Source organism: Micropterus dolomieu, linkage group LG22 (assembly GCF_021292245.1).
Source record: "Micropterus dolomieu isolate WLL.071019.BEF.003 ecotype Adirondacks linkage group LG22, ASM2129224v1, whole genome shotgun sequence".
Classification (NCBI taxonomy): domain Eukaryota; kingdom Metazoa; phylum Chordata; class Actinopteri; order Centrarchiformes; family Centrarchidae; genus Micropterus; species Micropterus dolomieu.
Window position 1 is genome coordinate 9,369,121 of NC_060171.1, and position 72,089 is coordinate 9,441,209.

Genomic DNA, 72,089 nt, shown 5'->3' on the forward strand with positions numbered 1-72,089 from the left:
AGTGTTAAGGAATCCATCCGCTTTGCTGTCCTCCCACAAACTTTAGTTAATTAATGTATAACATGGGAAGAGATTACAAATGAGCCCCATCATTCAGCTACTAAAACTGACTTAATTCATCATGAATTGATCCCAGAATATTTACGAAGGGCCAGGGATGCTGAATTCCCCTTATTATCAAATCTGTAAGAACAGCAATCTGATCTTCTCTGATTTTGGCATTACATTAAAAACAATAAGATGAAAATGGTGGATTGGACAAGATAGTGTTTTGCTCCTTTGAAATAATTGCTCTTCTTGCTTTTAAAACCCTCAGCAAACTAAGACTAATTGTGCCTGAGACTCCCTTTAAAAATCACAGGAGACAGACAAAAGATCACATAGCCTATGTATTAGACAACATACTCCAGTGCCTGCTTCCTGAAAAAGGCTGTGTGTGAATGTGTGCGTGTGTGGTGTGTGTCTGTCTGCAGTATCTGAAGCCCACAGTGCCATCAGGCTCTCAAAAGAGGAACTGCTTTCTCATAGATCCACTCCCTCCTGCTGTCCATCTCCACTCCGGTCCCAGAGACTTAAATCTGATTGTATTTCTGTATTTGTCAGCAGCTTGCCGGTGAAACATTTGCATGTTGCAAGGGTAATCTAAACTACTTTGCTTCAATTTATCCTCAGAAGACATTCCCTGTTTTGAAATGTGTCCGTGCGCCTGCGTGCGCGTAAACGTTTATGTGCGCGCGAGCAGAGGAGGCTGAAAACTGCACAGACAAATCTGGACAGATAAGGCTGGTTAACAAAACGCGGGCGTCTAAATAAATAAACAGACTTCATGCGAACAGTGATCAAACACATACGGGCAAACACACACACACACACGCACACACAGTTTTACCACACACACACACACACACACACACACACACACGAGTAGGACACCGGACAGAGAGCGTTCCGCCGATCATCTCCGTCCCTCCCTCCAGCAAGCGGATTGCCTGTGCCTCTGACGACAGCCAGTCACACAGTGTTGAGTGTCAGGCTGTGGAGAGACTGCATCAAGGAGCGAGAACTGTTCGCTTGCATCGGGAACGGTGCGTGGGAGTTGTTCTGTCTCTACCTGCCATTTGCATTCCTTCTTTAATCTCGACACTCATTCTCGGACGACTTCGGGCGCACAGGGAGTCCCATTACCAAGGGAGGATCGGGCTTTGTGTGCGTGTGTGTGTGTGTGTGTGTGTGTGTGTGTGTGTTGCCTGTTTTAACTGCAACTGTTATCTTAGAACCGCGGTAGCTTACTGCCGTTGTGGAAAAAGTCATTGGAAATCTATAAGGAACGGCTGGCTGTTGTCTTGTCTCCCCACCCTCTCGTTTTTTTTCGTTTTTTTTTTTAACGCTGGCTCTCAAGGCGATGGACTTGAGATAGTGCGTCTCAATTTGAGTGTTGGTGGCTGGGAGTTGCCGTCGGGGAGAAATGCGAAAGGATGCTTGGCAGCAGTGAAGCCTACAGAAGGTGAGTATCCGATGAAGAAAGCAAAGACAGGTTCATTTTAAGGCAGATATGTGTTGTTGTTTTTTTGTTTGTTTGTTTGTTCTTTAACTGCTCTTGGTGTTCATTCTTATGTCGATGCAGTTTAACGTGGGCTGAGGCCAAGGTTTTAGAGAGATGGATATCCAGAATGCAGCTAAACCCGGGTCTCTCTGGGCTACTTTGAAGAAAACATCCCTCAAATATGTGAATTCAAATCAGGGGCGACATCGGTTCATACTACAGGCTTTCCTAAAACTCCACGCATCTCAGCTCAGCTAAAATATTCCTGAAAGTCTGCGATTATTGGGGCACAATCGGTTCACAGGACAGGGAAGCAAACGGAGACTTGAGCGTGGTTATGCGCGTCCTCTGTAGGTAATCCACTCAGATTCGAAATTAATTTATAGATTTGTTATCCATGCACATTTCGACAGTGTAATCTCTTTTTCTGGTAATTTCTCAACGAACGTGTGCTTGTCTAGGAGGAGGGAGGCTTAAGCCATTAATCAAATGTAATTGTCCAGTGCGTGTGTGTGTGTGTGTGTGTGTGTGCGCGCGCGCGCGCGTGTGAGAGTGTGTGTGTGTGAGGGAGAGAGAGAAAAAGGAGGGTGGGGGTTGCAAAATGTTATCTTAATGTGGCCTTTATTTGGCCACCTATAGACTCTGTTGAGATAACATTTCTCATTGTGTGGAAGTGTGAGCCAGTCGTGATTTCCCCCATATGCAGTTTGTTCATCTACAAAGATGGCTATCTGTTAAATGGGCAGGGTATGAAAGCAAAGCAGGCTTCTGCTGCAACGGAGTCCAGCATTTTATTGATCCTCAGAAACGACTTTGGAATTTGTATTTTCACCAAGACAACAGTCGTGGGATCTATATATAGCTTACACTGGGACTACGGACACAGGATGAAACTTGTGTGTTCATGGAGCCACATGCCGTCTGTTGTTTGTTATTCAAGCTGCATTTGCAGAGAAAAATATATGACAGTGCACCCTGAATTTTTTTCTCCCTTTATTGTCCAGCACTGCCTCTTATAATAACACACCAAAACAGTTGCGCATGAGTATCAGAAGACTGTGTGATGCTGTGCCTGCGGACATTCATAAAGTGCTGTAGCTCTATTGGTTATAAATAGCTGGAGGGAGCGGACAGCCAGATAGAACACGGGCAGCCTCCCATAGCTCGAGCAGCAGCACCGCCTCTCTGGCTTTATCAGGGCTCACTATCCAACATGATAGATAAATGATACACTTTGAGATTTCACAGATGCACGGGCAAGGGTGTGGCAAAGGGGGCTCTATAGGTGCATTATAGGCTATCCTGGGTTCTTTGTTTTATCTAGAGGGCAGATGCTCTCCTTCTTTAAAAAAATCTTTTTGTAGTTTCCCTCTGCTTGGTCTCTGACTGTGTGTGTGGCACTCAATAGTGCTTCCAGAGTGACCTTATCACCCCAAATGTTTTTTTAATCCCTTAAAGTGTGACTACATTCCTATGTGTTTGTTAATCTCCATTTAGGCCTACAGGTTTAAACCCCTATTTTTAACTGTTGATCACTTTGATGATTGGGATGTTACTGATTCAATTATGGCTACCTTGCAACAGCCAAGAGGCTCCTGAAGTGTGTGATCAGCTTTGTCCCGACATCCTGGCTGCTTTCATTAAACAAATGTGCGACCACTGACCTTGGCTATCTATGAGTTGTCGATAGGATTCACCTCTCTGCCCTGCAAAAGGCTATAGGACATGTAACAAAGAACCCCCTCCCTTCTATGCTACAACATTATGCTGCTGTTGACATACTATATTGAATTACAACACGTTGATCAATGTTTGCAATAAGCTAAACCTCTACATAGTGGTTGATACAGAGTATCAGATGTCGCAGGAAAATCATGCTTCTCAGAGCAGCATTATATTTCCATGAAGTATGGTTACATCTTGCCATGTTTGCCGTTTAATCACATTGAAAAAAAAGAATGGAATAGCAAACCAATAAGAACAGAATATGAGCACATGTTGCATTTTAATCATTTGTCAAAGAAATCAGTTTCAGCATAGATTTTTCAGCAGATTGGGGCAGAGAAGGAGTCGAGACAGAGTGGGTGGTGTGGATCATGATGTTAGTGAATGATGACTGATCACAGGCTTGCCTTCTCACAACACTAAATGACCAATAGTGTTTGCTAAGCGGGCTAATGCTGGCTTATGACCTGTTAGCATGTATCTTGGAGACGCTCATCCTGGGTGTAAAGCTGACACCTACTGCATTGACAAGGTGTTTATTAGCTCCCAGTTGTAAGGCCATGATGCCTAAACAATGCTATGATGACACACGCTGAGGGTTTTCACCCGGGACGGCAATTATGTTGTTTTTATAAGATCTGGCTGCCATTCCACTTGATGCCACTGCCTTGATACATCAATGCCCGAGGCTTGATGGCATATTTATAAAAGGCCCGCGGTGGGATCATAGTAGCTGTGTGATAGGTGGGGGAGTAAGGTTCTTGTTCACAAGTCACTTGTCCATGGTGGATGTCTTTTGAAGTAAATAAGCAGAAAGAGCAGCTTCAAGTGTTGTCTAAAAGTCATCAGTGTTTGTTGGTCTTTCTTTCAAAGCTTCACCAGCGCGATCCCTTTGAGCGTAAGATTATTCATTTATTGTGAAAACAGCAACATTGCACAGCTCCTTAACAGCAAATATTTATTTCACTTGTTTTCTTTTTTTCTAACCTGCCCAAATTGAGTGTAACTTATGAAACACTATGTGATTGTTTCTTATAATATACCAGCTGGCTGTCATGCATGGGACATGTCTCTGCACAAAAATACTCTATTGGGCAGAATTATGTCCAGCAAAATGTGGTTTTGTTCTTTTCAACAGTGTCCATGGTAGAAGGGCTACTATTTATACTGTTTTCACAGTGGCTTAATGTTTTGCAGGCCTTTGGGTGAATCACGCTGCTTTAATAAAGCTCTGTTGAATATCTATGAATTCATCCTGTGTTCCATCATGTAATGCTGCATTGTATAGACATGCATCTGGGCATGCAACCTATGTGTTGATTTCCACATCAACATGTCATTTCTGAAATCAGACTTATGATTGAATTGCCCTTAATCTTGTGATGTTGGACACATTAACATAATTATTGTTTACACTAATCCAGAATTTACACAAAATTGGTAACCTTGTATTTCTCACATCAGTGATACCAAGGTCAAAGCCACATAAAGTAATGAACTGCTACAGAAAATACCCATCCTGTTAACTTGGTTTTTATTTTAAGCTGTATGCTTAAGCTGCTGTATAACAGGTCTTCCAGGCCTCATTGTAATCAATGGCAGCAATGCTAAGAAAAAAACCCCCAAAAATATCTGAAAAGATCAATTATGATTATAACTATATTAGTATTTCAATGAATTACTTTAAATGGAGTAGAGCCTTGTTAAGGCTCGTGCAGACTACACGACTTTCAGCGTCAGCCGATGGCAGTGCTGTTCACACTACACAACTTGCCGACTTGTGACGGGATCTTGAAGTCGTTGTGGCGTTCACACTACGTGAGTGATCAGTGACACGGAGTCACACAGCGGCTCTGTCACCCGACGGCTGGTCTCTAAACCACGTTTTGTCAAAACAGCTGTTGTTTGTTATAAAGGCAAACAACATGGATGAAATAATGGATTAACAAAGGGATTGTCTGAGCTACAGAAAGAGCTGGAGATGAGTAAAATGTGTTTTGTGGTCAAAAAGTAGCTGCCTTCTCTGCCAGCTGCCTGCTCTCATTGGCTGGATGTGGATATCGAGTCGGCCGACTCCTCCAGATATTTGGCATGCTAGATATCTGACTGGCGTCTGCGATGTGTCAGGGAACCGTTTTGATGCGTTGTTGAGTAGTTCACACAGAACGACTGGCGACTGCTGATCGATCGCCAATTTACCCCTGATCACAGCCTGATTGTCACCGAGCTCTCCTACCAGCAAATCGGGTTAAAAATCATGTAGTGTGAACTGGGCTTTAGGGGCATGTCTAAATGCATTCACATTATCCTGTAGGGTCCATTCACCTTGAAAGGATTCATGTTAGAAAAGCTCATCCAAGTGCAGCTAATTCTTCACAATGTTGTGAAAAATGTCTTCAGAGAATATCTGCAAAGGTGCCCCGAGAGAGTGATTTCACCTTTTGTGCTTGTTTGAAAAATCAAGGTGTCCACAAAAAAAGACTGGATTACCACATGTTTTCAAATGTCAACAGCCAGCAGAAATGGATTGGTGGCTAGAGTGTGCTTAGACTACTGCACCTCCACTGGCCTTGACCCTATTCCATCTACATGTCTCGGCCATTGTGATTACTCATAAATTTTCTCTGAAAATCATTTTAAGTAATTTATTTCCTGTTTATGAATCGTAACTGGATTTTGTCTGTGATATTCTATTGCATATAAACTGAATATTTGTGTGTTGTATTTGTCTGTTTGTGTTTATTGTTGTAACCATATTTATGTTGTGATCTTGGCCAGGACACTCTTGAAATAATTTTTAATCTCAATAAGACTTTTACCTAATTAAATAAAGGATATAAATACACACATACACACAAGTAAATACAGCATCCATATAGATTCAATAAAATTATATTTTAATCCATTGATATTAAATAGATGCAAAATCCTAATTATTGCCACGGTTGAAATAACATCCTGCCAGTTGCTTGGAGGATGCATTTTTTAAAAAGGCATTGATGGTGGACGAGGTTTGGGTCAAAGGTTTGGGAGGTGTTATTGTGCTCCTCACGAACCCTCTGGAGAGGGCTTTTTCTATTCACTGCATAGGGACTAATCAGGGCCTATGCTGGCACCCCTGTTGCCAGGCAAACTTAAACTTAGACACCCACCTTTTAGATGATTGTGTGAATGACACACATGTCACTCTACTAAGCTGCTAGTGGGCTGTAAATTACATTTGCTGAGGCAGGCGATGGCCTCAGACACGCAGCTTGGCATTGAAGGCTTGAGGTAAAACACATGAATAGAAGTAGCTGAAGTAAGCGGCAAAAAGTACTCCTTACTTACCTCCGGTAGCCATATACATATGGTACTTCATTGTAACTGATTTAGGGAGTATGCAGTAATGTTGCTTATGCTTCAAGTGTATAAGCTGGACACATAAACTGCTGAAAACTGAAGTACCAAATGTCACGTATTTTGGGTGGGAATTCCATATCCATTGTTACTTACAATGCTTCCCTTCCTTTCCATCTGTAGACAATGACTATTATTGCCCCATTTGATATTCGCACATGCATTTATAACTAGAGTCTAAATAAATTGTTTTGCAGTGGTGATGATTAGTATTGTGCAGCAAAATTACAATATGTCGCATCTGTTTTATTGAAAGCATCTATTCACAGTGCTATTCAGTGGTGACTGGAAACCCAATAGTGGGACAACAGCAGCTCCACTTATACAGCCACACTTGAATGGAGCATATGATAGTTTCCATAAGTGGGAACAAGATTTCTGTTGTGTGTCTCACGTCGCTGGTGTAATAGCTGTTAAAATACCCCGTTGAGATCCAGAGTTCACAGAGTTCAGTGTTTAGGTACAGCACTAGCACTCTCAACTCTCTCTCCTTTGTCTAGTAGGCTGATCGAGGCTCTACTTAGAAGTGAACTTGTCATTTATACCTGATCTGCTACAGGTTTCCTCAGATTTCAAAATGCTCAGGGTTTAGCTAACCAATATGCAGACCTGGAGTTCCTTGGCCTCCTTTACATTGAGCTAATTCATTCTAAATAAGGTCTGAACACATCCATTACAATTCATTAAGAACATGGACACCCCTGTTCAAATACTGCCACAGTAAGAAAGGCTACCCTCTATGATACTCGGAATAAAGCATTCTCTGCTAATTCAAATATTTTAATGCGTTTCAAGGCCATTATCCCCTCCTCTCGTCAGATACGTTTAGTTGCATTTTATCCATTGACAGTCTGTTCCCATTCATCATGTGATTCAAGACAACAGGGCGTTGCTTTGAGGTATAAAGGGGCAGAGGCTTTTAGTTCCCTAAAAGCTTACTTTCTCTCTCTCTTTGGTGCTCTCCCTCAATCTCACGCTTTCTGTTTAACTTCCCTAAAAGCTCTCTCTGTCCTTCTGTCTGTCTCTTTTTCTCCCTCCCTCACCATGGCTTTATATCACCCACTCGCTGTCAACGCAGAGAGAGCGCGAAAGAAATGACAGAACATTGTAACAAAGAACTGCTAATACTGTCGATGGATGAGAGCGAAAGTGCAGGGAGGAAACAAAAGGTCAGATTTCAGGTTATCGACCAGACTGGGTGGCATGAGGAGATGTTAGTTTGCTAGACATGAAGAAGTAGCAGTAATCCCACCAACATTATACATGAAAAAGAGCTCAGTTCCTGTAGATATACTGGCACTTGAGCTTTGTCATTGAATGTGTTTACATCATATAATCAGGATGATATACTTTTGAATTCATGTGCCATATTCTTAAATATTCTAGAATATGTCTATATCTTGGAAATTAAATACCTGATTATGCCAGCTATGGTTATGCCTATTAAAATTAAATATTCTGGCATGTCAATACCATATGCTGTCTATTTTAAAACGTGACAAACAATGAAGGAGCTCTTGCCATTTGGTCATGTGCATTCCTGTTAAGTCTAAAATATGTTCACAAAGTATAAACACTGCAAACATTGAGAAATACACAATTAATCATGGCTGAAAGTAATAATTTGAATTACTGACCCCCCAACATCATAATTTGCTCTACAACATTTAAAAAAAATAATTACAAATCCCCATCACAAGTCTTCACAGCCAAAGTAATGTGTCAAAATTGCTTATTTAGTCTGACCAGCAGCCAAAACCCCAAAGTGCTCAATTTATAATGTTATGAAAACAAGCAAGAGAAGCAACTCCTCAGAGTAGTATTTTCTTTACTAAAAATTGGCTAAAAGAATAAACACTGATCAAAATAGGAATCATCTAAACAATTAACAATTTCAGCAACACCTCAGTTATTTTTAAGTTTTAATTGAACATTTGTTTTTTGTTTTTTTGTTTTGTTTTATTTCAAATTAAAAGGAGTTGTTTGCTGAAGTACATGACCGTAAGACAAACTGGGTCGAGTGATTTCTTTTTCATGTATTATCATCATCATTATTATTATTATTATCATCATTGTATTAAGATGTTAATAATATGAGGGTATGATAAAAATGTGTTTTACAGTCAGTCAGTATTATATTTCAACTTTCTTTAACTGGGAGATATTCAGCATAAAAAGCAGAAAAGATACACAATGATGAGTGAAGTATTTTTTATGGCATTTTTTGCCTTTAGACAGCGAGGTGAAAGGATAGTAGAGAGGGAGGAGGGATGACATGTAACAAAAGTTCCCTGCCAGACCTAAATCGGGGACGTTGGGGTTACAACGATTATTCGAATAATGGATTAGTTGTCAACTATTAAATTAAATCACTAACTATTTGGATAATCAATTGATCAAATTATTTGATTACAGCTTCTAAATGTGAATATGTTCTGATTTCTTCAGTAAACCAATTGACATTAAATTAAATTGACTCAAATATCTTTTATTTGAGGATGTCATCTTGGGAAACACTGATCGATATTGTTTACCATTTTCAGACATTTTACAGACCCAACAACTAATCGATGAATCTAGAAAGGAATCGACACTTTAATCGACAATATAAAGTAGTTGTTAGTTGCAGGCCTAATCTGGTATCATACTGAAGTGCTGTGTTTGTGACAGTGTAGACTTGATTTGGACTATGTGGTTAGTTTGCAGGACAGCAAAAAACACAGCCTCCTCTCTAAGATGAGCTTCCCAGAATGGATGGGGTTCAATAGGCAGATAGGCAAGATGGAGATTCAGCTTTCATTCACAAAACCAAATTAAGGGGGCTTCATTGAAGGACAGGAGAAGCAGAATGTATGCCACACCTAAATGTACATTGTGATATACTTGGAATATTGTCTTTCATCTGGTATAAAAGCTAAGCATAGCTCTGACTTTACAAGTTTGACAAGTTGAAGTTGATTGATTGCTTATGTATTACATCTGGACAGACATATTTGAACTTTGGCACTGCCAGTCACATTCTTTAAATCTGAGGGGGATGAGTGAGGGCAGTTTAACATGTAAAATGGTGGTGGTGGTGGTGGTGGTGGTAGCGTGTGGGAGGATGGGGAGGGTGAGACTGATGAAAGAGCACGGCAGCGATCAAAGGCGAGAAAATGAAATGGCATTTGACCTTGTTGGATGCTGGCGAGTGACGTGTGGCCACAGAAGTGCAAAGTAGTTTGGGAACCTGTGGGAATCTGGAGGGGAGAGAGATCAAGTCTGCAGAGCGCTGATGTGGGGCGAGGGTATGGTCCAGGCAATTTAACCCTTCTATCTCATAACACATTTAACAGCGGACTCTGCTCAAAGGTGTGAAGGTGGGCAAAAGTTATTACCATGACAGCATCAGTCACTTTCAGGTGAGAAATATATATATATATATTTATTTCTTGTGTGGCATGCAGTGAAGTATATGATATAACTCCACCATACATTAAATATTTCTTATGATGTGAAGTAATGGGTTCTGTAAATTGGTTTTATGCCCTAAAAAGAAACCTCAGGAGTAATCTCCCTCTATAACACAGTCTACCCTCACCCTTGTCCTGAACATGTGGTAGATATGCAAATGTCAAATAAATAATTCAACACTTTTTGAAAAATACCCATTTTCTAGTGCTCCTGCCATGTTGCAAAAATGAGTAAAATATTGATAAGGAAAATATGTATCCATTCCATTTGACATGACTGGTCCATCAGCATCACATGCCAGGCTTTAGGACAGATAATAGCCTTAACATTTTCATCATGTGCATGGTACCATCATCATCACTGTTGAATGTCATAGGTAGCTGATGTAAAAACAAAGTAAAGTAACTAGACCTAAAACCAACAACTGTTTTCATTTTCAATTAATTTTTCAAATTTTTGATTAGTTGATTAACCATTTTGTGTATAAAACATCAGGAAATTGGGAAAAGCACTTGCCCATGCCATTGTTGTCAACAATCTTGTTTTGTCCAACCAATAGTCTAAAACCCAAAGATAATCTGTTTACAATGATATAAAACACAGACATTCCACATATCTCCACAGAGAAGCTGTACCCAGGGGCATTTTTGCTTGATAAATACTTGAAACAATGAGTTGAGTTATCAAAACTGTTGAACGACTAATTGATTAATTAACTACCCATTTCAGTTCTAAATGCAGCATAAATGTTATTGAGCTTCTGCAGTACAACTGTGTATTGCCCTGAAGCACAATCTTTCAATTCTGTGTCATGTGGTAGCTGTCAGGTAGGGTGGAGTTTGTTTGTTAATCCACAATTCCTCTTACTTCATCCCTATGCCAACTCTATAAACATGAATGTGTTTAATCATCCAGACTGCACAAATAATTTTTTTTTTAAACTGAGAGAAATCTGGAAACATTTTTCATCGCAGTTATCAGTGTTTCAGCACTGTTGGCTTATGTTTCCTCTGTAAATGTCATACAAGTTACATCACAGCAAGGTCAACATGACAAAGATGAAATTATAAAATGTGTGTCTACAAGCATATCATCTGCCTGTCAGCATGCTTCCACAAAGGCACTGCTCGTTGCGGGGAAACAAAGGAATTCTCATTAATTAAGGCATGAGTGGCAGAATGGCTCTCACTTCCTAGCTCTGCATATTGAGGTTGGATGGGCTTTGATATGAGTTGCACTCAGAATCTAATGAGGTTTTTCTAAGAGATAGTAATCCACATAGTGGAATTTGAGTACCTTTTTAAATCTGTTTTAGCAGAATTACTGTAAGTATCCAAAACTGAAAGGAATAGAGTTCTTGTGCACTTTTCTGAAACTTTTTTTAAAGGGTGTACAAGTGTTGACAAGGGATTTGTGGTGTCTTTACCAACTGTAAAGCCATCTGGTATTACTATACAGGGTCACCTTGTCATTGATCCATGTGTAGCATGTGAAATACCTAGATTGTCTTTCCAAACAGGAGATTCTGCTCCCTCTAGTACATCCAGGATTAGCAGAGCTAGCGAGATGTGATTCTCTTCTTTTCGCTATCTTTATGACCTCCTCTCATACTACAGGGAACCAAAGATAGGGAATGGGAGGATACAAGGACAGCTTAGACAAGTAATTTCGCCTTTAATTGCTCAAACCTCCCATGAGTGCTATTGCTTAAGTATTGCAAAAACTGTTGTTGTTTTCCTCCACATAATCTTTGATATGAAGGTCAGCATTTTTCTCTAAGCATCTTATGAGAGAATTTGGAGCAGGTGGATTGCTCTGTGTGATGAGACAATGAGTGAACTGCCCCTTCTTTTCATTCACTGTATTTACTTTGGAAATTTTCTCCCAAGCCCATCTTGGTCATCCTATATACAGTACAGTCTTTGATTTATTTTTTTTTGTTCTGCTTAGTCCTCATTTCCCAGTCTATATCAATAGCGCAATTATGTGGGGTTTTATCTGGCTAATTAAGGCTTCATCTTTCGGGGCGATCTCTCAGAGGACATGGATTAAGCTCCCCTATCTCTGCACTGGAGCCACGGTGGGGTCAGCCAGACCCACTCCTCTCTCTGTATATTGTGGAGGGGAAAAAGCACTGGCATGAGGGTGTTTTAATGAAAAGTTTGGTGAAAAAAGTGGGAATCAAAGGATTTATTGATGAGCTGTAGTATAGGTTTTGTAAAAATATATAGTATAGTACGCTCACTTTGGGCAAAAATGCACCCTCAAAGAGCCCAGGATTGTTTTTGTTTTCTATTGATTCATGCTGTTGTCATTCATGTGACAAATTCCATTATAAACTAAATACTGGGAATTATTTGCACTGCCGGTATGTGTCAGTTGCCCAGCCTATTTTACCAGCAGAAAGCTATTTGAATCGATAACCTAGCAGACCGTAGCCTTTGGACAATTAAATTACAATCAGTTTGCATGCCTCAACAGGTGTCATTTCGTTGGTATAATCAGGTGATTCCTTTTCGATGGAGTTGGGATCCTGAGTCACTGTTTGCTAGTGCAAGTACAGCACTACATGAATTTTAAATCCCTTGTTGTTCTGGGTCCATTCATTATATACCGTGTTTTCTCAAATAATATCACTGGCCATTGTCGCCAGGGGAGAAATAAGGGCAAGTCCGTAGGAAAAGTTGGTAGGAAAAAAAACGTAGCGCCTGTCATATAATGTGCATGCCATTTGAGCAGAGTGTACATTTCCATTACTTTAATTGAATAAATTCAACAGTATAATCATGCTATGCTATTCTCATGTCTTTGTTGTTCTGGGTTACTCATCATATGTGTTATTGTACATTTGTCTTGTCTTAATTATAAAACCTTAAAACATCTACAGACTGTACAAAATTCAGCTGCTCGGCTTTTAACTACAACCAAAAGGTACAATCACACAACTCCTGTTTTAGCCTCTTTACATTGGTAAGTGCTATATACATAAAGTTATTATTATTATTGTCCTATTTCAGTCACTTAGGGTGGGAATGCTTGTTATTGTCCAAGCCAAATTGTTTTTGTAGTAACATACAAGTGCCACAGGAACGTAATAGTTGCATCTGAAGTACCATATGGAAGCCGTGCAAGTCACAAAATTTTCCGCAACACAGTAGAGGGCGAATTTGAGCAGCTTGGCAACACAGAGATTAGGGTTGGGCCGATAGACGATGCCATCATTCATTGGCGAGGGCTGATGGACATCACAATTTTGAGCCAGCATCGTGACTCTACCGCCCCAAAAAATATAAAAGTTTCACATTAAACCGCCCTGAGAATCCCCACGAACAGTATAATTATTATTTTTGAATATACCTGCTTTGCACCTGCCTCTGACTTGTCTTCTCCCCTACTTTCACAAATCTACACCTCTGCTCTCTCACTGCACACACTTGCTTTCCCCGCCGCTCTCTCTCTCCTCTTTCCTGACTTTTTCCTTCAGCAGTATGTTTTATAAACTTGCCCAAAAGACATAGAACTTGTCTTTTTCCCCCAAGTTTTGAAGCCTGTGTGAAACACATGACTTTATAAGATGAGTGCTACCCCCCCTCCCCTGCGCGACCCTCCCAATGTCATCGTCCATCCCGATGTTTCCTTGTAGACATTGTCCGATGGCAATTTTGTAGACATCGCCCAACACCAACAGAGATTTAATATGAAATTCAAAGAGAGAGTTTGAGGAAAATTAAGGACCAAACTCTTCACGACATTTTGACACTGACCTGTAAAGAATTACATACTGGAACAAACACAAGGGCAAGCTGCTGTCAAGCTGCTGACAAGAGGCATGGCTAACTTGAGACGGGAGAGAGAAAGTTTGCTTGGAGCTACAGAAAGGCTTTCAGAGTGGATTTACCCAATGCAGGACATACTTAAACAAGTGCCAAGAAAAAATAAACATTTACCCTTCAGTGAGTGATGGAGGTAAGATGTTTGAGTCTACAGAGATTTCTACAGTCCAACGACCTCTCACTTCGATGTTGCACCATTATGACTCAGAAAGACCCAAATCTACTCACCAAGATACTTTCGTTTGTTGACCTTGTTGGCAAGACCGTCTATTCTAAAATTATTTTAGAGGGACAATGTGCCATGGACAAGACTGCAGTTTGGTTTGACATGGCATCCCCTGCTTTTTAATACACAAGTTGAGTGCAGCTGTGAAAACCACTGGACATGAGAAAAGCCATCTCACACTTATCTTCAATGCAAAGGCCAACTGCACCAAACTCATGGCGTATACCATCTTCACTAGGGCAGCAGCGCCACCACCAAAGCTGAACTGAAATGTGGCTATAGTATCACAACAGTGGTGATCTTACGAGGCTGCACTAAATATATCCGAGCACCTGATGTGTAAACGTTCAAGCAGAGTCCGCATGATTCCTAACATCAGTGGATGGCTGGGGATGCAGATAGAGAACACAAACAACCTGCTCGTGGACTGGGTGTTCGTAGCCTTTGACAAACTAGACAAGGATATGAAAAGAAAGTCTTTCAAATTTGTAGATGAGAGCGGAGACGATCTCGTCCTCTGCTTCAGGGAGCGACAGCCCTGTACTGCTGGATGAGTGGCTCTCACCCAGGTCAGAGAGTGGAGTTGGGAGATCAGGCATCTCAGGATGAGGAACAGTGAACTTATTCTTGAGGAGGAGGAGGACAATGATAATGGTGAGGAGGATGAGTATGAGGAGCATAATGACCACTTGTAATTTATCAATGTAAGCTCTGATGATTGTAATGTTTTAGGCAGTATCCTGTATTTTCCTTTTAAGTTTTCCTGCACCTGAAACTGATGGTTATTAAATATTTGACTATGCTGTAAATCGGCATTGCCATTATATCCTTTATACCTAAAGTACCCGAGATTAGTTTGGTTTTCATTTTGTGACACCTGTGTATTTACCCTCCAGTACATGACTGCTCATACTTCACACAGATTTAATTGATGGTGTATGTAGAGTTAATGGTATTGATGACAGAACTTTTGAACTTTTAGCCAGCTCTTTAAAATTTTCAAACCTTGTATAAACCCACTTAAATCAATTTTTTTGTCTTCATAGAAAATGCTTTCCAATAAATGTCTTTTTACAGGGCTCAAACTGACACCACCGGGGTGTTTAAACCTTGACTCATTCATCCTGATCCACTTTGCTTTGTCGTACTTTAATCCCTTACACCTGGAGCGAGTTCAATTTCAAAATGTTTTGCAATTGTTTACAACGTTTTCGAATTGAACGATGAATATAATGTTTCCTTGCAACGTTCCACAATGGGCCTTGAGGTTTTCTCCTATTTGGTAGGCGTGTCACAGGTGTTACCCAATCAGTTCCGATAAGTTTGTAAACACAACGGTGTTAAAAAAACAAGTGGTGTGCTTGCGTACACAACAGCGTGTTCAAGGCACCATCATTTCTGTTGAAAAAAACGTTATGCTACATTTTGTCGGTGCTGAAATCGCCCCTGTTTTTTAAAAAAATGCATGTTTTGCTAAAGCTTCACAATAAAAGCCTTGTTAGGAAATGGAGGGACTCTGCCCACTGAAATGCTAGAGGGCTTTTAATTTGAAAGTCACACAGGAAGTGATAGGTTTAACAGCATGTGCAGTAACAATTTTTTTAATGGAATCTGATTAGACATCAGGGAAGCTTCATACTACATTGTACATACTCATCAAAGAGAGGAAAATGGAAATAAAGACCTGTCTCTAACATGAGCCCGCTTCAAATAATGGCTTCTCACAAACGTGTGACAGAAACAGACAGTTAACGTTGCCGTAATTACCTCAAAATAAAAGTGGTTGTCTCGAGCCGGATACCAAAATGTGTGTGTGTCAGCTTATGATGCCAAAGTGTGTGTGTCAGTTTACAGCAGCGCCCACAAAACACAACGTTAGAGGTCTGTAATGTTAGAATGAGATGTGTAAAAATATTTTTGGTTCATTTTGAGATTATGGCGGAGCAAATTAAACAGTGGCAGGCCGCCATGGTGTCGTTAATTAATGGGAGGCACTGACCTTTTCTCACACTGCAGTGGAGAGAAGAAAAAACAACACATTTTTTGTTTTTGTTATGGTACAGAAACACAATCTGCCTGAGGGTTAGGTTAACTGTGCAACCCAACCCTTTATGTGCAGTTTTTATAATGCACTTCTGCCCAAGCCATTGAAGAAGATAAATCCTAAACAGGTAATGTGGGTCTGTACGTTTGAGAGCCATAAATCAAGAGCTGTGTGAGGAAAAAACCCCAAATAGCTTCATTTTTATATTTTAATGTATTGTTTCAAGATGAAATTGTGTCTTGAATCTTGTACTTTGTCACTTTGCTGAAGGTGTGGTTACAATGGCACCCATTTTAAATCCATGAAATACTGTCCTCTCCATCTCTGAATTAGGTTCACCTTCATGGATGTCCTCCAAAAACAAGTATTTGAAAGAACTATGCTGTTACCAAAATGAGAAAAATGACCCATGGGAAGGTCTCTGTTGCTTATTTTCTTTCAGTAATAGGTGGTGAAAACATGATAGTGACGAGAAGTGAAATGGTACATTTAGAGGTGGGAGGAAAGCCTTAGAAGACACATGGTGGGATTATTGCTTTAATACATTTAATGTCACCTAATTTATTCCATTTAATGCCACCTTTCTTGAACAGGAATGGCTGTTGCACTTTAGGACTGCATTACATAAACCTATTTTGTATGGATGTAGTTAGCTATTGAATTATTTTGAGCAAGCTATGTACAAGTGCAACATATTTCTTGTCGGTGCTCTCTGGTGAACAAACTTTATAAGGACAACACAATTTCTAAAAGACCTCAAACCTATCTTTTGTATTACTGCACTGAAATTGCTTGGCATTAATCAGCTGTCATTTTACAGCAAAACTAATAATTGCCAGGCCGATTTATCACCAAAATGGTTCTAAAAATGGCATTTTAAACCCATCATTGATCCATTTTTTGTTTGTTTTATATTCTATCCAAGGTGTTTTCTGTCCTCTACTTGATATACAATGATCAGTCAGTCACGGTACTAGATCTTAATCTTTTTTTCTTTTCAGTCTGACAAGCATTTCTTGGTAATTTCTTCCTGAGCATTGATACTGATATACAACAATGAATGTTGAAAACAATCATTGCATTGTTGGAGTTCCCCTTTGTCCGTGTTTTGTATGTAATCTATGATTTTCTCCACTAAAGTAGGCAATAGCAGTATCCTCCAGTGTCTGATCCCAGTGCATTACAGTGGCATGTTTTTGCATCAGGCCCACCTCTCTATCAACTAATTACAGCCCATTTCTCTTTAAAGGCCTCATTGTGAGCTGCAGGGCAAGCCAAGCAAAGGGGACATTTTCTTTGCCACCCAGGGAGGAAAGCTTTTAGATGCCAGTCACAATTAAAGTCAATATGGCCCTGAGCCGCTCCACGCTGCCCATCACACTTCCAAGCAGCCAGTAAGATATAGCTTAAATTATTCATTATGAAATGAAGGCATGTTTCCATGTTGACTCCCTTAATCGAGGAACCAGTGTAGCTTGCGGCATAGTCAGAGCTATTTAAAGCCACAATCCTACAGACGTATATGGATGATTTGATATAGTGGTTGTTCCATAAGCCAGTGTAAGAGCTTGCCCAAATACAAATATCCCCCACCCCCCACACATACACTCTCAGGGCAACTGCCAAATCCACTCACTTCATCTAAGGGAAAAATTTATTGTGAGAATAATATGTTCAGTCCCCCCTCTGAAAATGTTCATTTATCCTCCCTCCACCCTTGAATTATTTTTTGGGATATTTTCAGTTGGGTTAATTTGCAGAAATATAAAATTTTAACATCTGCACCTTCCAAAAAATGTTTCTTCCCCAAAAGCACTACTTAAAGTTTTGATTTCCATAAGTACTGTCATTCTTAAATTAAATCTGACACGATGTCTTGGCGAATGCCTATGTGCAATAGAAGTAGTAAGGGCTTAATTTAGCTGCATAATATTAACTCATCACAAGAATGATTTTATTCTAAGCAAAAATGTGCATTATTTAAATAAGTTTGGATGCTCTTGCAGGATATGAGAGTGAATTGACAGGGACTGTTTTTTTATTTTATTTTGTGTGTCCTTTCGCCTGGGGTTGTGAACTTTAAATGCTTAATTTCTGTCTTGGCTGCCATACATATAAACATATAGAAAGCAATCATATTCAAAATAAAACTTTTAATATAAGTATTATTGTAAGAAAACAACTGAAGCATTCACAGGAGTGAATTTTCAGGTAGCTACTGGAGTTGCCTTTTAATAGAAATTGGATTTCAAATTGTGCAATAAAACAAGTTGATGCCTCATGTAGGTGAAGAAAAGATGGATGATTACATGATTAGTAAATGAAGTAAATGTTTTCATGGCTGCTCATCAAAGCAGCAATGGGGAGACCTGTTTATTTGCTTAAGCTCCTTTGCCTTTTGCACAATAGCCTGTGAATTCATTACAATAATAGTGTGTCTTCGTAATCAGAAGCTTGTGGGTACATTATGCTAGAGAAGAAAAAGGTTTGTTCATTTTGGATGAAAAGAATTGAACAACACTATTTTTGTTCACAAAAGACAAATGCGCACCTTAACTACAAGTTATAAATCTTAATTGTTATGTGGGTCTTTTATATCATGTAGTGCAAACAATCACGTCATTATTTTCTTGAAGTATGAGCAAAGCAACTTTGAAGAATGAGAAGTTAATACTGCCTCTGACTTAACTTAAACTTAAAACTCAATGTTGTTATTTGCAATTAGCAGCAGTAGTCTATTAAATATCATTAAATGTAATTAAATGCCCAGTCATGTTCTGAGAACCCATGGTGACAACATGTGAGAACAATAGTGAAAATCCCATAGATATTTCATTTTAATGATAGAAAAGCAAAACATCTTCAAATAAAAAACCTAGAACAAGCTAATAGACATTTTTGCTTAATAAATCACTTTAATGATGAGTACTTTTCCAAACTTCTTGTCTGTGTTCTGTGGATCAACTAATTGATTAATTAAAAAATAATTGCAGGAATAGATGCAAGTCATTAAGTATCTCTACCCTGTTGTTTACCCTTTATAGCCATTTTTATAGTATATTCTGTGAAACAAAGCTTGTGATGTGGAAATTTTATAAAACAGTGAGACTAGAAGTTCTGAGCGAAAAAAAACCCAAAACATATTCTCTTTGGCCCATTGCTTGAAACAGACTTTCTTAAAGCACCTCATGGGGCCTTGTTAGTGCTGGCCTCTCAATCTCCCAAACTAAACAAACTACAACAAGCCAGGCTCAGCCCACACACTGAAACACTCATCCAAGATCACAATTCAATATAAAATATAGAGCCCTGTGACCTTCATCGGTTATCGCATCTGCTACATTTACTGCCATGGCTGCAGTGTTTTCAGTTTCGCCAGTGTAGCAGCAAGTTGTGCTCCGGAGCACTGAAGGTTGGCATCTCTTGCGGTGTTTGGAGAAGAGTCCATGCGTAACCGTGTGCCCCCCGTGACATAATTACCTTAAGCCTTGAAGGCTCCGTCAGCAACTTGTCCCCAACCCAAAAGAACAGGTCTCAGAGTGGGGGGGAAAGCGTTATGGGACAAAGCAATACACATACAAACAGACATATAACAGCATCTGTGTGTGTGCGCGAATGTTAGTTAGAAGCAGCCTTCCCGCCTGTGAAGAATTTTCTCCCAGCCTTAGGGGGTGAAAAAGGAAACTGCCATTCCAGCAGCTCTCTCTGGGGGAGCTCAATCTTTCACAATCTAGCTGTTCTGCTTAGTTACTTTCTGCTCCCAAACACTTGAGATGTACTGTAGCTTCTATAATAAATACAGAGATACACATAAATAGATTTTTACTCACTCAGTAGTGCATAATTATATAACGGTCTAAAAGGAGCCACCTGATGTCTTTGGGCTTTTTTCTTATACTCCATTACACTGTATATTAAAGTTACTATATTCCTGTATTTGGACAATCACGTTCCCTTCGGAGTGAACTGTAATAACTTTTGTGATCCTCTGACTTTTCATCAAGTGCAATCATCTCAAAATTTGTCCAAAACTTTGGTTTATAAAATATACCTGCAAAACTGATGACCTTCCCATCATCCATGGCTGTATCCTACTTTAGTCTAATCTTTAGGCTAATTAGCTAGCTAACATGCTTAACAAACAAGCACAGTCTCAGCATTTATCGTTGCATTTAGTTTAAATCACTGCTGTGCCTAAGTAGAGTCTAAAAGAGCTGCAAGCTACTATTTTCATCCTTGTTAGTTTCAAATCATCAAAAGTTTCAGAATTAATAGTAGAACAGTAGAATTAACAGTAGAACCAGTAACTAGTTTATCCTAATAAAGTTCAATTTCAGTTTACTTGCTTGTAAAGGTACAGAAGCTTCGCTTTAGATGCTAAAATGCTTGACAGGCTTAACATGAATCAAAGCCAATGTCAGAACACCTTTGTCCAATATTGTTGCACTTTACAATCAATATTGTATCATTGCTTTTAGAGCTATCTAAAACTAATATTGTGATATTGATTTCTTTTTATTAGTTAGATACATCTTACATGTTATCTTTCCCGGGTCATAAAGACTGCATTACAGTTTAGTGATTTAAGAAACACTGTTATGAGCTTACATTACTGCTTAGTGAAATGAACAATGGAGGCACCTGTTTAGCTCTCAAATCCAAAATGCAAATGAGTTTTTCTTAGAGACCATACCGCCCACACTTAGTTTAGGTGAAATATTATAACGGTTCAAATACTGTCATCTTTGTGAGCATCACATAGCTTTCTGTTGCTTCTGTTAAAAAAATGTAGTCAGATGGTAATAAAATGTGAGTTAGTCTTATTTGCCCTATCACACACAGCATTAACATTGTTAGAACATGTCAATCTAATCTGACTTTGATTAGGAAATTAAATCTGATGTTTTCTATTCTTCTAAACATAACTATTGGCAGGCATCTTTTTAGGTTTTGGATGTTATGAAAGGAGTGTGGGTTCTCATTAATGAGTGTTGATCTGAGCCCTTCTAAAATCCTGGATCTTTATAAAAGTCTGACATTCTGGAGGCTGTTCCTCTTTGAAAACACATCTCCTTTTGAACCAAAAATTAATGGTAATTCTCTGAACAGATCTGGTGAGATGAGGCTAATGAGCCTAATAATGATGGAACATCACAAAAGGACACACACTCCCTTCTCTCACACATAACACCCACCACATCTGTAAAATAAAAAATAATAAACTAGCCCAAATTAGGGGCCTGGGTGCAACTTGGGTGCAATGATACATGACTTTTAACAACTATGATCATTAGACTACTGATCTCCGCACACAGTGTCACCCATTTTGACATTATTATTAGCAATTTTTTTGTTTTATTTGAAAAACCTTGCCTGCCAGAAAAGCATATCCTCGTGAAGGAAAATCCAACTCAATTGAAGATTTTTCCCAAATTTCTTTGATTAATATTTGTAAGCATGGAAATTATGGCAAGAAAATACAACAATGATAATAAATTGAATTGTTTACTTCCACTACCACCGACACCACTCAATAAGGTCAGTGCAACAGGTCGACAGGCCATATAGCTTTAGGGATTCAATATCTAAAGACTCAAGGACCCTTAAAATGGATGGATAACTGCCTTTTAGGGACTGACACTATCACCTGTGGATCAAAAAAACGTACCATCAACATGAGAAATGTTTTATCACATTTACTTTTTTCTTAACCAACTCTTACAAGGCCAGTCTTGCCAGAAAAAGATAAATATATATACATAGATACCTGAAAAAGAAACAGCCAGAAGTGTTCCAAATATTTTGTCCACCCTATTTAAATCAGTTGGGGTAGACTAATATTAAAATCATTTTTATTCACAACATCATTATATTTTTACTTTCCATCTGTGCATGTTGAATGGAAACAACTGTTGCTGCTTTGCTAGTTACTCTAAATATGGTGTTTTCTTTTAAAATGTATTTTTACTGTAGCTGTGTGAAGGCCTTAGACATCAGTAAGCAGAGCACCTGCACAGAGACGTATATGACCCCTTTTGGAGGTGAAGTTCAGGAGGGACATGTAGACAGGTTCCACAGCAGAGTTTTGTCAGGACAACAGCTGGCCACCGTTGGAATTCTGCACCTTGTTGCACCAACCAGCTTCTTCGCCTGGATTAGGGCTTTTCTGTCCATCTGTCGGGCGTCGGCTTACACTTAAGCCCTGCCATTTCACAGGCCCAGCTCCAGCCAGCAATCCCACCAGGCAGCTTAGGTTTCTCAATGACACAAGAGTAACCTTTCTCTCAAAATTCAGCTAGGCCACATTATAGCAGTTTGAAAGTGGTCTTACTTGGGGAGGTAAAGGTCAGACACTCCTGGTTAAGATGGATTTAGCCAAGGTGTGGATGTCAATATACATGTTCTGTGTTATAACTTGAAGCTTCTGCTTACTGCAAAAAATTAAATGAAGAAGCATTTTAAGAAGCTGTTTAAATTATAATCTCAGCTGCTGGGTTTTTTTTCTTAGCATACACAATAGAACATTACATTAAAATTACAGTAATATGGTGTGTTGAAAATGAATATGACCCCATATGAATTTGTTACATCTACTTGGGGGACTGGGGCTAGTGGCATCTGCTTACTGCAAATTGTTCTAGGAATAGACTACCAAAGTCATGCAAATAGTACAGTAAATAAGATTCTGCAGCTGGGTCTGTCCATTCAGGATTAGCCTGGCAGCTGACTAAGCAGTTTGCAGAGGAATGGGTTTGAAAGGATTTTAACAATTTGTGTTATAGATAACGTCAGCATCATCACAGGGATTTCGCAGAAGCTTACAGGTATTTAACTATGGTATTTAACAAGGCTCAGGAGTGATGTCTTGTGACAGGTAAACTAAGCTTTGGGCGATGGTTAAGTCTTAACAATACCACTGCCCACTTGTGTTTGATTGTGCTTATTGTGAAGAACTTAATGATGACAGACCCATCTAATCCCATTCAGACGAAGATTTAGTGGAGTGATAGCACATTGTATGTGAAAGTTACATGTGGACGGAAAACCTGTTGAACATGGAGCGACAGGGTTTAAGTACAGTGAGTCAAAAAGATTGTCATCCTTCTAAAAGAAAAAAACACCATACAATAAGAATTATATGGAAATGGCTTGGGTTTTGAATAGGGCTTTACTTACTGTAATACTGTTATCCTGTGTATAAAAAGAAGCTGTTATCAGATATTTTCAGGACCAAAGATAAACTGCAAAAAATAAATGCTCTTCCCCGATATTAGATTGATTCCAATTAGATTCTTTTCTTCTTCTGAGAAAACCAAGGTAAAGAAAGTTCAAAGGAAAACCGTCATTTGGTAAATGTTTCTTCATTTGAGACATTGCAGCACAAAATTAATTACAGCTTTGCAATGAACTTGACTAACTGTTAGAAGCATTGTACTTATTGTCCATTTAATTATGACTGTACATCCACTGATGAAATGGCTACTTTTATACCACTCTGTTGTTATAGGAGCATAGGACACCATCCCCTTACTGATATGAGGCAACATCTTCAGGTTCCCAGTAGATTCTGGCATAAAGGCATTAATCTCACCATTTACTTATCTAGTTGTTATTGGTCTTGGACCAGTGGGTCCTCATTTATTGAGGACCATTGTCTTACTTCTTCTCGACCACATTCATTCCTTTGAGAAGCAAGCCCCCTCTCACTTCACCTCAATTAATGCAAGTCTCTGGGAGCTCGCTGGAGTGCTGATTGGAATGAAGAGCTGCATTCAGACTGTATGCCTGTAAGGGAATGATAACACCAGATCATTAACAAAACAGAGCAGCAAATGTTTACCTGTGGATGGCATTCTTCATCTTAATGTGTCCCTGCCTTTACTTGTTTCCTTGCATATTTGCTGCTGAAATCATGTGCAATAAATGTCGAAGCTGCTCTGTCATGAAAAAACAAAACAAAAACATGGCCACCACACATTTTGACTGAATGACTTTAAAAGCTTTAGTATCTCTCTAATGAATCTTGAAAAATAATCAGATTTATTATGACTGTGTAACCAAGTGCGGTATAATTCTGTAGGGAGTTTGACCTTGTGTAGAATAGTGAAGGGATTCATTAGGAAGCCTGACTGGGATCCATAGTCTGTTGAAGTTGCAGTCATGGAGCTTTACCAACAAGGGATTATGATTTGATCATTTTCCTGATTGGGTTTCAGTGTCAGTTGTAATAGAGTTGGACATAATAGCTTCTCATTGGCTAATATCTAATATGTGATGTGCCACATGACAGAGGGTGACATATGGAATTGGGCTTGTGAGAAGGCCACTCCTTCTTCTTAGGTGTCTTAGCATGACATACGAAGCCCCACACCACTCCATCTCACAGCACTCAGCACTGACTTGATCAATGTGGATTGAGGAGTAAGAATGATTAAGTATGGCTGGAGGCAACGAGAAGCACAGTTGGCTCTGATGCAGGTCTCTGATCTCGGACATGCCATCATATCTGCCTGTATTCAAATCACTTTGTTTCACTTGATTACAGATGGCATCATCAAATCCCAGACTGGACTTTAACCTCAGATGGGATGAAATGTAATTGAGTATAGTAAATCCAACCCATAAATCCCCTTTTTTGATAAGTCTGATGTCCAGTTGTCTAATGGTACAGTGGCAAACCTTTGTTAGTGGTGACCACAGTGGTAGTAACACATGACCCCATAATTAACTGTCAACATTAATGTCACAGATTTGTTTTCCCTTTTCACTACAGTCTCAATCTGTCACATGCATTGGGCTCCATGAAATCTGCTGAAGCAGAAAAGGGAGCCGTTTCCTTCTTCACTTCTGTGAATCAGGAAAAAGCACCATGTGACCAGTTAGCAATTAACTTTAAAGGCAAATTTAGAGCAGTAGATGAATTATCGGCATAGCACTGACAAAATTCTATGTGTTGTGACATCAGCCATCACACATAGACAAGAGTCCCCCCAGAGACATGTCTTGATGAGTGTGAATCAGATGTGAAGGGTTTTGTTTCCATGTTTTTTTTTCTTGCACATTTAATCTTGTCGGTGACTTACAATCCAGCTCCATGTGCTTGAATATTGGTTGCTGGAATATTTGTCTTTAAAGTGATGATTTAATTATTCATTAAAACCTATATCATTACTCTTTCCATCTGTCTGTTACTACTCAACCCCTCAATTCAACTAATATTTCAGAATCATTATTTACAAATCATAGCATAAATGATGCTCCAATGTTCAATTCACTCTACAACGTGCACAATGACATTAATATTCTTTGTATATAACTAGTTATTCTAAAATGATAAAATCAATTGTTAATTGCATTGTTAGTGGAAGGGGTGGATGCATACTAAAATCATTGAAATTAAATATGGTTTGTTTTTTTCTCTTAAACCCTCTCTCTGTAGCCAATTCCCTTGGTAGTTTATGGTGTATATTTTATCGCAAAAGATTGCATGAGCCAAATGTCAGCCACAGCACATACATCACACTTGCCACCATCCGTCTTTGATTGCATCCTCCTGTTACCGCGGCCCCACCCCCTACTGTTTTTTTAAACTCACACAGCAAAATCAGGCTGGCAGTAGGTAGAAAGGAGTAAGGGTGAAAAAAAGACTCTATAGTATCAGAACAAACCACAGATGTGCTCAGCATGTGTGTCTGTGACACCGCATGAATTGGATTACCGTCTGATAAATGCTGTTACATCCACTTGAAGCTGCACCCCTTCACTTCATATCAGGGTGATAGTATTGGCTGATTGATAGTCTGCAAGGTGTGCAGTGGAAATGGTGTTGAGCATGCAGGCACAATGAGGATGCAGTGCAAGATGTATGTAGATTACTAGTATTATTTGTCCTTTGATTTTCTAGCTAGGATCAGTACTTCACTCTTCTTATCACAAATAGGTCTGATATAATGTTGTGCATTCACAGCAGCTACTTGCATATGAAATAGCATTTGAAGCTCTGTGCACAAAAATGATCAATACAGAATTCAAAACTGTCAGCATTCTCAATTATGCAAGCGCATACTCTATTACTCGTAAACGCCCACTTCTATTCATCTTGAGTCTGTGGTATGAATATTGCAATAGGATTCAGACTCTAGTCAATCTGTATAGCACACACCACCCTCTGTCCTTAGATGATAAGGAAAGACCACCCCCCCCCCCCAAAAAACTTTTAACAGTAAAAAAATTTAAGCAACCTCAGGAAGAGCCCAGGTCACCCAAATACAGAAATAGATCAAAAGAGTCAACATGACAATATACAATTATGATGAAAAAATGTAGATTGGAAAACAAGTGAAGAGGATGGATCCAGGAGGACAACTGAGCAGAATCAGGCGTCACCCAATAAATAGGATCTGAGGCATACCACCACTGTTCTGTTGAATCTAATTGTGTCACATGAGAATGAAATTATTTCAGCATGTATCACTGTTGAAATAACCACCTGGCAGGAAAGAGACACAATGGCCAAAGTGTCTTAATACAAGTTTATACTGCTGTCCTCCACTTCCACCACATGTGATTTGAAACTGCTGAATTTAGCACAGAACTGCATATTTAAATGTCAGCCCATAGCTCAGGGACATCAGACCATGCTGTACAACCTCATATTTTTTCTCCTTTTATGGTTTGATCATTTTCCTTATTGGGTTTCAGTGTGAGTCCTAATAGAGTTGGACATAATAGCATCTCATTGACTGATATCCAATATGCGATCAAAGAGGGTAACAGACGGAATTGAGCTTGTGATAAGGCCACTCCTTCTTCTTAGGTGTCTTAGTGTGCCATACAAAGGCCCACTCCACTACCTCTCACAGCGCTCGGCACTGACTTGATCAATGTGGATTGAGGAGTAAGAATGATTAAGTATGGCTGGAGGCAACAACGAGCACAGCTGGCTCTGATGCAGGTCTCTGATCTCAGGATGCCATCTTATCTGCCTGTTTTCAAATCACTTGTTTCTTTTCCTGATTACAGATGGCATCATCAAACCCCAATCTGAATTTTAACCTCAGAGGGAATATAATGAAATTAAGTAAAGTAAATCTAACCCATAAAGCCCCTTATTTGACGAGTCTGATCCAGTTGTCTAATCAAAGTCAGTGGCAAAAAGTTATTAGAGGTGAATACAATGGGAGTAACATGCCACCCTATAATTAACTATTATTAATGTCTGAGCTGGTGATTTTGTTCATCTGCATTGAATTTCCACAACGTCAAAACTGATTTTGCGAAATGTTGGGTAGTTGAAGGTCGTGGGTTTGAACACCGGTCGTCCCGGTCTTTCTGTGTGGAGTTTGCATGTTCTCCCCGTGTCCGTGTGGGTTCTCTCCGGGGGCTCCGGCTTCCTCCCACCGTCCAAATACATGCGGACTAGATTAATTGGTGTTAAATTGTCCTTAGGTGTGCGTGTGCATGGTTGTTTGATGTCTGGCCCTGCGATGGACTGGCGACCTGTCCAGGGTGTACCTCGCCCGATGTCAGCTGGGATTGGCTCCAGCCCCCCTGCGACCCTGTACGCTGGATAAGCAGTTGATGATGGATGTATGGATGTATGGGTAATTGAAATCACCAGTGTGATAGTCGTGTGAATTTAATTTTCTAATTAAATGTTTTGCTTCATCTCTGTGTTACCCCAGGTAACCGATAAGATGGCGGCTGGGGAAGCGACTGGGCACAGCTACCTGGTGGCTTGCTGGCAGCCCATTCTGATTCTGATGCTGGGCACTGTGCTTTCTGGCTCCACCACAGGCTGTCCATCCCGCTGTGAGTGCAATGTTCAAGAGCGCTCTGTGATGTGCCACCGCAAAAAGCTCATGACAGTTCCTGAGGGCATTCCTGCAGAAACAAGACTGCTGGACCTCAGCAAGAACCGTATTAGAACCATCAACCCAGATGAGTTTGCCATCTTTCCAAACCTCGAACACCTGGAGCTCAGTGAAAACACGATCTCCACTATTGAACCTGGAGCATTCAACAACCTTTATGGCTTGCGAACATTGGGGCTGCGTAGCAACAAGCTTAAGCTGATCCAGCTTGGTGTCTTCACAGGCCTGAGTAATCTCACACAACTGGACATAAGTGAGAACAAGATTGTCATCCTGTTGGACTACATGTTCCAAGATTTGTACAACCTCCGGTCTTTAGAAGTGGGCGATAACGACCTGGTTTTCATCTCCCACCGAGCTTTTCATGGCCTAAGTAGCCTTGAGCACCTGAGTCTTGAAAAGTGTAACTTGTCCTCTGTGCCAACAGAGGCTTTCACCCATCTGCACAGTTTGATCACTCTCAGGCTGCGTCACCTCAATATCAACGTCATACGGGATTACTCTTTCAAACGGCTCTATCGGCTGAAAGTGTTGGAAATAGCCAATTGGCCATATTTGGATACGATGACTCCAAATTGCTTGTATGGATTAAATCTCACCTCCTTGACCATTGCAAATGCCAACCTGACGACGATTCCTTATGTAGCCCTGCGGCACTTAGTTTATTTGCGCTTTCTTAATCTTTCATATAACCCTATCCATACCATTGAGGGGAATAAGCTCCATGATCTTCTGCGTCTTCAGGAATTTCATCTGGTTGGAGGTAGACTGGCAATGATTGAGCCCTACTCTTTCCGTGGTCTAAACTACCTGAAGATTCTAAATGTGTCTGGAAACTCTCTTAGCACTTTGGAGGAGTCTGCTTTCCATTCAGTTGGCAACCTGGAAACCCTTGCCTTGTATGATAATCCCCTTGCCTGTGACTGCCGACTGTTATGGGTTTTCCGACGACGCTGGAGACTGAACTTCAACAGGCAGCAGCCTACCTGTGCCTCCCCTGAGTTTGTCCAAGGCAAAGAATTTAAAGACTTTCCGGATGTTCTGCAGCCTAACTACTTCACATGTCGCAAGTCTAGGATTAGGGATCGCAAACCCCAGCAGAAATTTGTTGATGAGGGAGCCATCGTTCATTTTGCCTGCCAGGCAGATGGAGATCCTGCACCAGTGATAATGTGGCTATCCCCGCAGAAAAAGTTTATCACCACCAAGACAATTGGAAGGCTCTCGGTGTTGCCAGATGGTAACCTTGAGGTGCGTTATGCCCAGATTCAAGACAATGGTACATATGTGTGTATAGCTAGCAATGCAGGTGGAAATGACACCTCTCTTGCTCACCTGCACATTCATAGCTACTCGCCTGACTGGCCACACCAGCCCAACAAGACATTTGCGTTCATCTCCAATCAGCCCACAGAAACTGGTGCTAACGGTACAAGAGCCAATGTCCCATTCCCCTTTGATATAAAGACGTTGATCATTGCGACCACAATGGGCTTCATCTCTTTTCTTGGCGTCGTCTTGTTTTGTCTGGTACTGCTCTTCCTTTGGAGCAGAGGTAAAGGCAACACTAAGCACAACATTGAGATTGAGTATGTGCCACGGAAATCGGACGCTGGCATGAGCAGCAGCACAGTGGATGCTCCTCGCAAGTTTAACATGAAAATGATTTAACGGACCTGTGGAATTCATTAATTTTGAATTTCAAAACAAGACAAATGGAAAAGAAAACATTCTCTTTCCTCTCTTACAAACCTGTGGATCCTGGTCTGTTAACATAGAGTAATATGTTGTTTTTCCTGATTGAAGCACTAGCGAGGAGGACAATTTCTGACTTTCGTAAGTGAGAGGGAATGAAAGCACACCCGGTGCCATGGGGCATTGGTGGTTTCTATGAGGCCTGTGGAGACATTAATTGAAAGTCCGATTTGTCATAAGCAGTTCATATTCCTGTGGATTTATACTGGAAAAAATATATCAGAAAAGAAAAACATTTCAAACAGCCAGAATGCGATGGGCAGATCATATTTTGGCCATTGCTGTTTTTTGTCTGTATTTTTTCTTTAGTGTTTTTATGTTAAAGGTTAGTTGTCAAGTTATGAATGAGATGTGTATGGGTTGATGAGCACATTTCTACAACGTTGACGCATTTCAAGTACATCATTCTGATACATCAGTGTTACAATTGTGAATGCTATGTGCTACATATAGTCTTTTTAATTTCCTACAGTGATTATTGTTCTGTAATTCATCAAATGTAAATCTGTGTCACAATACCTGATAAAAACTGTTGAAAAACTATGCCCCAGCAATTAGCAGAAATAAATAACATAGTATGGCACAAATGTATTATGGGAAATTCTAAATTCTTAGTGTGCTATGTAAAAGTTACTTTGAATGTCACAGCAGCTAATAAAGTAAGTACAATGAATGGTACTGTAAAACAGTTTACAATGGCCATTATGTGACCTGAAAAACTAAGTAGTATAAGTTCTCTGAAAATATGTAGATTCATATATAGAGATGCATCAGTGCACAGTTTACTATTGATACCAATTTTCAGTGATGCACTGTAACAATCAGCCAAAATCCATGTAAGAATAATTGCATTTTCATAAAGACTAATATAACAATATTTAGTGTTGAAAAGTAGCAGAAAATCCTGTTTTAAAATGTGGCTTCTAATATAGGATTTTACCATTGGGGAAATGCTCTCATAAAGCATTTTCAGCCCAGTATATATTATTAGTATCACTGTCACTCAACCCTAATTTTCAGATGTAACCCAGACAGTGTACACACATGGATTGAGGGCATGATACAGAAGAAAATCTGAGATGTTGTTGATATGATGCTCTGTACCAACAATAGATGCATCCTACTATTCTAAGGTTTGTCATCAAACAGAATGGTTGGTAGTGGTACCTTGATACTATAAGAGCTAATCCTTGACTTTTTAAATTGCATTTCAAAAAATATTATGTAATGGTATTATTATGTGCTCAACATGATTGCGAGGAAGAAATTTGTGGTGCTCACGTTTTTGGATACAATGTGCTCCTCAAGCTGTAGAAAATTTCTTTCATTGTTGTTTATTTTTCTTGATTGTTTTATAAAATCAATGACTTATTAATGCAGATGCTCCCCCCATTAAAGCCATGGAAATATTACCTTCCAGGATCATTTACACGTTTGCTATTCCCCAGAAATGTTTGTCAGGGGAAAAAGAACTGTGCATATTATACTCCCAGTTGGTCCTGCATATAAAATCTGAGGACACAGCCTTATCTTTTCAAGTACACACTGTGGACAGCTGGGCTTTGCAAACGTGTGTGAGGATAAAGGCTAAGTTGTTTATGATGGATGACATTACAGACAACGACACATCAGTGGGCTGGAAGTATGGACTGAATATGCAGATGGTTGGAGTGACAGATGGTTTAACCCATGGAGCAATCTGAAGCAGCTTTGGTGTAATCCGTTTTGCATAAAGGAAAAAAAAAATCACTGGATATGGCTCCTGGTTCTCCCTCTTGCTGATTATGAATGCTCCCTTCGTTCAAAGTGTGGCTACTGTACTTAGCCTTTTTTGGTCCCGAGTGATCCCGGGATTCTGTTTTTTGTTTCAGTTATTCCTTTTTTATTTTGACCCTGGACTACATTGACCATGTAGTCCAAGCCAACTTTTTACAAAAAAAAAGATAATAAAAAAGAATCTATGGAAAATAAATTCAAATTGTTCTGTGCAATAAAGGTAATATGCAGATTTTTTTTTTTAATTAACACAATTTTGTTGATGTTGAATTGTTGAGAATATGGTATGTTGTATTAAACAATCTATGGACTTTTTTAAACACATGGTGGTCCTATCTTGATTTTAAAGGTAAGGTTATTAAGGACATGGCTGTCTTATAGCCAATAATGGCAGCTGTTTATGTCTGGGGTTTAGATAATGCTGGTTGGTACCAATGAAACAATGATAACTTACCTGATTTCTGGCTGTGAAAACTCTTTCACTCGTCACCATTTATGAACATGAAATATAATACAATACCCCTTTAGTCCTTTGCTACCAAAGCACAAGCTAACATCTAGCTGAACATTTGGGTGTATTTTTTGTGTAACAGTGACCAAATCAACAATGTAATGTTTGATTTTTATGATTGAATACCTCATTAAATGATGATGCACACTGCAAGGTAATTTAATATAACATGTTTCAGCACTAATTATTTGTTTACAGGGGTATTGCTGGTTGATTTGTTCACTTGCCTGGCCTCTAAATATCAATTAACCACCATTAGTAAAGGAGTACAGACATTATAATATGTATAGGGAATGTTATTCATTTATACTGCATATTTGTAATCTTAAATAGACAATATTGGTAACGTAATTAGTAAGTGGACTTCAAATTGAAAGAACAGTTAGTAGCTGTTTAACACTGAATAACAGTTTTATTCTGGGATGTCTCTCGGTGAAACATGGACAAATTAGGTTACCATTTGAAGGTTATGGGAAGTGACCAGGGATCTGACTAGGACAGCCTAGTTTGATAAAACATGTTGTTGCTCTGCATTAAGTTTGGATCTCCGTCCCTTTCCTTTTTATTCCACATCCATGCTTCCTTGGTTAGGACTCCATGGGGACTTTTGACGTTCTTTCTTTCTTCAAGCTGTATCAAAGCATGCTCATTTATCTTCTGACTTGAAAACAGACAGGCAGAATAGCAGAGGTGAGAAGCTATTCTTGAGGCATCAGAGCCCTGGGGAGTAATGGAGACATCCATTGTTTTCATTCCTCAGATATTAGATCTTTGCTTAAAATTCTAGGTCAGGAACAGGCTGATGGATTCTGACACCATGCGACAAGTCGCCTCTCCTCAACTGAGCATGAAAATACAGACACACCTCTGGGTGTTCCTTGCACTCATCCAAATCAATGTGCTTAATGACATCTGGGAAACAATGTACGTAAGCAAAAGTGTGAATTTGCTGTTGGCAGTGCCTCCGTCACAAAATAGAATTTTCAGATGCCTAAAATAAAAAGCAAGTCATTTGAGATTTTTTTGTACTGAGGATGTAGAATCTAAACTCACGGCTGTTTCTCATATATTTCATATCCATATCAAAGGGTTTGATATGGATACGATGTATCAATTTGAGTATTTTTTAAGTATGTTTCCAATATATCTACTGTGTGTTAATGCACCTATTGTAGTCACTGTCATTCAAACCCTACATATTCCCGGTCAATTTACAAACTAATCCCTATAGTTAACTAATGGAACATGCACAAGATGACTTAAAATCAAGAGTACTTTTAATTGTATTTGAAATACCCTACATCTAAATGAAAGGGCTCTTAATCAAACTAGACAACTGCATCAAACAGCACATTGTATGTGTTATAATGAATGCTAGTACTACCTGTTTGAATGCCTTTGACAAGCAGAATATAAACTTGCTACTGGCAACCCTATAGCTAGCAGCCTATAATGTGATTCATCCATAAACAGTAAATAAGTTATTGACAGAATAGTCAACAGTTAAAATTTTTTCAACTTTAAATACTGGGGGTTAAAATAACGAATTATCATAACATTTCTCTATCCTGTGCTTATTTGATACCTGCTCAGTGTACCACTAAAGATAAATATTGACAGATCATATTCATTGTAAAGCTATCAGATCCTAATGGTGGTTTTAAATAGGACCATACCAATGCCCACACAAGTCATAATCAATCTGAAACCAGCTTGTAAAATAGGTTGCAGTAATGTAAAGTACACACAATTAGTAGTTATAGGGCAAAAACATACCAAACTACTAGCATGGTCAATTAATTTGTGTTTTTTTAATGGTAGGCTCACTGGGAAGAGTAACCAGCATGTTCAATATTTCAAAAACAATGTAGACATGACAGGACTAGAATCAATTCTTAGACAAACGAGGATCGAGGATCTAGGCCATTTCCAATTACAGACAATATAAGTAATGTTATAGGTGAAACATGATGTACCATATTAATGTATGTTATTTTAAGCATGGAAATGTCTGCAATGCTAATGTAAAAAACTGTGAAGATTTGACAGGATGAATTCCAAATAGAGGGATAGAACTTATGCTCATCTTAGAGTTGTGTGGTTGTTTATTGTTTATTGCTTATTGCTTCACTGTTGTAAAACCGCATCTGCTGCATTTTCACGCATCATTGGGGCATAATGGGATATAGCAGAAAACAACAATTTTCAGAAAGCACATGATGTGACGTCAGATTCCCCTGAAATCGGCATTTCCCAGAAAGTCACACGTGACAGCTGTATTATTGTTTTGTTTTAAATGGTAAACAGTGTTTGTTATTGTCATGTTATTGAACATGGAATATCCCCAACCACAGCAATGCACTGTTTTTACTGTTTCCATGCATATGGATATGATTTAAAACAAACATCATACTCAGTATTTCAGCTTTAATATGAACATAACAGACCATGACTACATCCTACTTTTGACAAAACCCCAAGGCTGAGCGGTGCACAGCTCTTCTAAGGAGACTGGACACACAACACAAAGGAGGAGTGCCTTGTTTCAGTAAAAGCCAAAATCAAAGCAGCAACATCCTTTGTTCAGAAGTGAGTAGCAATGTGTCAGTTTCTGGAGGCTGTTGACTGAATTTCTCTCTTCAGGATATTTGGGAAACTGGACATGACAGTTTATTTTGTTACTGACTTCCACTGACTGAATGATAAAGTTAGGAGGCTACCATCCAAGACAAACACGGGCATGTCTGCTTTATATCATTGTTAGCTGGGACACTATTTGACTGATAAGAGGCCCAAATCCCATATTAACGTGTGCTGCAGATCCATAGGTACATTTATTGAATGATTGCCAGGTGAAAATGACCATCTGTTTACTACAGGATCCTCACTGGTACAGCTGATATTGGGATTCTACAGTAAACAACCCAAAAATAAATGTTTTAACATATGCAAACTAATGAATGTGAAAATTGCTTACTACTTTAGTGGATCGCTAAATATGCATATCACTTCCCAGAAAAACTCCCAATACATTTTCTCAATATATCAACACAAATTACCATGTGATATGTGCAAAAGATGTCCTGATGGTGAGTTGTCTATATTTGTGACATAATATTCAGAATATTCATATTTATTTAATATGCTTTAAGTTGAATAGTCGGTGTGACTTTGATCCTTCTGGGTTCAGGGGTTTATGTCTGGTGTGGTTCCCATGAGGGGACTTAGCTATTGCTTTGATGTTGAGCAGACAGTTTTGCATAGTCAATTAACACTTCTCTGAGCCATGCTGCTAAAAAAAAAGCCACCTGACTCCCCCCAGTTACTCACTTTTGACTGCTTTGCTATTGTTTTACTGTCTTGGCTGGCTCACGACTATTGAGCATGCACCAGGATGGCATCCAAAAAGGCGCTCTGTTGAGGCCCATTTTTGTCTGGGCCATATGCCACAGCCCATTTCTCTGTAGGCAACTCAATCTACCCTCCTTATTTATTTAATAACCCCATGAAAGAGTCATGAGTTCCCAATTCGAAAAATGTGACAGCCAAAAAGACTGCATCTGTCTGCCATTAAAACCATCTTTTTGGCAGCCTGCTCAAATGGACTCACTGCTAGCAAAAGTCTATACTGAACGTATGATTTGTGCTGACTTTAGTGGACAGCAGAATGTTCGCAAGCAGATGTGTAACCAAGGTGATCTAAGCAATTATTAGCAAGGTAAATAGGTGAGGAGGTAAGGGGCCAATTCATCCTATAATTTTGTTCTATTTCCAATGCCCCTGTGTAAGGCCTAAATATGCCACTGTGAAATAATTGAGAGCTCAATTGTTGTTTCACCTTGAAGTGGCTCACCAGTCTGCAAATAATATTGGCTTCAGCCTACTTGCCTCAAGGACAGTGTGCTGCTGAAATTTGATGGGACAGCGGAGATGCCATTGCGAGATGGACGATGTGATCTGATGAAAACAGCACAGCCAGGCTGCTGCTCCCATTTGTCAGCATTGTTCCAAGATACCTGCACGTGAGTATAGGTTTCATTTTTCATTATGTTCTCCATGCCTTCTAATATTGTGTTTTTGTTTGTCTGGGTAGTTTTCTAGACATCCTACCATCATGCTATCTCAGTGATGTTAATGGTTTATCATACTGTATATAGAATAAAACAACAGAAGATAGGATTTGTAGAAAAAAAATGTTCAGACAGATGGTATTATTTCTCATAATTTTCCGATAATTTTTTTCTATATGATCTGAATAGTTGCTAATGTGATTGTGATTTATGTAAAATTTGGAACATTCTTGAATTATATAAAATTAATTAGTGTTGCTTTTACAGCTATTTTGTGTTTAGATTAAAAAGGGACAGTCCAGCTTTTTACTATTGTACTGAATATGTAGCTTTCTTTACTATTGGGATCCTGAGTTTTAGCTCCGAAAAAAACCCCAAAAAACTGTATCCTACACATCCCATAATGCAGCTTAATATGACTTTTTGCTACACCCTCCCTGCCTGGTTCAAACTCCATGCCCCAGTTTGCAACGCAGGGTTCCTGTGAAATAAAGTACTCCAAAGCCAGGCCTTGATACCTGGCTCATTTTTATTTTATTTGAGAATCGAAATGGTACTCTACCTCCTGAGGTACAGCGGGTTGCCCGTTAATCGGAAGGTTGGCGGTTCAATCACCAGCTCCTCCAGGCTGCATGTCGAAGTGTCCTTGGGCAAGATACTGAACCCCGAATTGCCCCTGTTCCGCCAGTGTATGAATGTGTGTGAATGTTAGTTTCTGTTTGAGCACTTAGGCTTAGGCTCAGTGTGTGAATGTGAGTGAATAGTGAATGCAGATGTAGTGTAAAAGCGCTTTGACTGGAAAGGCGCTATACAAATACGGAGCATTTACAAATAAAATGTACTTGATGGAAATGTGTGCCAGATTTCTTAGTTAACCTTCTTAACTCAAGGCAATATCCAAAGCTATTTAATTCCCATTTAGCAGCTAATTGATCAACTGAAGTTATTGACCAACTTGGATGTTCTGTAACTAACGTTCCCAGGTGTATTACATTCCCAGAGAAGTCAGGAAGAGCAATTAGTAACTCAAAGACCATCTTGGTGCTGTTTGAGTGTCTTGGCCTTTACTTACTGTTCAAAATTTAAAATTTCGGGCACAGAGCTCTCACTCGAGTGTCTCCCTCCTAACTTGAAACAATCCTTCTTTGTCTTTGTTTTTATTAGTAACATAACTTTTTAATTTAGTGAATTTAAGGGCAGTGGGTGTACGAGACCATCCCATTTTAAAGTATTTTTGATGTAACAGTCAGCTAGACAGGAACACTCTTACAATGATCATTTAGGAAAATTCAACATTCAAAAAAACTTTAAATTTGTCACTAGACCATTATCAACTATCTAATTATATATTTTACACATCAGTATGGTAGCCTTAACAACACAATGAAAAGATGATGGAAGCTCTTGAATCACTAATGGCTTCTATTCCAAAAATAAATAATTCCCAAAACACAGCTGTGCCTAATCAAAGGCATGTTTTCCTAATCGAGCACATTAAAAACATTGATTAAATTAATGATGGGCTACATTACAAATTCTGCCATCATTATGATCAACTGTGCACCCTATATTAGAGGTACATATAACGGTTCACATAGAAGTGAAAGAACTCCATATTGACTGATGTTAATTACAGGCTGTTCTCAAAAGGAACAGATATATTTAAAACCACTTATATTTGACAACACCATAATTTTTGTATGGAGTGTGCTTTATCACATACTGCAATTTCCTGACACAGTTACTAATTTTCTATAGAGGTAATAATTACATTACAGGGTAACTTTAGCAGATCAACTGATATACTACACTAAGTTCCAAAGAAGACTCAACAACACAAAAGGGACTGTGATCAGTTGTTCTCTAAGACCCAAATCCCTTGGAGTAAAATACTATAGATGTCAGAAACCAGTTGAATGCCTCAGCAATGACTTTCTCTTTGCAAAGCCCTGGGGATGAGCAATACAACAATGGCAAGATACCACATAGCTGTAGATATTACAAATCTAAGCTGTTCTGGCTTTTTCAACAGTCTCACTACAGGAGCCCGCAGAAGAATTTTCTCTCATTCAGTGGGACAGAAATGCCCGGCTTTGCTCAGCTTTCAATTATTTAAATAGGAGTCACAAGGAGAAAGATGAGGGTGAGAAAATCCCGTTTCTCTCACATTCCACCGCAGAGGAGAGCCCTTGAGATGCCCCAGTTGTCTTATAAAATAATACAGAGTGATCTAAAATACTTTTATTTTCCTTTTTGTCTGACTTTCAATCATTCAATCACTTTTTTATTCATCAAAAACCACATCAATACCACCGCTCATGTATCTTGCTCAAGGTGTATTCATTATCAAAAGCCAGACTGTCTGCTGTGTGAGCTTTAGTATTTTACAAAGGAACCAAAGAGCATCAGATGATTTTCAGTTATTATCTCAGCTTTAAAAGGAAGGATTACTATCCAGTAGTTATTACAATGAGATTATATATATATATATATATTACTACTGAAAACATGCTGTGGGATATTAAAAACATATGGTTTACTATAATATTAGGAAAGCCAGGAGGAACATTGGCTCAACTAATTAGGGTAAAAATAAGTAAATTTTAAATCTCCTAGCAGTTAAAAACTTGTTTATATAGCTTACAGAGCTCTGTCATTTTTAGCAGAAATAAGACACAAAACAAGTTAAAAATCCCTCTCTAATATTTTCATCACTGTGTAGAATTTTAAAAGCGGACAATCTTTTTCCTCACAGTATGTGTTTATAAATGTGTTCACCAGAACATGTACAGCTATTTTCCCATTTTTCTCTTTCAGTGGTTTATCAAATAATCAAAATATGAATATGTCAGCAAAGATGGAGGAGGAGGGAAATTATAAAAAGCATAAATCTAAACAATCTCATTATGGGCAAGAACGCAATAGCCGGTGATAAGGTACTTTGTTGGTTGAGGTTTTGCAAACTGTATTAACTGACATCCTATGAAAATAAAAATATCATTCAGAAAAAATCTAAACTACATTGCCTCCTACATCTGCACCACATGAGGGCTCCGTGTGCAGATATGGTAGATACCTCAAACTTACTACCACTACATTTTTTGTTTTAATTTGTTATATTTTCACCTTTATTACTGTAGCATGGAAGTAGGTATTACCTGTGACAGGTAAACATTGGAAAAGGAAGAGATACCAGGAGATGGGCCATTACATAAGGAGAGCTGGACATGGCTGCAGAAGGGCATCAACCAAGCAACAGGACTGGTATCTGCTCCTTTGTGCGAGGAAGAACAGGAGGAACTCTGCCAGAGCCCTACAAAATCACCTCCAGTGGGCTACTGGTGTGCATGTTTCTGACCGAACTGTCAGAAACAGACTCTATGAACAGACTTTGTCAGGAGTGCATACAGAATCAGAATTTTGTGTACGGTTCGTTCTTTTATTATTTTTTTTTCAAAACCAAATCAGAAAAAACAAAAAACCAAGTCGTTTTGTTGTTGTTTATTTGTTTAGGAAATGGAAAAACGGAAAACCAAAAAACAGACATCAGTTTTGTTTTTCTGTTTTACACCCATAATAGAAAAATATTGATTTTGATATTTAATGAGTCCGATTTGTGTAGATTTGTGTGTTACACTTGATAAACCTGCGATATACTTGGGCGATGGCGATGCCTGATTAAATGTAATTAAGATGAGCTTGGAGGTTCAGGTAATTTTCGTCCAGCCACTCTAGGCTACACTGTTTCACCCTGACCTTTATTTTCTGAGATGGACGAATTTAGAAAGTTGCATTAGGAGCGTTGGACTTCATCCAGCCAGAGGGAACGACCACTGACCGTCCAGTGCGCCGGTTCCACTTGCAACGCAACCGATAGTAGGTGTAGTGGATCAGCCTGTGTGTTTTAATTATTTTATGCGATTATGAGATTCCAAAAATCTGTCTCTGCCGTGATTTCTAAACTCTTTGTCTTCCAGCAAACTTTCGTTGAATTTATCTTTTTTTGTTTGTTTGTAAAGTCATCTTATTTTCTTTTTGTTGAAATTATCAAACCGTTAAGTCACGCAATTTTAATTCAAGAAAGACCAAGTTCTTTTTAAGCTTTATTTCGTCGAGTTAACTCACTCCTCCCCATGACAAAGTCAGGAGGCCAGCCACGTGGTTGGTTACGCAAGCAGTAACAAAGGACAATCAAACCGAGAACCCGAGCCAAGGTTAGCAGGCTATCCCTGCAAATTTTCTTCAATAAGCCGACCAAGGGGGTACCAAGACGCCAAGGCCCATGCGCTGACTAGTCGTGGGGCCGCCGACCAGCAACCCGGCTGGGAGAAACAACAAGCAGTAAGAAACCAACGGCATTTGTGGTTGAGTTGATGTCCAATAGTCTTTTAATCAATTAGCTTTAATCCTTAGTCATTCCAGCCTAAAACTCCTAGACAAATTTAGCCGAGTTAGTATCATATAACCTGCGTTTATTAGTTCTATTTCTCCCTATGAATTAAATTCTCCCCACAATGGAACTCAATTTACATTGAACTCCACAACATTCTCATTGTTGGCATTCTGTTTGTTTAGTCATTGTTTATTTCTTTCATATATTTTACCGCATTCATATCCACCTTTAGTTAGTTAATAAATTTCACTGTAATCACAGAGAACTGTGTGTATTGTTTAGCTCCAGGTCACTGTAACGGAGGATTTATGCCTTCGATATGAGATTGACTGACTGATTTTATAGAAATGATTAAGCAATTACTACTAACTGATTACTAGGAATAATTGTGTAATTATTAAACCCATAACGTTACCTAGGGAGTCCGGAGACACTGGGAGAACTGAATTTCCGGTGGTGCCCTAACGAGGATTTATGAGTTAATATTTCTGAAATATTAATATTCATAATTTGTATTAAAAATCATACATAGACATGCTACATATGTCTACCGCCGAAGAGGGAGCGGGGCGCTGGAGTGTACAGGGCGAGAGAGAGGAGGTCGCGGGAGCGACCTGGTGCGCTGTGGACGGTCGGTGACTCCCTCTGGCTTGATGAAGCCTTACGCTACTGATTAGGCATGATCCGTGATGATAGTCTACAAAACATACCATATTGTCGATATTTTAGAGACCCCCCCCAAAATATTACAAATCATGTTTTCAGGGGAGCTCATGTCTTATTAAGAGGAGTAAAGTTCCCCTGGCTCCCCTGTAGTTCGCACCCTGGCCGTAGCCTTGAGAAAAAATCCTTGATAAACATATTCATGTATTTTCTTAGATCACTCAGGTAACCAGCTGCTTCAGGTCAGCCTTGACCATGCCATATGTAAGGAGTTGGGGAGTGAGAACGGGTATACAACACCGGTCAAAGATAGAACGAAACGCTGCTCCTTTGTTGTCCATTTTGGTATTAAAACAGAAAAATTCCCAATTCAATTGGGATTATACAGTAACACGGGGTGTGATTTTGAATCCAGCCCTCAGTCACTTGGTGATTTTGGTTTCCATTGTTAGGTAATTTTTTTCTCAAAAATGTATACAATATACAGTAAAGATTTTGAACTTTGAACTATTTCGTTCAATGAGATCTGATGTGTGGTTTAAGCGTTCCCTTAATTTTTTGATCACTGTATATTTATCTAAGTAACACAGTATATATTTTTATTTTTACTCAAATCTATTTGTAAATATTTGCATAAGTTCTGTGCGCCATATGCACATATTCTTTATTATACTTTTATATATTTTATAACTTGTCAATTTAATATTTTGTTATAGTTATTGCTATGCACAAAGTCACTAAAGCAATTTCTTTGTGTAAACTTGGCAATAAAGCATATTCTGATTCTGAAGGGAGCTACAACTTGAATTTCATTGTGCAGCCCTGTGTTGAATGACAAAATAAATGTAAATGTAACCCTAACCCTAGGCTGAGTAGCAAAAAAGCTGTGTGGACAACCAATAGCCAAATAAGTTTGTACTTAAGCAGTACATTTACATGAAAGTACAACCTGAGCTGAACACAAAAGCAGCTTTGGCAGGTTGGTTCTGCATGTTGCACAAACACAATACAAACCTCTCACCAGGGTGTTGCTGTTCTTTGACTCAATTCAATTCAAAGAATAAATGTTCCCTTTTTCTATTTCACATAATTGATTTTTTGCAGAGCTTGCATCTTAAAAAGGGACAACATTAGGTTTATAACAAGCTAAACACACATTTGGTGCTTCTCTTGATGATGCACACAGTGGTTCATGTGGTTTGTGCATGTAGTTGTGGAATATTTAGCTTTCTACACTTGACTGAACAAAGATGCACTTTTTTTAAATTTTGTCTCTTTTTGTCAAAAGGAGTTGCTTGAGCAGTTTTTGTTATTATTCAACAACAGCCTGACTAACTTAAAGTGCATTCATATCTGTGAGTGCACACAGTCAACTGCTGTTGGCCCCTGTCTCACTCTGAAACACTTTGCCTAAAAGAAACTTTATCTAATGTTCAGGTCACAGTTGCCTTAGCCATTTCATATTTGAAGTGAAATAGGAGGAACCAACTGGTGTTGTTGTCACCTAAAATTACAGATTGTTTGCAACAAATCATTTGATTGTAAAAGGTGCTAATAGGTATACATCACACTTAAAATATATTTAGGGCTGTACAATATAGAAATAACATATCATAGCGTTTTTTCCTTCCATTGTATGTTGCCAAAGTACATTACATTGCTCAAAGGCATCTAAACTACTGTGGAGTAACATCACAGAGTACGGTCTAGACCTGCTCTTTTATGAAAAGCGCTGTGAGATAACTGTTGTTGTGATTTGGCGCTATATAAATAAAATTGAATTGAATTGAATTGGAGGAGCTTTTGGGCCCTCGTCAGGCTCAGTTGTTTGTGTCAATCTGCTAAGTGGTAAAGTGTGGATGAGTAAGTGTATGTGTGTGAAGCATTAATGCATCTTATATTGTGTGGGAAACTAAAGGTTTTGGAAAAACTGTAGCTAAAATGATGACCACTACAGCACCGATCTTTTGACCCCATTAAGGATGTGAGAAGCTTTAACTGGAAGTCACCCTGGAGACAACAGATCTGAATTGATACCTGCTGGTTATCTCAAGTTAAACATTCTCTAACAATGGTGCAAGTCAGTGAGGAAAAATCTGTTCACTAATGTCATATTCCTTGTGCTGACAGGATGTGTGACACATCTGACTGCAGAAACCAAGTGCTCCTGGGCTGAATTTACCTGAGGACTCATTTTTTGGCACATTAAAGAGAGACTCAAGAGACTCAAAGCTCTATGATCTCTGAAAGCAAGAAAGCAGTATAAGCTGAGAGCTTGCTACTCTTGAAAGAACAGCGAAAAACAGGTGTGTTGTTACATTATGGCTTGGCACTTCTGAAATGGGAGTAGATTGAGATATAGTAAAAAAAAAAAACGTGAAGTTAGTGAAATATGTGCAAGGTATCTGTGTGTAAATGGTGCAGAGGCACAGATGTGCAGGCACAGATAATTCATGACAGCTGCAGAGTTGCACACCTGATAAAGGAAAATAAAGTACCAGAGAAAAAAGGTGCTGCAGAGAGGATACAGATTAAAAAGAATGAAAGGACACTGCAGCAGCATGCAGCCAAGTGCTCTATACAAAAGGATATATTTCAAGCAGGTGGGCAGTGTTAAAGCAATGCTTCTAAAATAGTGAGTTAACTGCTGTGGTTATGTGTCATTTCAAATTAAGACTTTTCCCAATTTTCATTCTAGGTGGCCACTTAGGCTTCTCACCGTTTCAAATAAATGAGAACAGACATTATAGGCATCCCCATGTTTTAAATAGTACAGCTTGTATTTGGCAAGATATTCTTGATGTTACAGACAATGTGACTTCAGTGGGAAATGAAAATATGTTTCCATACACTAGATTTTATTTAATTCAATTTACAGTTTGAGTGCCAATGTCTTGTTTTGGAGCTGTGTCAAATACATTTATTTGTTATTTAGCGGTTTCATTTGTTTCCTAAAGCCTAGGCCTTAGCCTTTTTGGGGCCCTAGGCAAGATTGTGTTTTGGGTATCCCCTAGTCATTTCTTCATTCCCACAAAACCACTGATAATCAGTGCCCAGTTATTTGGACCATTAAATAGCAGTGATATTAGCTTTGTAGAGAAAGATTCTTTACTGTATAGGCGTCTCTGGTGAGGTCTAAGGCTTCTGTTAATTTACTTCAATTATGTTATGTTCATGTTGAGTAGTGTTCCCTCATCTTACTGTGTTCTTGGGCATGTACAAAATAAACTTGATAACCCCACTTTTGTGCCAGTGTCCTCCTCAGCTTTGCCAAGTTACTTTCTTGTCTCCATGGATACTGCATACAGCCATTGACACAAATGGTTGGACTACACCAGAGAAATACAGACAGGTTTTCAGTGCGTTATTGTTATCCAACGAAGGTTAAAATCAAGGGCAACTGGACTTGGTTGAAGATCCAGTTGCCCTTCGTTGGATAACTATGACCTGGATGACTGAGAATCTTCATAGACATCCTGCGTTATTGTTGTTAATGAGCTTGTGCCAACACCTAAAGTGGCGGTAATGGCTTTATTTTTCTTTATAAGTAAATCACAAACACATTTTCTTTAGATATATTTATTCTTTTCACAAATGATGCTAATTTCCTATCTGAGTGCACGCATTTTGGTTAACAGTATTCATGAATTGTTTAGTGATTTATACCTGTCCTTTGTTTCTCCACATGCTGCTGCTGCTGCTGAGTCATCTGCCAAAGGCGGTGCTGGAGTTTGAGACTGCCTTTTATACTCCACCACAGGAAGTGGAAGGAACCAACTCCTGGCAGCGGACAGAGGGACTCTGAACTACAAAAATCTTAACAACACAGCAGCATGTGGATATTTGTTTGCTAGATTAATATTGGGTTTCAGTAGTGTTTGTTTGTAATGGTTGGTTGTTGGGTTTATTTTGGGTCTTTTTAATTGTAGTCAGTTAAGTTTTCTCCCCTTTGTGTTTGGTGTAGGCTAGCCTGTGTGTGTGTATATATACCCCTCATTCTGTGTCATTCAGGAGGTCAGGTTTGTTATGTTCAGACTTATGTTTTGGTTTTGTTATTTAGACCTGAGTAAGACCCACTTTGAGTAATTCTGTTGGTACCTTTTTTTGTGTAATATGGTTTGAAACTTTATTTGATTTGTTGGCTAAATAAAGCCTAAACTTTACAAATCCGTGACCTTGTGTCCCTGCCTTTACTGCTTGGTCCCTGACAGAGCTCTTACGGCGATCACTGCTAGATATACAATATAAGCTTCCACAGATAAAAATAACTAGACCAACATGACCAGCATCTCCTGACAGGTGGATGGATGTAAAATGTAATGACATATGTCTGGTTCTGAATTGAATGGTGTATGTTAAATCATAATAAGTAAAAATCACATGGGCAGCAAAGTATTAGTACCGTAAAACTTAAATTTAGGGCTCGGGCTATTATTTGCTTCAATCCAGGCCTTTAATTCCTTTCATACAAAACTCTTGCTCAGCAAGCGAGTACACACGGTGCAGGAAGACGAGAAAATATTGTTTGTCAGTAAAGTGCAGTCTTTGTTTGACATACAAAGTTAGCAGAGAGTGAGCAAAGGACTTCACATGACAATATTCACAACTTGTTTTAATTTCTATGAAAAACTGTTTTGATTCTTTTTTATCATGGACCCATACAGACTAAAGGAATATAAATAATTGAGTGACTGCCTCAAAGGTAGGAAGTCACCACTTTTTTGTCTCTAATGTTTACCATGCCAGTAAATCTGAATAAATCACAGATATGCTTTGGTATCATAGTTTCCGTAAAATTTACTTAGATTTTCTCATTTAGCTTTTACTTAAAACAACTTACACTCGCTATATGTCAGAGGTCGCACGCCTTCGGAGCAACGAGGGGTTAAGTGTCTTGTTCAGGGAGAATCTAACCCATCTAACAATGTGACAAAAGTTCAAACATTTATATTTGTATGCACGATACAACTATCTCAAGCAGGTGACTCGTGGGCTTTAAGAGGTTTTATCCAACCAAAGAACTTCTATTAAAAAATGACCAGGCATCTAATTGAGAAACACGTTTATTTTTCAAAATGTAGCCACACCCGGCCAATAAAAGGGACTCTGTGTTGAAGTTTAACAGTGTGATTAATAGACATTATTTGAGCTTGTAAAGATGGACAGTTATGAACAGGCCTTGTTCAACAGGGATCTGCAATAAACTACACTAACTACTTTAGCTTTTGCCATTACTCTGCAATGGCAGAAATAAGTAGTGACACATACAGTAGCAAATTTCTTTGTAAGTGAGATATAACTGAATGTGAAAATTCAAAGGAAGTAACATACACTTAGAGCTAGAGAGGAGTCATGCACCCACATGGATTGTATGAGTGACAGAGACGTGTCAGCTGATCGCAATCCAATTGTTTGGCAGTTCAGTGTGTCTGCTCCCAAGCACCTTAATGTCAAGTTCAGAAATTGCCTAGTAGCCTAACTGAAGTAAACTATGCTTGATGGGACCAACAAAAACTATACAAAAACAATAACAACAGCACCAAAATGACTCACTCAAAAGACAACAGTTTTTTTCCCCCAGCCACTCAGATGGCAGTTTATTAAGTTAAAGGTATTAGTTTACAACTACTGTAAACTTAGCCAGTAAGGTAATAGCTAGATTACATTCCTTCAGTTAGCAGTGTATTGGTTTTACAGTATTAGTTTCCTCCCCTCCTACTTCTCGTCTTTTCACTGAGCTTCAGAGTAATGTTACGTAGCCAGAAAACACGTGTGTGGTGGATTTCTGGCTCCACCCATTTGGGTTTAACTCTGCCAATAAGCTCATGTCTGTCTGGAGAGCAGCTCTGACTCTGAGTAATGTTTGCATAATTTAAACTCCAATCTGCATGAAACTGAATTAGTTAATCTTGCTGGTGCTATCCTTTCCCACATTTGACCTACACACAATACACATTACCATGTATCATGTGGCACAGGTCAATGACAGCCAGTAACACAAGGCAACCGCTGATATTTAAGATAAAAAAAAACACATCAAAACTAACTAAAAAAAAAGATCTGGCAAGTTCTCAAAAATATGTCTGTCTGAAAAGTTGCATGTGTTTGATGCTTTGCAAAATGACATGTCAAGTTTTTGATGATTACAAACCCAAGATGAAAAACATCTTCTGCTCAAACTTACTCTAGTCATTTTTGTGTGTTAGCCTTTAGTCAGTCCTGCATACTGCCCCTACACACCTACACATCTGATATAGATTTATTTGAACATATCTGAAAATGTGTCCATCCTTTAGTGTGTGAGCAGTTATTATAAAGGTTGATTACAATTAATTATGTCTGTCTCAATGGATGATTTTCTTTGCAGTGTTACTGCTACCGAGGGCAGCTGTCTGTGTATGTTACTGTTGCTGCTGTGTTTTCTCTACATGGTAACGAGGCTGTGAAATTTCTGGCAGGGGGTTGGCTGGTTTTTGAGGAAATTCTGGCTGATCCCGCCTCCCACATCAGATGTCCCCAATTGGAGCAGCGCAACAACCATCCTCCAATCCCTGAGCTGCCTGCAAGACCGCCTTCAAGCTTCCTCCGGTTCAAATAGGCTGGTCTGCTGGTATGTCTAGGCATCTACCATTTCCCATGTAATTTGCCTCTGTGCTGGTCATTGTATTGAACCCGGTGTGTGCGTGTCCTTAGTGGCAACCATCTTCTTGTTAGTTGTGTTACTGAGAGTCGGTAACACATCCTGTTTTGAAATGATTTGTGTTTGGTCTGCAGAATTGGGCCAGGGAACAGCTTATTACTGATACTGCATACACCTGTTAGTCATTTATTGTATTAGGCCCACCAGGTTTAGGGGTGCTGCGCTCCGTGTTTTTGTTTGTTCCTTTTCATGATAGTTTAGTAATCCCCCGTTTAAGTGGGATCTCTTTTGGTTATATTTTGTTCTTTGTTTTACGCAGCACCCACTTGCCCAATTTCTGTTTTGACTTTTGTTTGTAACCTCTGTTTAATAAATAACATTTCCACTTTTACCAAGAACATCTGGTTTATGTTTATGTCCCCCTTACCCCTATAGCGAGCGGGGACGTAACAGCAGTCTAATCAAAACAAAATACCACACCAAGCTCCATTCTCTGCATTTTTATAAATGACACAAGACATTTACTTGCCTTAAGCACTACCTCCTACCCAGGCCCAACAGTATAATGAATTTATGAGGAATGGACCTTGTTTCTCACCAGATATGCAGAGCCTGACTTTGCCATTAAAGATAATTAAACTTGCTCATAGAAATGAGTCACAGAGAGCTACCGGGAAGGGTCTGATTGCTTAGACCCCATGCTATATATGTTTCATTCGAAACTAATCTGTGCAAGGTAAATGCATTTGCTCTGAACTTGAGGCCAAATAAAAAATGTTGCATTCTACCATCAATTATGCTTGTCCACCAACAAGGCTGCTACAATAAGATTGTGGTAAATGTAAAATTAATGAAAAAAAGGGGGGTGTAGGGTAGTGTTTTAATTACCACCAATGTGGGAGAAAATGGTACAAAAACACATTCCTGGGATTTGATTGGTAACTATGGCATTACATAATCAAACGTCATAGATTTATACTGTACTTACTTAATACTGGAAGCAAGAAAAAGAGAACCACTGCCATAAACTAGCTAATTCACTCATAGCTCCAGTTCTGTACTTAATACACACAGAAGAGTGTGATATTGATCTTCTCATCTATCTCTAAAGAAAGTACATTCAGTGTATGTCCCAAAATGTTCTACTGCTTGCTTGCTACTTAAACACCAGCTGTTTTCAAAACAACAGGGAATTTTTCTCTTTTGTTTTCTTATATCACATGACAAGTTTTTCTATTCACAGGTAGAAACGTACACACGAACATTCTTTTTCTGCCATTATATCTGAAAATGTTTTTGGCGCAAAAAATGTAAGGGAATGCAAAACAAATTTACACATGTTGCTTTTGTACAAGGTATGCAATATTTTACATTTGATAACTAAACATAATATATTCAGACATTTATCATGGTTTAGTGTTGTTTCTATAACCATTTTAATCTTGACCAGATTAAACACAATACAGTTTTTCAGTACGACATATTTAGATTCAACATTGCAGAAAACAAAGCCAAGATTGATCAACACAGGTTCTTCATCACTGCTGGGCAATTAGGTTGGCATACTTGTGTATGAAGGTACACACACACACACATCTGCAGCACCTATTAATAATTCATGTAGAGACCACACAACCACACAAGATTAACCTTGATCTGTCCTACAATAATGCATTACTGTATTGCACAAATTTTTAATACTGCAGCTTTTGAAACCACCTGTTTGATTTGTTATGTGTCTCTGTGTGTTATACAGAGGATTCTGTGTAGGAGGTTGTTTACATAAGAAATATGTACAGTGAGGATGTATGAGCCTTCCTGCATGCATTATGGGTTGGGGGAGTGAATGGGTGGGCTCAGTTCAGGAAATGGACAAAAAGAATGCTGCTATATAGAGTTCTCCAAGATATTCAGACATTTCTGTTTGTGGAATTATCCACTTATAAATGGGGAAGTAGCTGGTAAGTTACCTTGGAACCATTTTGAATCTAAAGATTTTCCTCAAGAGGGACTGTGAATAGACTGTGAATAGGTAAAAGACAGTCTCTCTCTGTGGTTGATTTAGGCAACAGGAGCTAGCTAACACTGCTAACACTTACTCTGCATTTATACTAACAGTATTAGTAGTGAGCTCAATGAAATCTCAGACATTAATAAACACTGCAGCGTTTACGACCATGGGCGCCTATAGGGGGGGAAGTTAGGACAATTCCAAGGGCACCTGACTAACAAGGGCCCCAAAAAATAATAATAAACTAATATCAAATTATATTATATTATATAAACCATCATCATTGAGTATAAACATACTTCAAATATAATAATGAAATGAATGATCTCTTTGTTTTTGGCAATATAATATAATAATATCCCCATTGACCAAAAAGTAAACATCCACACTGACCGACCACCTACCCTGTATCTGCATGAAATGGTTTGGTCCTGCCTCATCAGTGACTGTGTTTAGTTGCAGTCAGTAGATGCGCCAGAAATACAGTGATCACAATGTTGCCTAGTAAACCAAAATCTGATTTTACAAAAAGGAAAGAGAGAAAAGAGAGTGAAAGACAAAGGAAAGGATGTCAGTCTGGAACCCAAGAAAGGTGGGTAGCCTTTAGCCTGTAAGTAGTATTAAATTGTTGGCTTAATGTCCACAGTGAAATGAGCTAGTTAGCTACAGAGTAGTGTTAGCCTACATTTCATCAACATTTAATCAGTGCAAGGAAACGTTTAGCAAGATATCCATATTAAATCATTGTCCCTGCCCCTTTTAGCAGACAACAGATGAGTCAGCAGCACCCCAGTCTCCCCATAACTGTAGCCCTCCCTGTCACAGAGAAGAAGGTGAGCAACGCTGTGTTAATGACAAGCCAGTTAGCATCATTCCAGGGAGTCTGTGGGGATTTCTCTGTCTCTCTATATATTTACCATAACATAAAATGACGATGAAATATTTCTTAATGAAATTCAACTGCAAATTATTTTCTCACATAATGATCATTATGAAATAAATAAAATAAAAAACTTCCTGTCTGGGGCGGCGCGGTGGTGCAGTGGTTAGCACTGTCGCCTCACAGCAAGAAGGTCGCCCGGTTGCCCCGGCCTTTCTGTGTGGAGTTTTCATGTTCTCCCCGTGTCCGCGTGGGTTCTCTCCGGGTGCTCCAACTTCCTCCCATGCAGGCTAGGTTAATTGGTGTCTCTGAAATTGTCCTTAGGTATGGATGTGAGTGTGAGTAGTTGTTTGTCTATGTGTGGCCCTGCGATGGACTGGCGACTGGTTGGTGTACCCTGCCTTACGCCCAATGTCAGCTGTACGCAGGATAAGCGGTTGATGATGGATGGATGGACTTCCTGTCTGTACTGGATGGTGGACAGCAGCTTACCTCAGCCTGCATGCAAGTTACAGACTATATTATAATAATCCAGTTTAATATGTTCATTTAGATTGAATTATATATATATATATATATATATATATATATATATTAATGACATTTATTAATGACTTATTTATCTATCTATTATTCCCATCATGAAGGGCAATTTGTTTGAGAAGCTAATAGTGAACTGCATCCTCTTGTGCTAACATTGAACTACAAGAAGCCAGTCACTTGCAAGTCTTTAATTAGAGTTATGTAAAGCTTTTGATGGGACAGTTAAGTCATAGAGAAGTGGTGACAACAGCTGCGGAGAGGGGGTTTTTGTCATGGGGTCCAAAATTCCTGGCGGCCCCCCTGTTTACGACTCTGTGGAATTGCATGGGGGAGTTTGAATAAGCATTTCCGAGACTTGCCGAGGGGCGTGGCGTGAGCGCGGGTCTCGGTGTAGGTCAAAGTTCATCAGACCAGAAGGCGGGATTTGAAGAAGAAGACGATAACATAAAGCAATGACGCAGCAGAAGCTGCAGGTAGGTAATCATAGCTCAGTGCAGCAAAAGTTGAACAAATTATGTTATTGGACAAATACTTATTCTTTTTAAATAGTTATTCATTGGAGCGGTTTAATGCTGTTAATCTAAATAATCGTATAACCTTTAAAAATAAGCATTTTATAATGTTTTATATTTCTATTAAGATCCATAGTTCTGTGTTTTATTAATCTTATTTATTTATTTATTCATGCTATAATTCCCTGTGTATTTGTATAATGTGTTGTAAATAAAGTTTTTCTTTAAATCACAGGCTTCGGTCAACTATAACGTTCACACGTACGTGGTAGAAATTGGGCAGAAATAAGTATGCGCATGTGCAGAACAGATCATACAGAAAGGTGGTGCGGCCAATCATTACAGACTCTACCGCGAGGGGGCGTGGGGTGAGTGACATTAGGAGTTGGCTGGTTGGTGGAGTCCCTCTCTCCACGACTCGCCTGCTGGTTCCTGCCCATCTGGATTGGTTTATTTATATATTTCACACAATTTATTCATATTGTTTATTTCATTATGTTTTCTTGATTTACAAATAACATACACTTATGGCCTCCATAAATATACTCATTCTTTCAATGGAGTTTAAACAATTCAAAATAACACCTACCATTATGCCAGGCCCATTAAGTGGATCAGCCAGCTAACAGTGGAGAACATGTTCTTATATTAGATTAGCTCAAGTTAGTACTTGTGTTCTTCAATCCCCAATACACTAACCAGTCACACTGTGAACCTCACAGCATTGTAATTCTAAGCCAAATTATCTCTACTACTCTGGTTCCCTTTTGTAATTTTCAGACTGTAACATTTGAAGGTTTCTGTCTGATGATCATTACTTTGAGTAACTTTGAGCAACTTTGAGCACTGCAAAGAAGTAGTTGCTTTATTTTGACTTCTTCAAACAGCCAATTAATCTGGTTGTCTCCTTTGTTTAGTAAACACCACTTAACACACCTCTGGACATCACGGAATTTGCATTTGAAGATGATCGTTCATCGTTGCTAGCCTATAGATATTTGTACTGTCTAGAAAGCATCAAGTGGAAAGCCCAGCCAATGTGCGTACCTCTTTAAAGTTGCACTAGGAAACAATTGAACATGCACTACAAAACCTTCCACTTCATTCTCTGCTGCTCGTATCTCTCCCCTAAGCCACCAAACCCACAAGTTCATACGGCACCAGAAGGAGCCGATTGCCCTGTGTAGGGCACGACAAAAGCCTCGGCAGGACCCTGGTCCCTCTCACCGAGCCCGTTCTCATCTCAGGGCGTCATATACCGATGATTTGAGAAAGAGTGACAAAGCGTAGTTATTTGACGCTAAAGGTACCCTTTACCCCCCGAAGCCGCTACGCTTACCACAACCATCAGAAATGTTAGTACTTAAACCTAAGTCAGTGACTTAGCCTCCCTTGTGTTGCTGCAACGTAGCAAATGGGGCGTTTCATACGGACGCCTTTAGCGCCAAATAACTACGCTGTCTGAAAGCGTCAGTTATGACGCATTGAGATGAGAATGTGTTGTCTCTCAACCCCGACTCGTCTTCTCAAAGAGGCCCCTCAGCAGCCCAGGGCAGAGCACCCCAGGCTTCAGAGGCAGCTGCGACTGTGTCTAAGAGCGGGATGAGAAGCTAGTACACCACACTCACCACTGTCCCGCTCTCAAAAGTTATTCCCCACCGTTTGTCATCATGCCTCTTTGCCACTCGTCGATACGAGCATAATGGCAAACATACTGAGGCCGAAGCTCAGTGTTAAGCTAGGGCGTGATTACATACATGTTTTGTACTATACACTGCTGTTGGCAAAGGAGTGATAGGTAGTTTTTTCTTTGTTGGTGGTATTTTCTCAGCCATTGTGTTTGCTAAGTTCATCTTGAAGCCAAGCAGTTTGTTTCATCAGTTAATTGTTTGGTCTAAAAAATGTCAGGAAAAAAATGCCATTCACAATTTCCCAGAGCCCAAAGAGACATCTGAAACTTAAAGCCAAATAGGGCCAAACAGGGGTCACTATGTAGTTTCTATAGCAAGCACCTGTTGTCCATTTAACTTACACTAATGGAATACAGCGAAAAGCAGCAAATCAGTAAAGAAGCTGGAAAAAGCTAATTTTATGAAATATTTTATCAATTGACTAATTGTCTCATTACATAGCATTTTCCTCTTTTGTGCATTCACATTTTTGTCAGATTTGTATTCATTTGATGAGCTCTCATTCAAGAAAAAAATGACCTTAAGAGATTTTAAATAAAGATTATGACATTAAAAGCAAACCAGCATTTATACCAGCTTTGCATTAACAAATGATGTTCTGAAAGAATGTAATGCTCCCCATGAAGGACACCTCACAATCTTTTATAGTCTGTTCTGCCAACATTTCTCTGAATTGTGCATTACGCTGCTCAGCTTTCTTTAGCTCACAAATCTTATGACCATCTGCATTCATTCTCCACCAGGATTTGGTGAAGAACTCACGTTAGTGTAACCAGTCTAAACTTTTAGTTTGAATAAACATTTAATGTTACATAACTTTCATCAGTAGGTCTCAGTTGTTGTGAGAAATACCTGTTAGATCCATATGCCTAACAAGTCAACATGTGCATGTACAACACAAAATAGCACCGCAATGCGAGCATATGGCTTTACGCTTTTTTCAAATTAATCTGTTTTATTAGAAACTGAACACCCAAGCTGCATGAAATATAATAGGGTGTTAATGGACACACTGCACTTTTACACAACACTACATGCAACAGTGTTCATTTTACCCCACTGTACTCTGCTCAGACTGCATATTACAAATGAACATAAAGCTGTTTAAGCACTGACAAAGTGATCAGCATGAGCGAAAGTGAGGCATACCATAGTTTTCAGATCACCAGTGTTGATAATATGTAATGCCTACTGTTTTTTCTAAATGTCACAGAGTTGAATTCTAATCCAAGTAGAATAAAATATGTTATCCAAATTAATGCTTATACTGACAGTTGTGAAACCATTAGCAGTTAGAATAAGCATACATGAATTAAATTTACAACAATTTTGACATACAGTTAATCATCCCTTTGTCAAGCAAAAGCCCAAGATTTTCTTCTTGTCTTTGTTTTATAGGATTGTAAATTGGCCATCTCATTGGTTTGTAATGGTAAACGGACAACAAGAAATTTGTAGACATCACCTTCAGCTCTGCAAACTTGTTGACTATTCTTCATGATATATGATAGACACTTAATCAAAAGAAAACTGACAGATTAATAGGTAATTATATTAACGATGCCAGTAAATAACCATTGTCATTTCTACAATGTAGTAGCTCGTTGCCATCGGTGTATACAGACCATTCAATAAAAATAACATATTGAGCATGATCTCTTGTTTTTGATATCACAACATGTTAAAGGGGCATTATGGAGTTTCCAGCAGCCACTAGCGGTGCGGTTTTAAGATTGCAACCAGGCGTGTGCTCGTACGCGTGCTCGCTTGAACTCATGAGCGAACATAATCCGAAACACAACCGCTTTCATACAGAAATCCTGCAATAAACATCAGCATGCAGGCTGTGGCTTTTCACACAGACATGTTCAGGCTCTGTAACTTCAATGTTCCCGTCTCAGAGGCAGCTCAACACCGGCTCCGTAATGTTACTTCATTCAGCGCAGTGAGATGCATATCGGCACAATCCTCCCGGAAAAAAGGTGGAGTGACAGCGGCTATAGACAGGCAGGGAGACTGTTTCACACAACATGCTGGAAAGTCAGGTAAACCCCTACTGCAACATTACAGTAATAGTTTTAGAGGCTACAGGTTGACCTAATCCATGCTCGTTACATGATCACGGTACATTTACTGCATTTAGCCTGCTGCTTTCAGTAACTATCTTTATTATCTGTGTATCTTTCACCAGAGGCTCAGCAATGTCAGCACAGCTAAATGTATTGAATGATAACGCAACGGGCAGTGAGCTGGGCTGAATATTATAACGAGATTGTGTCACACTTTATAACAGTTAGACTGCAGTAGGTAAATTTACTGTAGTGTTAGTGGATGGCTCTTCCTCTGGGTTGTATATTATGTGGGTCACGTTAGTTACAGCGACTGAGAGGTGGAGAAGCTGTATACCTGTGTATCGGTAAAAGGCAATAAATCTAAATTAAACTTTACGAAGCAAACAGCAGCAGGTCCAAGCTAATGTAGCGTTAGCTGGCTGCATCACTATAGGATAGTAAACAAATCGCTCCACATTTTTTTCTCCAGCTTTACTAATGCTCACTTTGTTCTTACTGGACATCATCTGAACCTGTTTGGTCTGATGGGCTTCAGCGCATAAACCTTTATTGTTGTTTTGTATCCTTATGTGGAGCCTGTGTTTTGCCGTGAGCTGGTTGTTTTATGGTGTTAGTGGGCTGCATGTCGTGAGCTGCTGTGTTGTCGCTGTAGTCAGAGAGAGGCTCGGGAGCGATCACAGGGCTGAATCCGACCCGGAGACCTCACATTAAAAGCAGAATAGTGGCTGATGCAAGCAACGAAGAAAACAGGCGTGTGCTTCATTTCTAAATGAGTTTTGAGCCCACTGACAATAAGGCAAAGAAAATTTGATTTATTAAAATCTTACATACAGCCCCTTTAATGCGAGTTGGCACTGCGCTTTTCACTTTTGCAAAGATGTCTATTCCATGTGTGCTTCTGTGTTAAACCAATGTCTTGTCAGGCACATGCATGAGTGCTTTGTCTGAGTGCAATGTGAGAAGTAGTTCAGAGAGGTAAATACCACTTGCATAATAAGGGTTTGACAAAACATTCCATGGCAGCTTCTTTCATAGGACGTTTTCAGTGCACTCTTTGTGCCAATGCAGAAGACCTAATTCAAATCTGCTCTTTCCATAAACCTGATAGGTGTATAACTGTGTTTTTGTGCATTTTAGCATCTTTTAAAAAGAAATATTTAGTGAATCTTTTGCTTTTGCTTTTGCTTAATTGCTGTTGTTGGTACTATAGTTCAAAGCTTTGACATGTTTGTCAAAAGACAAGCTGTTCATGTTTTCAGCATTAAGGTATTTTACAGTTCAAATTTTTTTTGGAACTGCTGCACTTTTCTCACCAAGGATTATGAAAACACAGTGAAATATTGTCATGAATCTGCCTGAGGCAATGCTTTTAAAATGTGGCTGGAAAGGTGTGCGTTTCTCACCCTTATGAGACACCTTATTTGTCACTAATTTCTGTGAAATGGTGGATGAGATGTGAAATCGGATGTGACAAAAGTATTCCCTCTGGAAACATACAGTAGAACATGGATTAGTTGAGCATTTGCATAGAACAGCGTTGATGCTCTATTATTAATTTCCAGAATGGGAATGATGAAAATAAAATGACAGAGTGGAGCGTGGCCTGTCCTTAAAAGTTATGCAAACATTGCTGCTTCAAAAGAAAGTGTCCACTTGCTGACTGAGGCTCAAATATGTCTGATAAAAATAAGCAAGAAGAGAGTGCTGGTTTGCAGTTCAGGCTACTGCTTACAAAGCCAGAACATTTTAACTAATGAAAATGTGACACGTGATTTGAATGTGTTGGTATGCTAGACAGGAAGATAAAGAGCAACAATGCCAGTCTCCACTAGGAAAGTAGCTTCTCATGTTCTCCAAGAAATACTTCCATGGTTAATGTTTTGCAAATAAAAGGGGACAATCCCACAAACAAATATTATTAGCCAGTGTTCAGTAGCAGTTCAAAGGATTAGTGCTAAACAAACCCTTTGTTCTAAGTTGCAAGCATATCCATCTGAGAATCACATCCCCGCCCCTTTGTTTTTTCTGATGAAACCCCGGGCCGAAAAGCTCTGTTACTTCAAGATGTCCTTTGGAAGACATGGTAGAGTGGCTTGTCTTGCTAATGGCAGTGTGTGTCTGTTAAAACCCAACACAGTTGGTATGCCACATGTTTATATTCTTACTTTGTGGTCATATCAGCTGTCTCCTCCTTACAATAAGTATTAAAAGCATCACTGTATTATTATGTTTCGTCATGCCAATCACAAGGTAAAATGTAGAAATACAGCATTCAAGTTACAAAGTTATCTAGCAGCAACGGGATTTGCCAGTGAAACACCTTGCAGAATGATGTTGAATTGTGTTCTGGCAAAAGTTGATGTTTTCAACTTCTTTCCCAAAGCAGCCAAGCCCTCTGCTTTGGCACCCCAAAAATTGTGTTAGTGTGTCTTCCTGCCCTACACCCAGAATAACCCGAATTTAAGATGAATATTCAGACGAATTGCAAACTCACTGTTACTCAGTTTGACATAATGTTCATTTTACCTGCTTTGTTCACAATTTTATTAGCCTCCGATTGGCCAACATGGCTTTAAGGTTAGGGTCATATCGCCTGGTGGTTTGGCATGCTCTTGACAGCGTGGCGTGTTTTTGCATTTTCATGTAAACAGAAAAAGAATTTTTAATGGAGGGAAAACTTATAAAATACCTGTGTACGTGTGGACTAGGCCTAAGATGTGAGTGGTGATATGAAGGACTGAAAGAAGATTAGGGCTGAAGCACATCTGTAACAGATCTTTTACCACAAACAAGTGGTTTTTGACCTGGTAACTGACATCAATATGTACGACGGCATTAATTATTTTTCATTCTTTTTAATAATTCTTCTATGTATTTAGCTGTTATGATGTGCATACAACATTGTTCAGAATTTAACTTTCTACAAAAGGTGTTAGCTCCTCATCTCAGCAGAAATATGGAATATAAAACGTTCACAAAGCATTATAAGTAAAGCATTTATAAACAAAATTCTTTGAAGAGAAAATACCACTAAATGCTGTGGTAAATATTTTTGTTTCTTGAATAATGGGGTATTTTCAAAACAGTGAGGCAAAGCCTACATAGGTTGGGTTTCCTAGTTTTCCTTTTACCTTTGCCTCTTACAGTGCTGTGGTTCGACAGACTGAGAGGACAAAAGGACACAGGAGGGTAACAGGAAAACGGCAGAAATATCTGGTCGAGTATAACAGAGTAGTTGCTGGCCCTGGAGGCTCACTCACTGTCCTCCAAAGCAATGCTTCAATTCCCCAGACTAATATTCTGTGAATCTGTCCAGCCTTCAGTGTCTATCTCTTTTAACCCCCTGTGTTCTGGATGGAATGAGTCGCTCAGTGATGGAAATTGTCTTCTAAAAAAAGTAAAGAAACATGGAATTCTAATTCTTCAATTTGGTAAATAGTTAAACTGAAATCTGCAACTGAGAACATGTTAGCTGAAATATTAATATGATGACGCTAGTGTTGGTAGTGATGCAAGTGAAATCAGAGCCAGTGACTGGAGGGTAACTAGCATCACCCAAACTCTCCATCATGGTCAAAATGACTTTGAGCAACGTACCAGATGTCAAGGTGTTCCAAGGTCAGTGCACTAAGCAGAGTGTATTTATGCGCAAATGGAGCATGAAGAACTATTGTAGTCTAATGTAGAACTTTTAGCATCAGACAGTGAAGATGACATATGGCCAAAAGCTAGTGCAGCAAACATCATTCAATATTTGACCAGACACAATGGGTCCTCTCAGTACTGGTTACAAATATTATCATACATCGCTAACAAGCCAAAGACTATAAGCGAATTAACTGAGAGATCTGTCTGTATCACCCGGTAGCAGGGTAAGAGGACTCAGAGCACCGGATCATGCCAGGCTGAGGATTACTACCTCCACACACACACACACAGCTCAAAAGCTCTCTATTAGATTAAAAAGCACTTTCTGTGCCATCAGGACCCAGATTGTAAGGTTTGTTGCGTGTTATTTTTAAAGTTTTTTGCAGACCAGATAATTTTCAGATCCCAATATATGGCTCATGTAGTCCCTGTTTCACTGTATGTTATGTTCAGTGTTTTGAGAAATGATCCTGAGCCAACAGTGCATCAAAGATTGACAGGAGAGACTGAGACGTGAGCTGAATCAAAAGCAGGTGCACCTAGACAGATGGATTATTATGTATACTGAAGAGGTGACGCTGATCCTGATCTGATCCTGGATATCTGAAATGGAAATATGTGGAAATGTGCATTATATGTAGATTCAATGTTTGTTGAAAGGAATTTGTTTATACATTTTGAGAAAAGCACTTATTTATCGTCTTTCTGACACTGAGATAAAAATATTGAAATCAATCTCATGTTTGAGCATAAAGCAAGAGTCATGACAATTGTCCTTTTTGTTTAACCTGTACATAGACAGAAAAGTAAAAACAATTTGTGGTTTTAATAGGAGTTATGTGCTGGAACTACTTCTTGGTGAACAACAACAGATCACACTGACTGCCAGGTTTGATATCACCATGTCTGCATACAACAGACACCAAAACTTGTGCTCACTTGTTTAAGGATATATATAAGCAGAGTGTTGTTTTCTTATGAAGACAAAGCCCTCATGCATAGCCAGCTCATACCTGATTTCTAAAAAAGGCTTGAACTGGCACGTGTGTAGACAGATTTGTTTTCCAGTGTTCCATGCACATTTTCTAAATCTGGCCCCAAGTATCAAGTTACTGACATTTCACAAGAGATTCAGAGTTGTTGTAGCTCAGTGTTTGCTGTTAGGACATTGGGGCATAACATTTGCACTTTATTATCTGGTTATGTAAGCTTAGATGGCTGTCGAAGTTTGTGTTTGTTATTATCAAGTCTATCTATTTTAGAGCAGCCAAATAGCAGTTGTTATAAATTAAGTAATTACTGTCATTATAGTACCACCTCTTAACTGGTTAGCATTCAGTTAAATAGAGAACATGCCTGTTATATTATCATCACATCTGTAAACAGCATTATTGCATTTGGATTTCATAAACCAAGAGAAAGATAAACACAGACTGTGGTTATTAGGCAAGTGAAACACAATTTGAGGCTTTAATCACCTTGTTGTTATACACACCAATGTTTGTTTGCTAAGCAGATCTGTTAGTGTGTTATGAAACCGCATGGCAGAAAATTATCAAACAGGTTGATCAACATAGTTTGGTCTTATACATGATTTGAGTTCTAAACCCATACAGTCTAACCCAAACTTTGTAATTTGCTTTCCTGCCATCATCAAAGGATTCCACTCGTGATACTGGGCAGCTGATGAGGAGTTTGAATTTCTCTCCCAGAAATATTGCTGCCAGCTATCTGACTCAATGTGTTTTTAAGCTGTCATTTTTGGGGCCTTTTAATTGTATTTGTTTTCCCTGATGTAGAAGCACTATGCCATACAAACAACAGTGAATTGATTAATGTATTTGTTCTGGTTTTGTTGTTGAATGTATTCCCTGCATCATTAACAACTGTATATACAAAATTGTGATACATCCAGTAAAAGGCTTTTCTTCCACTGGGGAATTCTTACCAGTGTTTCTCCCTAGTTTAGCAACATCTAAATTATTCAGTTGAGGAGTACAATATGTTGTGAAATTTATTTGACCAATTTCGGATATTCATTGTACTGACTCCACAGGATCTAAACTGCCTACGGCAATGTGTAAACATTGTTTTATTTATCCTATCGAGTGAAATAGAACATGTGGTGGGGTCATAGACTGTATATAAAAACGGTTGGGTATAGCTCGCGATTACTATTAGCCTACTAGTGGGGAACTGATCAGATTGCTACAAAGTGAGCATGTGTACAGAGTGCAACGAGAATGCCAGTAACAAACGGCAACAACAGTTAGGGCAGCTGTAAAATGGATCTGAACTGGCAGCACAATTGATCTGCCCACATGTGACTGGGTGCAGGAGGTGACAGCAGTTCCAAGAATTGTGTGTACTTCTACCCTTAGGAGAACCACAGAGGCTTGTAGTGGTATAATCGCTATATATTTGAAGAAACACCTACACCTATGTCTTCGACATTGTTAGATCAAAAGGGGGGCACCAGAGGTGTAATTAATAAATACCGTTTCATGTTCTCCAGGAAGATATTAAAGAGTAATTTTGGAGAGGAGATAGGTGAATAATAAATGCAATGGCACATGACTGGAACTTGAATCAATGAATTTCACCAGGTCTTTCAGTACACAGCAAGACAAATTGGATTTGAGTGTTTAAAATGTTGCTACCAACATATCATAATCTACAAATCTGTTGGTATTTTCACTTAACAATTACAATGTGGGTATCAAGGAAACAATGTGATGTTCAAAAAGAAGTCTAATTAAAACACTTACCAAAAGCAGAACAAAAGACTTTGTATTGTCTTAACGTTAAAGTTAAGATTGACCTACTATTGTGACTTTCCCCAGCAACTAGGTCTTCAGGGAGAAGATTGAAATCAATTCACTCCTGATGAGGGCAAAAGCACCCTTGGCACAGCAGACACTCATCAACAGTCTTCCCTGACAAACACAGAGATACTTCAAATGGTTCAGTCCTTAGAAGTACAGCATCAACAGAACAATGCTAATTTGGACTGAATACCCACTTTAGATTTGGATGTGGCTTTAGATGACAGACTTGCGGCGTTTATCTGGGCCCCAGATTCTCAGTCAGAGCCTCCTGTCCTCCCCTGTGATTTTCTCCTCCCCTTCTCCCAGTTAATAATGCTGCACATTATTTCCCATGCAGATAGCCACAGAGCGTGAAATCAATTTAAGAGCAGAGGAGTGTGAGAACAAACTCAACTGGAGAGGAATGTCTGAATTTCAATATTTTCCCATTTAATAACGCATTCATGTGCTCTGTGATTTAATAAACACTGCTCAGGGAGGGGAGGGCTCAAGGTAAAGGCCCGATCACACAGAGCACACTTTGCAGGTTGAAAATGCGGCGCACTGCACTGCCTTTTTTTTGAAGCCTACAGTTGTACAAAAAGTAGCACAGTGCGAATCATCTGTCCTTAGCCCAACCCTTATTTTGCTGTGTAGTACCTTTTTATTTAAATATAGATGAATAAATAAATGGATAGGCCAGGGGTACTTGCTCTGGCTGTTATTTTAGGATGAGTCAGGGATAGTTTGATAGTCAGTTGTCGGACCTAGCATCACAAAAACTACCACGAACTACAGGGTCCTGTTGAGTAGCTGAGAATTTGTTTGCGGTAGGTTTTTTGTTTGAAAGTGAACTCTATATTTTGGGTTTAGGCCTTGGTGATGTGAGACTTGTTACTTTCTAACTAGTTTAACATTGCAATGGTAATGTGAATAAAAGTAAGCTAATATTAACTTAACACAAACCATAACCTGTATGCTACCAGTTAACTATTAGTGCAGTTTAAATGAATGAAAACAACACTAATTTCCCTCCAGGCCAGCTATTTTTTTTTTCAAATCATGTTAACAATGGTTAGTAAAATCATGTAGCTCCATGTATCTAGCAACAGCCACCACTAGTTTTTCCTCCACTATTGTTGTCTAGTTGGAAAAAAACAGGCAATGACGTTGGATACTTTTCTACTGAGTTGAAGTTTTTTCTACTCAAGGTACTCAGAGTGCTCCTGCAAAAATATGAGGTGCTCAGAGCGTCTTAAAACACGGGGCACGCAAGGTGCATTAACAGTACACTTGTTTAATGCATCAATTATATATTTTTTCATATATTAGCAATGCTTATATCCTATCTTCCACCATTACTAATGTTTGTTTTGTCTTATTTTACTTTGATAGAAAAGAATCAAGATTGGAGGAGAAGACTTTTTTGCCAGTAGAATGGCATGCAGTAACTGAATATTTAATTCTTTTACAGGCAAGTTCAGCAACAGCAAAGGTCCAGACAAGTTACTGGGTATGTATTGAACACAAGCAGAGTTGCCTCTGGTAAGCAGTGACAGAATGAGTAGGAGAGATGAGATACAGGATGGTGGAGGTGGGTCAGACCGTCAAGTCACTGAGCTGTGCCCACAATAGGTACTGTACACCAACCATAAATAAACCACCTTGACAAGACAGCGTCATTTGTCAACATTAGGTTCTTGTGAAGCGAAACCAGATAGCCAGCAGACAGTCATTTACAAGAAAACGTGCTTTGCTGAGATGCTGGAATAAATCTCTTATATTTGTATTACCTGCATTGTATTTATAACATGAAAATGTGAAGCCAACAAAAAAAGAGACTGAAGTGAAGGACCATGATAGGACTTTGGAGTCCAGGATTATTAGTAAAACTTTGCTGCAATGTGTGTTGTTAGATAAGATTATCACTTAATTTAATCTTTGGTTGTGTATTATCCATGTGTTTACATATATAAATAGTAATATAAATATGAATAGTAGCATTAAAATGTTACATATGCAATTACAAAGATGAAGAAAAGCACTAAGTTATGATAGCGCAGTTAACAGTATTATAAATGCTTTGCTCATATGTTGTATTATAGATGTCATCATGTTATTTAACCCTAACTTTTAAACATTTAAGAGGGATGTAAAAAGGATACATAACCATCAACCATAAGGCCTTGCAAGAGTGAATCAATTTGAACTTAACCAACTTTTAAATTTAGTAAAATTGCAGACAAATAAGTGATCATCTCGGCTCGGTTTCACCATCTGGGAAACAGATGGAATTTAGCAAGAACTGCTGGACTGTTTACCAACACTCAGCAGACCACAACTACATTTTACTTCCTCTTTTACTGGATTATCCTGCAGCACCATCAATACTTTACATGGAATGAACAGGTACAGTGTGATCAATCCTCCTTGTTCTTTTCCTCGTCTGATTGGATTTTGAGCTTAGTCCTTGGTAGCTCTCCCCAGGATTTGGACTGTACTAAAATCATTCCTGGGCTCTCTCTGTGAATGAAGCTTTATGGTGCAAATGCTGAACTTTCTGTAGCCCGAGTAATAGCCCTTACAAGTCTGGTTATATTGGCAATATAATGCCTTGAAGGGTGTCTCTGTTGGCAGGGTAGCTCCTTGGCAATAGACAGGAGCAGGTTACAACTTTATTGCAGCAGAGTTGAAACATATCAGGAGTTTTAGTATCGCTGCTTTTAATTATTATTTCATGACTGTGACATTATGGAGTGGGACAAATTTCACCATCTGGGGAATGGATTATTTTGTTACTATAATCCCCCCCCACACACACACACTTGTAATTTGAGGCTATGATCTTGAGCCATTTGGATTGTAATAATGTAAAAAGGAATACTTAATTATTATTAATTATCCATATTATGCATAATTACACTCTAATGTGATGTTTGTGATGCCAGGTGCTGTCATGTCAGGTACTCAATGAATGTGATTCAGTTAGTTCTGGCAAGGTAAAATTGCTGGAGTACGGTAGGGTGTAATTTTATCTCAAGTGGTACACATATTTATTTTGTGCCAAATTTCAAGTGGTTTTAGAAAAAGGAACACAAGTATTTTCATCATGTAAAAGCTAAGTATCCATGCATAGTACCATGCACTCTGACATTACTGTCAGAAGAGAAAATAAACAAGCAATTCTGACACCATTCAATTAATATAGACAAAGGGAAATTTTCATTTCATTTACCAGCTTTGTATCATCATGAGTAGTATGTTCAAATGAACAATGTTCCCTCTATGTTGCCTGCAAAACTAGAGCTGTTGTTCGAACACAGATTGTACTTCTGCATTTGTTGTATTCCCACCTCCACAGACAGTCGGATCGTGAGAGGAGAGGCTCTTCACCATTCGAAAATCAAAACATCCTGTCCAAAATCACCTGGCTAAAACAACCACAAGAAGACAATAGCAGAAGGCAATGTTCCTGTAGATATGGAAGAAAATTATTTTAATAGAGTAATGCTGGAATCTGTTCAAGACCAACTTAGTACATACACTGCCAAAGTTTGTTACCTGGCAGTGCAATTGTTTAGCCTTTGTAGGAGTTGGGGAAGTTTACCCACTTCTGAGCAATGGCCCTAGTGCATTCTGGATGTTGTAGGTTTTCTACCTTTTGAGCAAAAGGGACCACCACAGTCCTTTCTCTGTTTTCTTTTTCATCTAGCACTAATTAAATATAATTGAACCTTCTATAAATTATATTTACAGAAGGTAGAAAGAAAATATCTATAAATACCCTGTTCCCAATAAGTTATACCTAAAATTAAACTTAAAGAAAAGTCATTTTCAGCAAAGTAATTCTCTAAAAATGTCTTTCAAAGATTTGCTTAAAAAAATCTATATCTACTCTCTTAAATTAAAATACATGATAAATGCCTCATAATGCCAAATGGTGGTTACTGATCCCTTGCTTAATTAAATTGTCTTGCTTTCACCTTCATTTTTATTTTCAACAGAGCTGATGAGATTTACTATTATTAAAGGCTGCTCCAACTGGACTTGTTGACAGATCCTACAAAGATCTTCCTCCAAATAGTGAATTCACACTGATCACGTTGGATCCGGACAATCAAAGTTTCTTATTGAAGTACCCTTTGGGTACAAAAACTAGTTAAGAGTGTTTTTCAGGATGAAGGCACACCCTCTGAATCAGACTCACAACCAGTGGTTAAATAGGTTTCCTACTGTTCACTTGAAAAAGGGAACTCCAGAGGAACAGGGCTGCCTTTGTTTCCAAGCAGCAGTGGGGCAGAGTGGGAGGGGTGTGATTTTGCCTGGAGTGTGGAGTTGGTGTTTTAAAAGTAAAAGTGTGTTCCTTCTCACTCAAAGAGACTGCTGCATCCCACAAGCAAGCTGTGTTCAGAAGCAACTTTTCTGGATTTATTTGGCCATATTTGACAGCTGGACCGTTTTTGCAGTCCATCTTTTGGCCACAAATAGCCAGGAGCCTTGTTCCCTGACAGGATGGACGTTTGATGTAATAACACACATCCAGTCTGTGAACGGTGTTCATCTGTGTATGTGTGAATGTGACAGCTCAGACAGACAGATTTCAAACTCAACTCCAGCTGTTATTTTCCGCCACTCCAGGCCATCTCTTTCACTCTTACTCTTATTTTACATTAAGGAAGTGGAATCATAAAACTATGGATAACAGAGAGTAGAATATCTTTACCTAGAGCAGACACATCTTTCCACTGCCAACATAGAATCTATGTTTGTCTTTACTTTGCATCTTTTCATTGTTTTTTATACATTCACACCCATCACCCATGCAACTTCAGGCAGTATTTGCCATGTTTGCTATAGCAAACAGTTTGAGCATAGAAGTGAGGAATAGGCGTGTAAGAAAGCTACTATTTGTATTTATATCTGTTTATGTCACAAAAATATCTGGATTAATACCTGAAGAGGGTGTAGTTTAAACCAAAAGTGAAATGAAATTGTCTGGTTTGCATTAAATTGCATTGACTCATTCCATGAGTAATCCTCATACTGTACACATACCTATAGATAGCTAGCAACAAAATATACAAAAACCTGAATTAATCAAATAATAAGGCATGATTTGTATTGGAACAGCTCCTTCAAAAAAGTAAAGAAGTCTAAATAAAGGCTGTGTAACTGTTAATTTTTGTCATAACCAATGGCATTCTGTTTCTTAAATTCTAACATATAATAACTGTGTTGTCCTGCTTATAATTTAAGCTCATGATACTATCATAATCAATACAAAACTATAAGCAACATTCCTTTAGTTAAATTAGCCTCATAAGAGTATGACTCCAGAAGAACAATCTTTATTTAAGCCCATTGTATATGTACACTTCAGTCAATCATAGAAAAGTGTGTATTTCTTTGCTTGTATATTAATTGCTTTCACCATGACTGGTCATATACATACGTTACATGGCAACCACATTTGTTAGCAACAAGCATTCATTAATCTCCATCTCGTCAAACCAGGCAGCCCTCCAATGTGAGTCTCTACTACCTTGGAACCATTCAGGAGAATGTTGCACATCACCACATGTATTTAAGGTTGCTTCTTCCTCTCATTAACAAGTTTGCTGGCAATTATGTGCTTGTGCATGCTATGCGTAAATGGTCCGTGCGAGTGTGTGTGTTACAGGGTTTATAGGATCTTTGTCATTGCACCTTTGAAAATGGGGGCGGATGGTATGTGAAGATGTTTTGAAGTGTTTACAGCATTTCAAAATGTCCACATGCAAGCACTGCAATGAAATATCCATCTTGACAAGTAATTTTGTCTGCAGACCACTAACATGATAGAAGTACAGGTTAATTAAAAGAAAATCCTAAAACAATTTGAATCACATTGGTAAAAGTTAGCATTTTAATCAACACAGTTTTTACACTGATTAGAAATTAAATATGATTTTAAGATCACTTATATACTCAATGATGTGTCTGTGTGGAAACCCATGTAACATGCCATATTATGTCAAAGCATTATTAATGCAGCGCAGCATCTCATTTAAACAAAAATAGAATTTGTCATTTTCATTTCATACAGCACATTAAGCACAAACTTGACTGTATTTTAATTGGCTTCTCATGCGCCAAATGGTAAATTAAAAAGATAACAGAATAAATTATCGATGAAAAGGTGACTAAAACTCAAAATAAATTAACAGCTGAACACATGATGGAAAAAACAACCCACGAAAAATAAAACTAATTCACTTTTAAAGACATTTTCACTCTCTTTCACTCTTCACTAAACCCTTGTAAACATTCTATTAAACACTAAATTAACTGGGTAAACAAAAGATTATCACTTCCCAATCTTTCCATGAAATGGAAACATTAAGTTCAAATCAAACAAAACAGAACAAACATGTTCTCATAGCTAATTTTGTTAATATTGTTTTCATGCTACAATCGTTTACGGGTTAAACAAATGTTTTCAGGCTTTAAGACATAGTGCAGACTGTAAAAAGGAGGTATGGTGCAGTTTTAGGAGACTGGTTTTAATATTTTGGACACAAGCATCCAAGTATGTTTAAAATCTTTTTTGGCCACTCATCTATTTATGTTCAACAATCTAATGAATATGTGAGATAGGCCTGCTCTGCAGCCAGAAGTCTCTCTAATAAGGTTGAGCATTAATTGGGTCAGTTTGAAGATATCTAGCCACACCATACACCATTGACCTTTACTCCAGCATGAACCCTACAGCTGCAGTAGAAAGTGATATTGAATGTTTAATGGTACATGTAGTCAATGGCCAATTCTCATATTTAGAGAGCAGGGCTGCCGATGGCCAATATATTATACCAATATCAAGAATTGTATGTATAATTCCATTATTCCATGCAGAGTACAATCCAATATACATAGTTATCTTAGCCAGTAAAATGTTAATGGCATTTTATTAATTAATGAAACAGATAAATTATACATTGGGTTATGCTGTAGAAGTTGACTGGTGTTTAAGGGAGAGTGGAATATAGTTTGTCAGAAGTGATGTCACTGAACTGCATTATCCTCTAAAGTATAACAATATATATTTAAAGCTTGCCAGTAATGGTCTAAGATTAGATCTGTTGTCATTTAGGATGATGTATCGACCTAGTGAGTGCAGGTATTGGCTGATGCTGATAATCTCAAAATGCCAGCCCAAGTCATTATTCAAAATTATACAATTACTCAATGCAACGTGTGTTAAAAAACAACCTTCCAAAAAAACTCCTCACAGCTAAACACAATTTTACTTACAAAATGCTTGTTTTTTTAACCAAAACACAACAGAGAAAGATGTTATCACTTGAATATGTAGAACTAAACCTTAACCATTACTGTTTGGATTCAGTGAACAACTGACATGTGTCAACATTTATTGACCTGAGAACTCTGACATGCTGTGTATTCACCTTCGATTGGTTCAACATGAATAAGTCAGCTCGAGACTCCTCCATCTTATCATCAGCGGTTAAGTGATGGAATAGAGGTCAGCCTGTGCAGCAAGCAAGACGTGAGATGTTTCTATGCCAAGGGATAATAAGCACAGGCAATTGAGTCCCAATGTTGTCAGGGAGTCACTATCTGCCTTCCGCTGGATAACAAGAGGGGATCAGAACCCCGCTTTTTCAGGGCGGCGAGGGAGCCGAGTTGAATGTCACTCTCCAAAAGCTATTTCCAAGAGCTCACCTAACATCTCCTTTTCAAGGTCAGGAGACAAGAGGATTTGACTGGGATGTGTTTATGGGCTGATTGCCAACACCAATCCAATTTTCCAAATTCAGTCAGGGCATAATGTCCTGAAATTGTATTTAAAAATTACATGCATCATCTTTTCTCAATCTTTGGCCTATCAAGGGACATTTTCTTATGGACACGATAATATAATGATAGCCATCTTAATTTATCATGATTTTTCAAAACAAAGTCCCAAAATTGATACAATCATACAATAAATGGGCTGACTGACTGTAAATAAAATTAAACCAGTCACCTTTTGTCCTAACTTTGTTTTTGAGAAACCTTGACAAGTCAGTAAGTGCTTTACAGTTAAGCCAGACTGATGCATTGGTGGGGACGTTAGCTTATTTATTTCATTCATTTGCAAAAGATACATTTGATTGTCACTGCTGAAAATGGTGAAAAATGTGTGTTATTTTGCCCACTAAGTTTTTTTGGTACTGGCCTAACAAATGCGGTGTTGTTACTCCATTTACTAAGAAAACTAAGCAAAGTTGTGAATTTTGACAGTGCTCAAAAATCTAAATGAATGGTGAGGTCTAAAACAGTTCAAAAGCTACACGGATAAAAGGGAAAAGAAAATCATAGACAAGTACTTCCACAGCAAAAGCCTGATCAGCTTTAGTCTTTAATCTAAACACAGGAAAAGTGCAAAAATAGAAAAGAAAAAAGAAATCAAAAGTGAGGGGGCCCGCAAAGCCTTCAACATAATCACAAAATTCAATTCTACAATGAGCAGGCACTGAAGAGACACTAAATCAAGCAGAAAGAAGGTGCAGTCTATTGCATTTTGAACATACTGGAGTCAAGCCTCTATTTCTTTTATTTATTTCTTCTACTTTTCTTGGACAGCCTTAACAAAAGCAACCATCTAAACGCCAGTGATTTTACCCTCTTATTTCAGTATTTAATAACAGATAAGCCTGTGCAGTAATCACAAATCCAGTATTATCATCAAAGCCATTCCATCTCTTTATTGTTAGATTGAAACAATGGATCAAAATCTGAGAAGTGCCTCATTTTGAGTAGGTGTTTTGTTCTCAGCTGCAGGAGGGGAACAAAAAGAAAACAGTTTGACCAATACATTTCATATGAGCATAGTCTTTGCTAGAGAGCCAGTGAACATGTCAGATGAAAAGAAATTAACATCTAAGAAACATTTGCAAACAAATAATGTGAACAAAAATGTTGAAAAATGTCAAAGTAGATGTGGGAAAGCAAGCCTCCTCGGTAGAAGCTGTCTGACTGTTTTGTGTTTATGGCCAGCAGGCATTTGCTCAGTATCACAGCGGCTTGTGTGTCATTACTCCTCAGAGTCACAAATGAGCTCTAAGCGCGCCGCTGCCAGCAGGTAGAAGCAGGGACATAGAAATGAATATTGATAACTCTGTCAAGAGCTCAGGTAGAATGTCAATAACATAGTTACACCAATTTATATGGCTTTCTCTCATTTTGTCTTGAAAATGCATCTCAAAGAGGTATAGATTTCAATAACAACACATGTATACAGCTTAGAAGAATGCAAGTGTAAAGCTTGAATGAATCATCATTGCAGCTCCACCCACTGTGACCATCACCTCGCACACAATTTTTTTTCTGCAGGCATTATGTTTTGCAGAATGGAAGGCTCTACATCTGTTACCTTTGTCCTGTGCTCAAAACACCCCGTGTTATACATCTGTTTACCTTGCCAATCGAGGCTGCTACTCGAAGCAACTGTCCTCTTCTTCAGCAGATAAAAATGGATATATATATCTTTAATATATCTCCTGTAGGTGAAAATGTAGTCCTGCAAGCCACACTGATGCCTATGTATTACAATAATTGTATGCTCAGCTAAAACTAGTAGAGACCAGAACAGCAACATGTAATTCCAGGATCAACATCTTAACTGGGATGCAGTTGTATAAGCTATGTGTTCTGTTTTGTTTAGTTTTTTTCTAAATTGAACTTGTAATTAAACTCGATTCCACATACATCAACAAGCATAATGCAAACCATTCTGTTTCTATTAACATAAAGAGGAAATGTTGATACTGAATGTATCAGTAAAATGTTGACTGACAACATATTTCATTTATTTTGCATCTTGCAAAACACTATTCACTTGTAGAGACAACAGCATTATTTAACTTGTTATGTTTAGGCACTGGCACTAATACTAAAAAAGTCAGCAGTGACTTGAGATTCAAGATATTTATTAGTATTTAAGTAATATCACAATCTTTCCCTAACCTAAATCAAACTG

The 72,089-nt window shown here is 38.7% G+C and overlaps 1 protein-coding gene across 2 annotated transcripts; it reads left to right on the plus strand.

The window, feature by feature from the left end:
• The first annotated feature begins 1,036 nt into the window (after positions 1-1,036).
• On the plus strand, positions 1,037-32,301 carry lingo1a (leucine rich repeat and Ig domain containing 1a). Of its 2 annotated transcripts, none has more exons than XM_046037328.1 (2): positions 1,037-1,504; positions 27,908-32,301. In XM_046037328.1, exon 2 carries the CDS (start codon positions 27,920-27,922, stop codon positions 29,765-29,767), a length of 1,848 nt encoding a protein of 615 aa, XP_045893284.1. In that variant the 5' UTR covers positions 1,037-1,504; positions 27,908-27,919; the 3' UTR covers positions 29,768-32,301. The 2 variants fall into 2 exon arrangements, with proteins under 2 accessions (XP_045893284.1, XP_045893285.1); XM_046037329.1 differs by having other exon boundaries at positions 1,055-1,085.
• Positions 32,302-72,089: the final 39,788 nt, after the last annotated feature.

Excerpts from the sequence above, each read along its gene's own strand:
- lingo1a (XM_046037328.1), top strand. The coding sequence starts at position 27,920 with ATGGCGGCTGGGGAAGCGACTGGGCACAGCTACCTGGTGGCTTGCTGG.